This window comes from Plecotus auritus (assembly GCF_963455305.1).
Source record: "Plecotus auritus genome assembly, chromosome: 5".
In the NCBI taxonomy this organism is placed as follows: Eukaryota; Metazoa; Chordata; class Mammalia; order Chiroptera; family Vespertilionidae; genus Plecotus; species Plecotus auritus.
This window is the reverse complement of record NC_137776.1, coordinates 80,646,933-80,698,205: the sequence shown is the minus strand read 5'-3', so window position 1 is coordinate 80,698,205 and position 51,273 is coordinate 80,646,933. Positions and strand designations below refer to the sequence as shown.

Here is a 51,273-nt window from a genome sequence, read left to right as displayed (position 1 = left end):
TCAATAAAAATATATTTTAAAAATAATAAGACTCATAGTTACAAGTAGATGGAAACAATCTATATATATAAAAGCCTAAGCAACTGAATAACCGAACGACTCGTTGACCAGTCGCTATGATGTGCACTGACCACCAGGGGGCAGATGCTCAATGCAGGAGCTGGCCCCTGGTGGTCAGTGTGCTCCCACAGCAGGAACACTGCTCAGCTGACCAATGGGAGCCAGATGCAGGGCTCACGGCTGGTGAGCGCTGCTGTGGCACAAGCCTCTCCTGATCGGGACTGGGCACGAGCCCGTGGCAGGCGCAGCAGGGCTACGATCAGGAGCAGCAGGCGGCATTGGACTGCTGGTTTCGGCCCAATCCCTGGAGGACACGCCAAGGGACCCCATTAGTGCACGACCAACCCGTGGCTGGCCAACCTCCACAGCCAACCTCCCATGGCCAAGCCAATCTCCTGCAGTCCCTCTCCCCCCGCCCCCACCCCCCGGCCAACCTCCCACAGTCCCTCCCTCTGGCCAGCAGGCCCCAATCGCCAGCCGGCTGAGGGACCCCACCTGTGCATGAATTTGTGCACCGGGCCTCTAGTAAGAGTATAAATAAATTCAAGACAAATGCAAAACAAGTTATTTTATTTTGATGAAAAACTGCAATAGTTAGCAATTGAAAGTTATTTCCCCAATAAAATACTACATACCATAAAAGTAATGGACCATTTTCCTACAAATGAAAGCAAAGGTCTTAGTTACCGAAACCACACATTATTGGGTTCCAACTTCACTTAGATAAGAAGTACACTAAACAAATGCTAAAGCCCACGTTGGCACGGAAGTGTATGACAGGAATGCGACACACAGGATCTTCAACTTGGTTCGTTACTCAGCAATGAATCTTCCCGAAGCATTGCTCCCAGAAACATTCTCTCCCTAGCAGAGCTCCATTCAGACCCCAGGCTCCAGGCCAGGAAGTAGAGGGCCGCAGTTTCTTTGGTTAGTTGCTTTCAATATCTCAATCTTCAAGCAAGTAATTAGGGTTCACTACTAAGTAGGGATCCTCTTCATAGCTCTCACTCCCTTCCGTGGAACCTTTCAATCCAGCTTGGGTGAGCTCAATGAGAACATGATCCTGTGAAGCACAAACATTCCGTCCTCAGGTCTCCACAGTATTATAGACATGCCAGATACACAGCACCTGACCCTTCTCCTGAGTATTTGCTACTAGCATTTTCTTTCATTTCCCCTCCAGACACTCTTAGAAAAAGGACCATACTTTAAAATCTTTATTAAGGATCTGCTAAACCTGTCCCCATTAGGATATAGACCTTTTCACACCCTAAACCTTCTTTGAAAAATTAAGAAATATGAACCTAGTTGATGTGGCTCGGGTGGTTGAGCGTCATACCAAGAGGTGGCCGGTTCGACCTCCAATCAGGGCACATGCCCAGTTTTGGGCTCAATCCCAATAGGGGGTTGTGCAGGAGGCAGCCAATTGATGTATCTCTGTCTCTGTCTCTCCCCTCCCCTCCCTCTGTCCCTTCTCTCAAAAACCAGTAAAAATGTATTTTTTTTTTAAAAAAAATTAAGGAATATGTAAGTAAGCTCAACCGTCATTGTGATTTTAATAAGGTTTCCTGTCATACTACATCAAGTACTTGTAAATATAACTTCAAAAGGCAAGATGTATGAATTTTAAGATTTGCAATTGTGTAAAATACTGATTTGTTTATCACTCTGATAAAAGTATTTAGTTTCACTTAATATTTTGATAATTTTAATTACTGATCATTGAATTCTTTCTTTACTACCCATGCATAAATCAGAGGTAGAATCTGAAGATAAATTTCACTCTGATCTATGAGCTAATAAAAAAAAAAAAGAACATGCCATGTGGCTTAAAAATATTGATGACAGATTTCAAGCCTATGATGTACCTATACATCAACCTAAAATATCCACAAATGAGAAGGACTCCTAGCCAAGCCTGTATGGAGGAACTCAGGGAATAGTGATTTGATCCTAAGAAGGTGGCAAAGTCCCACAGAATGAGCACTAATACCATTAAGAGGGACTGGACACTTTCAAGCACTCTATGTATTAACGCACCCTTAGAGGAAGAACACTTGATCAGCACCGTACAAGTTCTCTAGTCTTTGCAGTGAATTAGCTCAGGCAGTGAGTCAAATTAATCAGTGTCGGTCAGCTAATTTTGCAATGTGTCCCAATGTGGATTTCCGCATGGATCATTTTATCTTACACTGATCCCAGGGGGCTCTAGGGAGGGAAGGGCTGGCCTGGTGCAAAAACACTGCCCACTATTTGAAAGACATTTCTGAGCATGCACTACCCCGGTTATAGAGTGATTATTAGCTTTATTTTCATATATATTATTTATTAAGTTGTGATATGAATAGCTGTTCTCATCATCCCCCCAACCCCTGAAATTATACACTCATTTGCATCTGCTCTCACAGGTAAACAGCTTTTCAGATAAGACAACCCTCAGACGTGATACCTACAATATTTATACAGTGAGCACTGAAGTGAAATGCAGGACAAATGAATCTCTGCTAATTGAACAGAAAATTTCAATTATTCAGGAAATATTTGAACCCTCTATGCACCAGGCAACACTGTAGAACCTGAGGATACTGTGGTTAACAAGACAAAGTCCCTGCCCTCATGGTGCCTGCCTTCTAACGAGAGAGACAAACGAAACACATAAGGAATATACTACCAGGCAATAAGCACTATGAAGAACCACAAAGCAGGGCAAGGGGGTGACAGCAAGGAAGCTATTTCAACAGGCTGGGCAATAAAAGCCTCTTTCAGGATGGAGGAGGGGATCTGGGCGAGTGCAAAGGGCGAGTGCAAAGGCCTTCATGTTTGGTGTGTCAAAGGAACCGTGACAAGGCCAGTGTCACTGAGTAGATTGGGAAGAGAAAGGGGGCAATAAAATGAAGTGAACAAGACACACAGACGCTTGTCTGTGTAGGTTTCTGCAGGCCATGGTATTGGCAACTGGATTTTATTCTAAATGGAAGGGAAGAACTGGAAGGGAGGGCACTAAAATAATTTGACTTGTTAAAAGATGCCTAGCTACTGGGCAGAAAGCCAATACAAAGGGGGACAGACATAAGGTGGTGAGAAAAGAACAGAAAATACACATACTGAAGGCAAGGCTCAGAGAATTAATTTGCTGCTAAAAGTTTTGAGGGAAAAGTGGAATCAAGAATGATTCTAAGGTGTCTGGCCTAAACTAACCAAGTAAATGGGATCAATTAGGGGGAGGGGTACTGTTTTGAACACATTAGGTGGGAGATGCCTATTATTTTGCAAATAGACAGCTGGCACATACATCTGGAGTATAGAGGAAAGGTGAGAGCTGGAAATTTATATCTGGGAATCATCGACAGCTGAGTTTAAATTCACAGAACTAAATGAGATCACTTAGGTAGCGAATGTAAATAGAAAAGAGGTCTGAGGAATGAGCACAGTACTCCATTTAAAAAGTGACAAAGAAAAAGATTCAGAAAAAGAGACTAAAGAGAAATAACCAGTGAGACAGAAGACCCAGGAGAATATGGTGACTCAGAAGCCAAGGGAACAAGTATTTCCAGGAGGAAAGACAACTGTGACAAATGCTGCTTCCAAGTTGAATACTGAGAAGGGTCAATTAATTTGAGGAGAGAATGTATATAATGGTCCTTTAACAGAGTGGGAAAGTGAACTGACTAGGGAAAAGTAACAGCACGGGCAGGGCTACTGTAAAGTCTATAAGATACAGAATTGTCCACTGGAGACTTGTGGTCATGCATTTAAATAAAAATGGGCACATGGCTGCATGCTTTTCTCTAGATATTTTTAAATGCCTAGATATGGGTATAAAGGAAGAATTAGATTTAACCAAGACCGGGGTCTGGCCAAACAAGTAATACAGAGAACGAAGTTGAAGGTAAAAGAAAAGAGTGATTATTAGAATGTAAACTGGATAATGAAGGTAAAATATAAAAATTAGGTAATAGTGGTTGATGCTTGAAAGTTTGTAGTAATGAGAGAAAACAAAGGTTAAAAACACTCAAATAAGACCCTAAATCCACCTTCCCAGATTCGACTTACATTCTGTTTTTAGAGAGTAAATAAGTCAATCAAATGCTGTTAATTCTGTTACAATTCATAATTCTGACCAGATCCAATGATTCAAAATAAATGAACTAACAAACCTACACAAGAGGCATGAGCTCCCTCCCTCATTAAAACCCAAGCAAGCAAAGTTCTGTACGTACATAGTGGGTGAGTCGATAAATTACTTTCTCTATGATCCTCTTTTTATTTATAAGTTCCTCTTCAGAATCTATTTCTGATTCAATTTCCTTCAAGTACCAGTTAACAAGCTCACTCCTCTTTAATGCAGACTCATCCTCTTCTGCAACAAAAAATACATTTAAAAAGGATTATCTTTCTAGCAAATTGTACAGTTAATCCTGGGGGTTTGTACACACAAGATTGCAATGTTCCAGCATAAGCCTGAAATAACCTGTCATATTACTTGTATGCTTGACTTTATCCTGAAGAGAAAAATCAAATTAAATAGAGATAAGAAACAAGTCTTAAAGCTACTAATATTTCAGAGTATAAGGTGTTTCCTTCACCTTTTTATGCTTCATCATCTAAGAGAATGTCTGCCAACCGCAACTGAAGGCATAAATTAGGAATGAAACAACAGCAAGCAAAAATTTTTAAAAATATATATTTTATTGATTTTTTACAGAGAGGAAGGGAGAGGGATAGAGAGTTAGAAACATCGATGAGAGAGAAACATCGATCAGCTGCCTCCTGCACACCTCCTACTGGGGATGTGACTGCCACCAAGGTATATGCCCTTGACTGGAATCGAACCTGGGACCTTTCAGTCCGCAGGTCGACGCTCTATCCACTGAGCCAAACCAGCCAGGGCAGCAAGCAAAACTTCTTAAATATAACTTTTCTTCTTTGGAAAAAGAAAGACTGGAATTGAGGTCAACTGAGAAGCAAAAACCATGGGAATTGCCCAGCCGTTGTGGCTCAGTGGTTGAGCGTCAACCCATGAACCAGGAGGTCACAGGTTTGAATCTTGATCAGGGCACATGCCCAGGTTGCAGACTCGATCTCCAGTAGCGGGTGTGCAGGAGGCAGCCGACTGATGATTTTCTCTCATCACTGATGTTTCTCTCTCTCTCTCTCTCTCTCTCTCTCTCTCTCTCTCTCTCTCCTTCTCTCTGAAATCAATATTCAAAAAAAACACACACACACAAAACCACAGGAATTTACTCAAAATAAAAAATTAACAATTTATTCCAGCAAGGTCTATTCATACTGACTGAACTGTGTGGTTCTAAAGAGTCCAAAGCAGAACTCTAAATTCACAAGAAAAGTTGGAACCTGCATAATATTATAACACAGAAATAAAATACAACCTAGCCCTAACCAGGTTGTCTCAGTGGATAGAGCGTCGGCCTGTGGAGTGAAGGGTCCCAGGTTCGATTCCAGTCAAGGATATGTACTTGGTTGCGGGCACATCCCCAGTAGGGGGTGTGCAGGAGGCAGCTGATCGATGTTTCAAACTCTCTATCCCTCTCCCTTCCTCTCTGTAAGAAATCAGTAAAATATAAAAAAAAAAATATATTACATATAGTATATATAACCTAAAAAAAGTCTACTTAGTCTTGATTCTATCAATTGCTAATAAAATGCAAAATAAAAATTGGAAAATTCTAGCTTTACTGACAACTGCCTTTGTAAAGTTTATTATGGCTGTACAATAAGTACTCGCTTAACACCGTCAATAGGTTCTGCAATTTTAATTAAAACAGCATCTAATTGGCCAGGTGAACAGTGACTTTTTTTCTTTTTTTTAAGAAAGGAAGACCTAGTAGAATTTATCTATGGAATGCAGACTATCTGGGTGCTAATCATATCTTTGCCCCATCAATGGTCTGCCGTGTTTAAAACTTGTTGTGCAAGAGAGAACTAGAATAATAAAGTATAATGTGAACACAAGAACATGTAAGCTCCCAAATCTTTTTAAATTCTTTTTAAATGAAAAGGGAGCACCTGTCTGTCCTAGTGGCTTCTTTACTATCTTCTCTCCTCCCGCCCATTGGCCAGTTATCAGGGAAAAGAGAGCAGAGGTTACAGGGCTCACACCTTTAGTAAGCCAAGGCAGTCTCTGGTCTTCCTTTACTCCATCTCAGATAGGATACTGTGATGACAGCATCTGTCCAAAAGCCGGAATATTGGAACTTTTACATAAGAAATGTCTAATGGTCAATCACCAAATTAAAGTTTTAGGCTTCACTCCTTGATTTCATTATTTTTCCTTCTACCTTGTGAGAAAGCAGTTACGGGTAAGAAATGTACTACTGTCCAGATATCACACTTTATCTATGGAGAAATGAGTTCATTCCTAGTCTGGAAGTATTTGTGCTGATACAGTCTTTTGAGTTCAATTACTTGCCTATGAAATATAAATAACCTAGGAGAGTGGTCGGCAAACTGCAGCTCATGAGCCGCAGTTTGCCGCTCTGTTGACTGATGAGTTTGCCTACCACTGACTTAGGAGTTCATACATTTAAAATAAAGCTATAGTAAGGAATAGTGATTTTGCATCTGTAAAAACATTATAAAGGACTTCTTTATGTATTATAGAATCCCAAATTCTGCTTCAAAACTATTAAAATTGGCAATTTAATAAGAATAAACCATAAATCTTGTCTGACAATGAACTTGTAGGGAAAAGTACAGGCTGACACCCTGCCAAGGTAAGCATGTCTAACTATTTATCATCTCTCCTGACAAAACACAATCTTTAGCAATCAGAAGTGGTTTATGTGCACACAGCTTATGTAAATGACTGAGCCTGGGTGCCTCACCTTCTTCCATCTTTCTGAGGTGAAGCACAATAAGGTTAGAGATTCGGCAGTATTCGGAGAAGCCCAGCCTTAAGGAGGCTCTCGGAACAGAATCGCGGTCTGTGTCGTCACTGTGGCCGTTGATTCCATTCACAGGAGGAGGGCTGTCAGCGTGACCTAAGGGAAACATCAACCACCTGAGTGTTCCTTCTGTTCCTCCAAAACTCCCGCATCAAATGCTTATACATATACTAATATTGTAATACTAATTCCAAAACAAACATAAAGGTGTATTTGGTATTTAGTAATTTTACAAATAAAAATTAAAAGCAGCCCTAGCCAGTTTGGCTCAGTGGATAGAGCTTCAGCATGCGGACTAAAGGGTCTCAGGTTCCATTCCGGTTAAGGGCACGTACCTCAGTTGCAGGCTCCTTCCCTGGCCTGGGTCGGGGTGCATGTGGGAGGTAACCAATCGATGTCTCTCTCTCACTTCGATGTTTCTCTCTCTCTCTCTCTCTCTCTCTCTCTCTCTCTCTCTCTCTCTCTCTCTCTCTCTCTCCCTCCCTCCTTTCCACTCTCTCTAAAAATCAATAGAAAAATATCCTCGGGTGAGGATTAACAAACAAAAAAAGAGGCAAATTTGTAAGTGCTATTAGTAAAGACAACTAAGTTAGAAGAAACGGGAAGGATGAGATATATAAAGATCTCATGATCTAATCCTAGCTGGTTTGGCTCAGGGGACAGAGTGTCAGCCTGCAGACTGAAGGGTCCTGGGTTTGATTCTGGTCAAGGGCACATGCCCAGGTTGCGGGCTCAATCCCCAGTAAGGGGTGTGCAGGCGGCAGCGGATCAATGATTCTCTCTCATCATTGATGTTTTTCTCTCTCTCTCTCTCTCTTCCTCCCCCTCTACCTTCCTCTCTGAAATAAATTTAAAAAAAGATTTCATGATCTAAAATGCATCTATATTATATGCAAATTTTTATTTTATTATTTTATGTAAAACTTTAAATTCTGATAATTTTCCGTTTTAATGTATTTGAGAAAATGTTTTTAATTCAAAAGCAAAATAACAATACAAATAAGGCTGGGGAATTAAGTCCACTATCACCATTTTGGTGTATTTTGTCTTGTAAGAATACATTTTTATTTTAATTACTTAAATTAAATTTTAACTTATAAACAGTTAATTACAATTCAATATCCACTTTTCCCTTTTGCCACAGAGACTTCAAAACCATCAACAAGTACACTTTCACCATGGCATCTCAGAGGGCATTCTGGACTCTAATTCCAGAACAGATTTATAAACAAGCGTCTCACCATTGATGCCATCTGGGCTCTCATCGACTTCCATTTGGACTTCTTCATCTTGATCTAGATTGACATCAGGTGTTTCTACACGGATGATGGATTTGTTCAGTAACCTGAAAGCTTCCTTCACATGCTTAGGTTGGACCTAAACCAATCAAGATGAGGTATATCAGTAAGTCAGTCTTCTTGGTTTAGCAAACAGATTTTCTCCAGACAAAATCACAGCGGTATTTTGGTTTACTCACTCTCTCCCTCCCTCTCACAGACATAAAATATGGCATAGTACCATAAAATCACCAACATGGCTAAAAAGACCAACAATATTGAGTGTTGGAAAAAAATGTAGAACAACTTTCATTCGTCGCTGATGGAAATATAAATTGATAAAAGCACTGTGGAAAACCATTTTTGGCAATCTTAACTAAACTGAACACACATACAACCTAAGACCTAACAATTCCACTCCTAAATATATATATACCCAACAGAAATGTATACAAATATACATCATATGATCAAAAGATATGTACATCCCATAAGAACCCAAATTGGAAACTAAGTGTTCATTAACAGAATTGGTGAGTCACTGTGATATATTCATTGATAGATCATATAGCAATGAAAATGGAACTACCTATGTATGTGGTCAAATAATCTTTGACAAAGGTGTCAAGACCACCCATTAGGGAAAGGATAGACTCTTCAACAAATGGTGCTGAGAAAACTGGGTATCATATACAGAAGAATAAAACTCAAAATAATAAATTAACTCAAAATAAATTAAAGATCTAAAACTATAAAAAACAATCTATAAGAAAACGGAGGAAAAGCTTTATGACATTGGATTTAGTAATGGTTTCTGGGATATGACATCAAAAGCACAGGCAACAGCCTGGCCGATGGGGCTCAGTGGTTGAGTGTCGACCTATGAACCAGGAGGTCAGTTCAATTCCCGATCAGGACATATGCCTAGGTTGTGGGATCGACCCCCAGTATAGGCATGCAGGAGGCAGCCGATCAATGATTCTCTCTCATCATTGATGTTTCTATCTCCCCCTCCCTTCCTCTGTGAAATCAATAAAAATAAAAATAAAGCACAGGCAACAAAAAATAAAGTTGACAAATGAGACTACATCCAATTCAAAAACTTCTGAGTTGAGGAAATAATAGAATAAAAAAGGCAACCTACAGAAAGGGAGAAAATATTTGCAAATGATATAAACGATGGGGGTTAATATCTAAACATAAAGTATACCCATGCCCATTGTACCATTATTCAAAATAGCCAAGAGGTGTGGAAGCAACCCAAATATCCACTGATAGATGGATTTAAAAAATGTGGTAAATACATACAATGGAATATTACACAGAAGAAAATCCTGTCCATGCTATAACATTGATGAACCTTGAGGACATTATGCTAAGTGAAATTAGGTTACATAGGCATGCTCACTGAAAGTTAAATGAGTTGTACACTTACAATTTTTGCACTTTTCTATACGTATGTTCTGCTTCAATAAAAAAAGCTTATTTAAAAGAAAAATGACATGTCCATGTTTTTGTTTTTTTTGGGGGGGTGGTTGCTTCAAGTACTTTTTAAATAACCTACAGTCTCTCTAAATCTCCCTCCCTAACCAGCTGAGCCCCATAACAAGATAAACCCAGCAGAGCAATTTTTTAAAAAGACAAAAAACTATTAACAAAGACACTAAGTCATTTAAGAACAGTCAATATCAAGACATATCCTAATAAACTTACTGGCCTAGAAAAATAAAAAAAATACTTTGGAAAAAGAGAAAGATCAAGTTATTTATGGGAGCAAAATTAATCAAGGGCTGGCCTCAGATTTCCCCACAGCAACAGTTAATGTCAGGATATAGTAGAAAAATTCACACAAAAAGAAAACATGAGCCAAAGGTTGTATATCAAGCCAGGCTATTATTCAGATAAAGGCTACAAATAACATAACACTAAGAGAATATCATTCTCATTAATGTGGGTTTTTTTCCATTGAACTCTTCATAGCTAGATTTCAATCAGCCAAGAAATGGATTAGAAATAATGGATTAGAAACAAAATAATCTCCACTGAGCCTTGCATATATTTAGCTACAAAACTAATATTAAAATAAATGTGGGAATTAAGAGTGACAGAACACAATGTAAATGATATGCATCTAAAGATAGAGAAATGACATATAGAAACGGGAAGGGAACAGAAGAGAACAGGGAGACCTGAGAGATAAATGTGCTGATTGCCTCTCATCTGTACCAGTCAAAATATGATAAATCAAGTGATAGATACGCATATCTGACTGCACAAAGGTAAACGTTAAGACGCTATTTTCTAAAATTAGATGGTTGAGAGGTAGGGGAGTAGGAAATATGAAACATCCTGGTTTTATCACTGTTCATAGTAGGGAACCAATAGATAACCAAGGGCATAATATAAAGCTATAATAATAAAAGTTACCACTAAAATAAAATACAAACTTTCTGGATATCAGAACTGCATATATAAGCAGTTTCTTGAATGAATAGCATTAACAGTAACTCACTCTATAAGTATTACATAATCGATAACATGATTATCTCATTACTATTTAACTACACTCAATAAATGCTCGACATCAACATTCTTCAAGGGAGAAATCCCAAGGTCACATATCTTATGAGCACTCAACAGTTATATAATGCTAGTATGTCCCAAACCAAAGATAAAAAATTGCTTATAAGCCAACAAATCAATTTCTCTTTCCATCCATTATGTTAAAGTGACTTTGATACCTCATCACAGCAGTGCATCCGAGCCATTGCTTCCGAGAGACGGATCATGCTCTCAAGCTGCCGCACTGTAATCCTCCAGGACGACTTGCTTACTCCAGAACCATCCCTCTGGCGGAGACGTTTATACTGTTCCACAATGAAGTCCTCCGACTCTCTGGAAATCTGTTTCAGAACATCACTTACGTCAGAGCATTTCTACTTGATGAGAGCTGTGTTAAACAGAGGTTTAAGAGCCTTCCAGGTGGAGACATTAGGGGAACTGAAAAAGTCAAAACTTTGAAGCCAATGACAAGGAATTAACACTGAAATGCCTTTCAACAGAAACTAAGAATGCATGTGGATTCCATGTACTATTTTAATAAATAGGAAGGCAGCAGGATTAGTATTTAAGGAAAATGACAATTTCTAAAAGACTAGTGTCCCGGTGTACGGATTCACGCACATTGAAAGGAAATTAATTAGAAGAAATACTTTAATATTGCTACTTGCATCTTGCTAATGAAAAAAAAATAGAATTCTAATGAGTATCCTATCTACCTACTCCAGGACTTCTGTGAGGATCAAATGAGATGAGGCACGAGAAAACGCTTCACAAACATTTGGTTAAACTGTAAAATGTTTGCACCTGGCTATAAAGCAAGTCAGGTTACTGGGCTGAAGAAACTCCAAGGATGCTAATCGCTAGGGAGAGGCAGCTGGATGTTGCTATGTGACGTCATTACCCAGCATCCACAGCCACCATTTCCAGGCTGGGCTGGGCTGTGAGCTACACTTTGTGCCATGGCGGGGGGGGGGGGGGGGGTGGGGAGGAGGGGGGGGTTCGCGGTGTGGTGGCAGGGCCTGTGTCCCACTTGGGGGAAGCCAAGTGTTGGTTTGTTGGCGCCAGGTCCGTGGTGCCATTTATTTTTAAATGGCCAGTGTGCATCATGGCATATCCTGCACTGAGTGTCTGCTTCCTGGTGCTCAGCGCACATGATAGCCACTGTTTGGATGGACACACACTTAGCCTTTTATATATATAGAAGATATGTAACAAGCTGAAGCAATGGGATAGGATGTAATCTTTTCACCCAAGATGCCAGAGCCCATTAAACAAATTAATGCTCAGGCTATTCTTGAGATTCAATTAATTTATGTTGTCTTAAGAACAATGGACAATACACATATGTATTATACACTAACCTTATTACTTTTCAAATAATAACAAAGAACCCTTAGTTTTTTTTTAAAGAGGATCAATCAAAAAAATAAATTAAAAAATAAATAAGTAAGTAAGAGGATCATTCTTAATATATCTTATTGATTTCAAAGAGGAAGGAAGAGGGAGAGAGAGAGATAGAAACATCAATGATGAGAGTGAATCATTGATCAGCTGCCACCTGCATGGCCCTTACTGGGGATCGAGCACACAACCCGGGCATGTGCCCTTGGCCGGAATCAAACCCAGGAGCCTTCAATCCGGCGCTCAATCCACTGAGCCAAACCAGCTAGAGCAAACCCTCAGTTTTTCAGAGCAAGGAACACAGCATGTTAACAAAGAAAGCATGCCAAGGTCACAGAGAGGCCAGTACGAAGTCCTGGAGAACAAATGCCTCTTCACACATAACCCTTAGTTTTAAAAGACTCACTAGACTTCTTTTGGGACAGTGAGAGTCAATCCCAATATTATAAACTAGAGGCCTGGTGCACAAAATTCGTGCACAGGTAGGGTCCTTAGGCCTGGCCGGCAATCAGGGCTGATTGTGGGGAGACTGGCAGGACAATCGGGGGGGCCCCCGCTGGCACCCGCCGCCTCCCTCTGTGGAGTGACTGGCAGGACAATCAGGGGCCCCCTGCTGTCACCCCCTTGGCTGCCCTGGGGCCTGTGGGCCGGGGGCAGCTCCTGCATTGAGCGTCTGCCCCCTGGAGGTCAGTGCGTATCACAGCGACCGGTTGTTCCACCGGCCGTTTGGTTTATCTGCATATTAGGCTTTTTTAAATATAGGATAACTAAGTGAAAGTGATAAAGAATTAAAATCTCAGAATAACTTCCAACCCTGGCCAGATGGCTCAGTTGGTTGGAGTGTCATCCTGTTAACCAAAAGGTTGCTGGTTCAATTCCCGCAACCTTTAGGGCACATTAAAAAAAAAAAGAATAACTTCCAAAAGTCAAGCCAGACAATAATGTGTAAAAACCTAGAATCAACCAGAATTTTTTTCTTTCCATATTCTATTTTACAAAATTGCCAAGTGGAGGTTTATTCATTTATTATTATTATTTTTAAAATTGATTTTCAGAGAGAAGAAGGGAGAAGGAAAGAGAGATAGAAACATCAATAAGCAAGAATCATTAATTGTCTGCCTCCTGTATGCCCCCTACCAGGGATTGAGCTCAAAACCTGGGCATGTGCCCAGACCAGGAATTAAACTGTGACCTCCTGGTTCAACCACTGAGCCACTCCAGCCGGGCTACTAAATGGAGGCTTATTTTAAAAAAAATGTCTAAGTAACTATCCTGGATCCAGTGCAGATTCAACCTAATGAACTACATCAACTACTATAAAATAACAATCATGTTCATTCACAATTATCCAGAGGAATCCAAGTTTTTCCTCAGAGAAAGATATGAGAGCACTAAAGATACTAAACACATACACAGTTTTATGATTCTTAGGAATGGTTAAAATAAAAGAATGTCTGCCGCAGCCAGGTGGCTCAGTTGGGAGTATTGTCCTATGCACCAATAAGGTTGCAGGTTCAATTCCCAGTCAGGGCACATGCCCAGGTTGAGGGCTTAATCCCCAGTAGAGGGTGTGTAGGAGGCAGCCAATCAATGATTCTCGCTCATCATTGAAGTTTCTCTCTCTCTCTTGTTCTCCCTTCCTCTCTGAAATCAATAAAAATATATTAAAAAACAAAACAAAACTCTTCACCCACAAAACCTTGTTATTAGCACCTAACAAGGAAAATAAATGGAATTATTCAGATATTTTTTAAATGCCCCTTTCTCAACTCTCTGAAGAAACAAACTGTTCTAAACAAACAAAACCCCCAAAATAAACAAACAAAAAACCCAAATAAGTACAGGTTCAGATTTCTCCATGTAACCCTTTTGTCTAAATGCCATTTAAAATATACCCATGATGCTCTATTCTAGTATAAAAAATGCAGGTTACCTTTGGTTTAAACTGCCTTGCAAAGAGAAGATACCTCCTGATATCATCAAGGGAATAAACACGATCAATCGAATCTTCAATCCTTGAATGCAAGTCTACTATACGCCTTGCAATAGCATAATCTGTAACCTAATTCAAAACAAAAAAAAAATCACTCTGATCAGTCACATCAATATCCACTCCAGACTATCCTAGGCATTAAGAAATTATTCATAGCAAAATAAGCCCTAATATGCCACTGAAAGATATATTCATAGGTACAACGTTTCTGAGGAAAGTTTAGTACCAGTTTCATTTAAAACCAAATTAAAATGTTTACCTTTGCCCCACTCCAAGAATATTCCTGAAGGAATTAACTAACTTAAATAACAATAGCAGATTTCTAGGGCCCTTAGTATATGCCAGCCACTATTGCCTAATTGTGTATAGAAGCATTAACTCATACAACCTTCACCAAAACCTTATTACATAGGTAGTTATTACCCCTATTTTATAGATGAGCAAATTGAGGCTCAGAGAGGTTAAATCACTAGTCCAATATCACAGCAAGAAATGGAGCCAAGATTCGAACAGTCCAGCTTCAGAGTCCATGGTCTTGGCCACTACATTATATTACTATTTGTAAATATATAAAGGTAATCAACACAGAATTAATATTGAGAAAAAAAATCATACAAAAAATAAGCAATTTACTCTTAAATGATACAGAAAAACCATGTAGATGTAACGAGAACAAATGATACAGCAAATAGGGCAACATGTTAATACGTGAAGAGAATAAAAGGTATATGGGTACCATGTGCACAATTATATTTCTTGCAACATTTCTATACGTCTGAAATTATTTCTAACAGTTAAAAAACTAATTTAATGGATCATGTACCAATAGAAATATATGAAATCAGATAACTCCCAACTATGGGTAGGTGGGTTAAATATTTATATGGATTTGTGAAGGGATAAAAACAAACCAAAACATAAAAAACTAATGGAAGCCGAAACCGGTTTGGCTCAGTGGATAGAGCGTCGGCCTGCGGACTCAAGGGTCCCGGGTTCGATTCCGGTCAAGGGCATGTACCTTGGTTGCGGGCACATCCCCAGTGGGAGGTGTGCAGGAGGCAGCTGATCGATGTTTCTCTCTCATCGATGTTTCTGGCTCTCTATCCCTCTCCCTTCCTCTCTGTGAAATATCAATAAAATATTAAAAAAAAAAAAAAAAACTAATGGAAGGCAGCTTTTATTTAGATTATATTTAAAGTTTTGCTGTAAGCAAGAGTATGCATTGTGCCTAATGCAATACAGGACCCCCATGCTCAGTAATTAACAGTACAACCTATAATAACAGTACAGCCTATAATATTAGCTTCTACAGAATGTCACTTTGTAGTCCTATGCCCATCTGAGCTGTGCAGTTTTGTTAAATATTTAAGACTAAGTATAAATAACTAATAGCTAACATGTCCGAATCCAACTACATCCACCACTTTACACTCAATCTTCAAATTATTCTATAATTAAGGCGAAAAAGTGATACACACTCAACTTTATGAGAAAATATAGGAAGACTAATGACTCCTGATTTGGAGGAGAAAAAAAGAAGAAATTCCTTTGGTATTTCAATTTTTTCATGCTTACTAAAAAGACCCCCAACAAAACAAAAAAATTCTTATAAAAATCTTAAAGAGAATGATTGAGAATTAATTATAATGTCTCCTTTTTTCTTGTTAAATTTATTGGGGTGACATTGGTCAACATGAACATACAGGTTTCAAGTGTGGGTTTCTATGTTACAAGATCTGCATATTGTACCGTGTCCTTTTTCCTTTGAAAATAAAAAAAAAAAACAGTAGCAAAAACAAAAAACATTATATTCCTCAACACAAGTAAGTGGAACCAGCAATTCAAGTGACTTTATTTTGAAATGCTTAATACACCTTTGCTCAATTGGAGAAAACAAAAGATCAGTGCAAACACATGTTCAGGAGTATATATTCAAACCTGACTCACTCAGTTATTCATATTGGAAATAACAAAAGAAGCTAAGAGTGATAGATAATGTTGGTTACCTCATTACATTCATCCACAAGTATAAAGAAGAGATCAAATCGGGACATGATGGGAGCTGACAAATTTATATTCTGTTTCAACGACTTTGATCTGTCATAGTGTCCACCGATTGGGTTTGCTGCTGCCAAAATGGATGTTCTGGCATTCAGAGTAGCCTGCCCACAAAAGAAAGAATTATGATAGGTTTAAAAAGACATCTGGAACAGCCAATAAATATATGACAAAATGCTTGATCTCTTTCATAATTAAATGCTAACCAAAATACTAAGATATCATTTTTCACCTACTGGATCATTAAAAGTAAAATCTAATAACACACAGCGCACGGGTACTTCCATATGATGATGGCAAAATGCTGTGCATACCCATTAAGCCTGAGATTTCTTGTTAGAAATTTATCTTGCAGTTAAGTACAGGAAGATGTGTGTTCAAGGATATCTACAATATTGTTTTTAATCAAAAGGCTAGAAAGAACCCAAATATCACTCTGTAGGTGTCTAATTGGGGTACATACAACTGAAAACCATGCAGTAATAAAAAAAACCCAAAGTGGATGTAATATGTGCTAATATAGAAAGATAGCCAAAATAAAATTATGACGTTAAATGAGTAAGGAACAAAACTGTATGTATTATGCTTGTTTCTATATAAAATATTCCTAAAAGGTGCATAAACTCAGCAGGTATTTCTGAATATTTATTAATGCTGGGACTTGCAGGGGAAGATTTCTCTTCCTTATATTTTAGAGTACTGCTTAAATTTTCCTCACTACTTCACTGTATTACTTTATTTAAAAAATTCGATTCTCTCGAATGTTAGTCACAATATTGCACAGTCTTATATCACTAATGATGGAGGTAGGTTCTGAGAAATGAGTTGTTAGGCAATTCTATGATTGTTCAAAGATCATAGAGTGCACTTACACAAACCTAGATGGTATAAAACAACATGAGATTCAATCAAGCATGAGAAGATGATGCAATCAAGAGATGTAAACACAAGATGTATGAGGCTGTTGCCTGAGTAGTATGGCTTACCGTTTTATAGCTAACTTTTTTTTATAAGTAGAAAGAGAATACTCTAAAACGATAATACCCAGTATTATGTACTGTACATAATTGTATGTGCTCTACTTTATACAACTGGCAGCACAGTAGGTCTGTTTGCACCAGCATCACCACAAACATGTGAGTAATGTGATGTGCTAAGATATTAATACGACTAAGACGTCACTAGGTGACAGGAATTTTTCAGCTCCATTATAATCTCATGGGACCACCATCACATATGTGGTCCATCCTTGACCAAAACGTTATGTGGAACATGACTGTACCTATTATTTTCATTTAAATATATTATTTTTGTTATAATTGAAAACCTGCTTTATCAAAAAATATAGAAGCTTTGTGAAAATTTTGAGCTGTGAAATGCTAAAATTTTCACCAATACCCTCTACTTTCTGTAATAGCGTCACATTTTCACAGTACCTATAATTTGGATTAAAAATCCTCAGGGCTGTGTTTTCCATTTCAACAAATAACATTTTATGTTGAAATAATGCATTTTATCCAGGTGAATGTCTCTAGAGCTACATCAATCTACAAGACATGATGCAGTGAAACAGAAGTGGACACATGTACCTTCACGCCTGCTTTAGTGATGGAGATAGTCTGCTGTTCCATAGCCTCGTGAATAGCAACTTGATCTCGCACTTCCATCTTATCAAATTCATCAATACAACATACACCCTGTAACCAAACAAATCTAGCATAAGGAACTGCCTTTTAGGTGCCAAATGGCAAGTAAACTCAAAGTTTGCAGCTATACTGTAAGATAGGTAAACAAGCAATCCTAATTCCCTCTACTAGAGTATAGTAGATCCCAGAGCTAGAAGGAACCATGTGCTTTTGACTTGTTTTAGATTAAAACTAAAAACTTACATTTATTGCACTTTTACTCAACATAAAAGCCTTGCCCGGCTGGTTTGGCTCAGTGGATAGTGTCAGCCTGTAGACTGAAGAGTCATAGGTTCGATTCCGGTCAATGGCACATGCCTGACCTCCTAGAGGGTGTGCAGGAGGTAGCCGATCAATGATTCTCTCTCATCATTTATGTTTCTCTCTCTCCCCTTCTCCCTTCCTCTGTGAAATCAGTACAGATATATATAAAAAAAAACCAACCTGTGTAAATCTCAGGGTCAAAATATTTTGGGTCACTTCAACATTGATTTTTGGGTGGAGAAGTGAAGAATGAAATTGAAACATAATGTTTATAAGTATACTAGTGGGCCAGTGCATGGATGTGTGCACATGGAAAGGAAATTAATTAGAAGGTGGCTGGCAAGATGGGACTGGGAGAGACGAGCTGGACACGCACACCCTGGAGCCAGCCTCCCACGGTCCCTCCCTGGCCGGCAGCGCTGCAGCTTGAAGAGTGCCTCCGGCAGGTGGGACCCCTTGGCCTGACCTGCGGGGATCAGGCCAAAACCGGCTCTCTGACATCCCCTGAGGGGTCCTGGAGTGCAAGAGGGCACTCTGCAAAGTTGCTGTCACTCAGCAGCTCCTGTGTTGAGCATCTGCCCCCGGTGGTGAATGCACATCATACCTACTGGTTGGTTGGATGGTCGCTTAGCATTTTATATATATATACTAGAGGCCCGGCGCATGAAATTCATGCAAGGGCAGGGTCCCTAGGCCTGGCCTGCAATCAGGGCCATCTTCCCCTGCCTGCAGCCAGCCCTGCCCCTGCTGCCACCCATCCCTAGTTCCCCGTTCACCATTGGTTGATCAGTGCCTGACGGCCAGGGGAAGGGACCAAGAGGTCAGCTGTTCCCGCCTGCTCACCAGCCCCGTCCCTGCCGTGGGTGGCCATCAGGCAATTAGAATCTGCTGGCCAGGGAAAGGGACCAAGAGGTGGTCAGTGTGCCTCATAGTGACTGGTCCAGTGGTCATTCTGGTAGTTCTGCCGTTAGGGCCAATTTGCATATTACCCTTTTATTATATAGGATAGAGGCCTGGTGCACAGGTGGGAGCCGGCTGGCCTGCCCTGAAGGGGGCCCCAGATCAGGGTTGGGGGGGGGGGTCCCTGCTGGGGAGCGTGGCCCACCTGGGCTTGGGGCCGCTGGTGGTTTGCAGGCCAGCCACACCCCTGGCTTTATCAGGAAGGACATCCAGAATGATGTCCAGAAGATGTCCGATCTATCTAGTCTAATTAGCATATTACCCTTTTATTAATATAGATATAGCTACAACTTACATGCCTTTACAGATCTAATTAATGTCAAATACAGATTATTTACTAAAAATGCCCTTTTTAAAGAACATCTTTTATCTTTTTATTATTATTTTTTAAAGGACATCTTTTTAATAGAAACTTATAGGACTTTACTGACATGGTAGGGAATATTCCAAGAGTATAAAATGTTCTTACATTATCAGCCAGCATCAAAGCTCCAGCTTCAATGACAAATTCATGAGATTCTTCATCTCTCACAACAGCTGCTGTTAAGCCAGCAGCACTGGATGCTTTGCCACTGGTGTAGACAGCTCTGGGGGTGAACTCCTCCACATGCCTATTCAAGGTTATCATATTTATTAATATGTGACTACAAAACATTCTGTGCAGGAATATCACCTAACAGCATTTGTCAATTAAGAATTTAAATTTACTTTTAAAAAACTGAGAAAGGCATTAATCATAAGCAATCCAGAGATACCTATAATAGACTGAATAGGAAACCACAGAATGAACATAAAACCTTTCTCCTTTGGCCTTTTAGATAGATTTAAATCCATTCCTGTGAAATGTAAGATGAAGTTCATACATGTCTAAAACATCAACTTTAAAAGTCTTTAATAATAAAAGTTTAGCAATAATGATCTATTAGAAGGCCTTGCACTTAAAAAATAAAATAAAACTAGCTGTGAGATTTATTGTAAAAAGGCAAGGTTGGTTTAACAGCTAAAAATTAATAATATGCCACATTAATAAAAACCATCTCAATAGTTTCAGAAAAAAACGTGACAAAATCCAACACCCTTCATGATAAAAACTCAACAAATGAGGAATAGAAGAGACTTTCCTTCAACCTGATATAGCATCTATAAAAACCCACAGCTAACATCATTCTTGAAGGTTAAAGGCTGAATGCTTTCCCCCTAAGATTAGGAAAATGAGACACAGATGTCAACTCTACCACTTCTATTCAACACTAGTGACCCGGTGCACGAAATTCGTGCACATTAAAAGGAAATTAATTAGAGGAAACAATTTAATATTGCTATTTGCCCTTTCTCTATAATAGAAGTGTCAGAGATGAAAGAAAATTAGTAAAATGTATATGAAAACCTTCCTCCTATCAGAGTCTGGGGTGCACCACGGGACCCAGAGTCAAGTCCCCGCCCACCTACATGTGCCTCAAAAATCGCATGAGACCCAGACCCAGCTGGCCCCCGCCCCCATTGGGCTAGATCCAGACTTGGCCAGTCCCACCCTTGTCAAGCCCCGCTGGGCAGGGGACATAGCCTCAGGTACCCTGGCCCGGTGCCAGGACGTGGCCTGAGGTCTCCCAGCCCAGACTGGGGTGGGGGGGGGGGTGCCTTGAGGTCCCCCATCAAGCCCCGCCAGGTGGGGGACATGGCCTGAGATCCCCTGTCAAGCCCCGCTGGGTGAGGGGCATGGCCTGAGGTCCCCTGTCAAGCCCTGCCAGGCAGGGGGGCACAGCCTCAGGTCCCCCATCAAGCCCCACTGGGCGGGGGGCGTGGCCTGAGGTCCCCCATCAAGCCCTGCCAGACGGAGGGTGCGGTCTGAGGTTCCCCAGCCTGGTGCTGAGGTAGGGGGCATGGCCTGAGTTCCCCCAATCCAGCACTGGGGGTGCACCTTGAGGTCCTCTGTCAAACCTTGCTGGGTGGGGAGCACGGCCTGAGTTCCCCTGTCAAGCCCCACTGGGCAGGGGGTGTGGTCTGAGATCCCCCGGCCTGGTGCCGGGGTGGGGGGTGTGGCCTGAAGTCCCCTGTCAAGCCCCACTTGGTGGGGGGCATGGCTTGAGGTCCCCCAGCCTGGCATTGGGGCTGGGGGAGCAGCCTGAGGACCCCTAGCCCAGCACCAGGACAAGAAGTGCACCTTGAGGTCCCCCGTCATGCCCCACCAGGCGGGGGGCATGGCCTCAGGTCCCCTGGCCTCGTGCCAGGGTGGGGAGTGTGGCCTGAGGTCCCCCAGCCTGATGCCAGGGCGAGGGCTGCAGTCTGAGGTCCCCTGTCAAGTCCTACGGGGGAGGGCATAGCCTCAGGTTCCTGCTGATTGCCTGTTAAGGCTCCTTATGGGAACTTGGCTTCAGCTGTGTGTGCAGCCATCTTTGTGATGGAGTGATGGTCAATTAGCATATTCCCTCTTTATTAGATAGGATTATACTCAAAGGTGTAGCAGGTGCAATTAGGCAAGGAAAAGCAAAAGGCAGCCAGTTTGAAAGAACTATCACTATTTGCAGATAACATGATCTGATAGACAGAAAATCCTATGGAATCTACAAAAATGTTACAACTAATAAGAGTTCTTATAAGGTTGTGAGACAAAAGATCAATTTCATTCATATACACGTGCAATGAACAACCCCAAAATGAAAAGAAAACAATAGCATCAAAAAGATTAAAATACTTAGGAATAGGTTTAACAAAAGAAGTGCAAGCTTATACCTTGGAAACTATAAAACATTGTTCAAAGAAATTAAAGGCCTAAATAAATAAGAAGATGTCCCATGTTTATGGATCAGAAGACTTAATATTGTTAAAAAGCCAATATACACCCTGGCAGGGTAGCTCAGTTGGCTGAAGCGTCCTGATACAACAAGGATGCAGGTTTGATTCCTGGTCAGAGCACATACAAGAAATAACCAATGAATGCATAAATAAGTGGAACAACAAATCTCTCTCTCTCTCTCTTTTTTTATTCATTGAAAATGTTTATTAAGGTGTTACTGTTTTATCTAGTTGGTTCAATATTTGTATAATTTAAAACTCTGAGTTGCCCCTGAATAATCCAGATGTCCACAATGTTGACATAAACTACTATACTTCCTGATACTTAACATATTCAGATTTCTCTAACTTCCATTTATCAGCTAAGTAAAACATTAACCTTTCAAAGTTACACTTTTAAGGAGTTCACAAATTCCTATTTCTCCAACTTTAAAAAATTGTTTAAACCTCTTAAAAGAGGAAGCTGAAACTCCCAAATCAAAAGCCTTAATCTGCCGCTCACAATGTACCCATATTATCAAATAATCACAATGTACACTTTAAATATCTTACAATTTTTGTCAGTTATGCCTCACAAAGCTGAAAAAATTAAAATCAGCTATAGAAAAAGCCTTAGTCTGAACCAACACTGGGAAACAGAGCAATGGAAGTGAGTATTTTATTCATCACTCTGGGCAAAAGTACAGAATATATTTATTATTTTATTTTCCCATAAAGAAAATGTACTTTGTATTTAGAGAAATAAAAAATCAGTTGTCGGAATTTGTTTTTGGAGCATGATTAGTAAGTCCCTTATCAATGGTTGGTTCCTGATACCAGGGACCATTGTCTCTCATACGTATTAATCTTCATACTTCCAGCTCCTTTAGCTATAATTCAGCGTTTTCAGCTTCAATGTGAAGGATAGCTATTGTTCATTCATAATTCTTTTCAGGACTATCACAGAAAGTTCGGGCAATCCATTATGATATAGGATGCTTGTAATATTCCCAGTGTTCTGGGATATAGCCTTCTGGAATTTCTGCTAATTCAGTTTCACCAACGAATACATTCACCAGAGTTATGCCAATTACTACTGGAATCCCAGTCAACATAATGCAGAATTTCAGTAAATCCAAAGAACGCCTATCATAGAATCCAGAAGGTTTGATAAATCTTTTCTCATGGTCTCCAGTGTGTCTTACAGGAGCAATAGCCTTTGGAAAGCCACAAGTGAGAAAGGCCCTGGATCCAAGCCATGTGCCCAGGCGGTGGCCAGAGAGCATGGTCAGCGGTGACCGAAGTCCGCTGCAGCAAGCTCAAGGCCACCATGGCTACTCCTTCTCTCCCTTTAAAAAAAAAATGCCAATACATCTCAAATTGATCTACAGATTCAACACAACCCCAATTAATACCACAACTGGCTTCTTTGTAGAAACTGATAAGATGATCCTAAAATTCATGAAGAAACTCAAAGGACCCAGAATAGCTAAAACAATCTGGAAAAAGAGTTGGACAACTCACATTTTCTGATTTTATAACTTAGTACAAAGCTTTAGTGTTCAAGATAGTGTTGGTCTGGTCTAAGAATAGACATAATATGAGGGTTTTGTTTGCCTCCTTGAAAAAAGAGACAATACATGTCGGTCTGGGTGCTGTTGGATAAGACATAATATACACATATATACAGCACCAAGAACACAGAAAGTGCTCAAAACGGGTTGCTATTATTTTGACCTCTAAGTTTCTTAAAAAATTAAAAGTAAGCAAGTTCTTGCAATACACATGCTGATAAGGGTGGCAAAAAATGTCTCATGCTTATAGCACTGCTTTGGCAAAGTGTGTCCTGTTTAAGAACCTTAAAGATATTCGTATTTTTTTTTTTTTTGCCCTGACCAGTTTGGCTCAGTGGATAGAGCGTCGGCTTGTGGACTGAAAGGTTGCGGGCACATCCCCAGTAGGGGGTGTGCAGGAGGCAGCTGATCGATGTTCCTCATCGATGTTTCTAACTCTCTATCCCTCTCCCTTCCTCTCTGTAAAAAATAAATAAAATATATATTTTTTTTAAAAAGATATTTATATTTTTAATCTCATCAATTCTATAGTTGGAATTTACTCATAGGAAACAAAAAAAAATTTAAATAAAAAGCCGAAACCGGTTTGGCTCAGTGGATAGAGCGTCGGCCTGAGGACTGAAGGGTCCCGGGTTGGATTCCGGTCAAGGGCATGTACCTTGGTTGCGGGCACATCCCCAGTGGGGGGTGTGCAGGAGGCAACTGATCGATGTTTCTCTCTCATCGATGTTTCTAACTCTCTATCCCTCTCTCTTCCTCTCTGTAAAATATCAATAAAATATATTTAAAAAAATAAAATAAAATAACACATGTTTAAAAAAAAAAAAAAAAAGTTCTACACATCATGGTATTCACTGTATCAATATCTATATAATCATTAAAATAAACGACAGGCTAGGGAAATGATTTTGTAAGTTACAGCACAACAACAAAAAAAAATTGTGAAAGTAAAGAAGATGGAAAAATATTTAGGGTATATTAAAATGAAAATACATATTTATGTATTCAAAGATTATACAAAGACATTATACAAAGATTAAAAGAGTTCTACGTGGGAATGGGATTGCAGGCAATTTTTTCCCTATTCCAAAATTATAAAATATTGTTACATTCTATTAAAAAAATTAAGGTGTTTTGAATCCAAGTGAGTTACATATTCAACACAGTCCTAATTTATACTCCTGCTCTAGTACAGGCACACTGACTGCACTGTTGGTAGCACAGAGCCTGAACTATGCACAGTTTTTCCTGCTGCACTACTATGGGCAAACACTTACTTGAGAAACTGGCTCTTAGCTGTACTTGGGTCACCAACAATGCAAACATTTATGTCCCCCCGAAGAGAGGTTCCTTCCCCTGTTGTCTTTGGAACACCACCAAAGAGCATCAGCAGGACACCCCGTTTTACTTCATCATTGCCTGAAACAAAAACCCAAGGTATTTTTCAACATGAGGCTAATCACAGGAAATTCCAAAAGCATGTTTATCAACCAAAAGAGCAGATAAAATGAAGCAAAGCACAAGACCGAAGTAAAAATACCTGGCTCCTAATCTTGGTAAGAACTTGAATTCCCTTAACCAATGTCTTCACCTATACTGCAGGTGTCACAGGTGCCAGCCAATGTTCACCCTTCTAAGAGGCTTTCCTTGATCACAAGTCCCGCTACCTTATACAAAGCTTTTCTCTATGTGGTAGTCCTCAAATATCTCTCCCCATAAATAAACTATGTCCCCCTCAGCTTATCTATCATATTTGCTAGTTCTTTCTAATGGCATGCAAATCAACAGTTTGAGAAATGGTCCATGACTTACTTCTTTTGTGTTACCAACAGTGACCAGTGCTGAATATAAATTCATGCTAACTGAACTCAGAGGGATTAGATAAAATGCTTCAAAGAACTATATAAATCCAATATAAGAAGGAAATAACACAATTAGAAAACAATGGATCTTTAGAAATATTTTTCTGTACTAATTATTATGACTTTCTGTGAATTCCATCAACGAAGTGCTAGGCAGATTTACAAAAACCACTTCTTAAAAATAGAAAATTAAAAAACCCATTCCACAACCAACACTACTCTGACCTATAAGCCACCTAAGTGAGCCCCCTCATAAGTGGATCCTCTGGCCCCAGAAAAGCCTTCAGATCACTGCAGCCCCAGCTGATGTCTTGGCTGCAACCTCCTGAAAGACTGAGCAGAACCACCCAGCTAAGCCTCTGTCAATTCCTGACCCACAGACTGTAGGAGATAATGTTTGCTGTTTTAAGCCACTAAATTTTGGGGTAATTTGTTATGAAGCAATAATTTACGGGAAAAGTGAAGCAGCATAAAATTTTTTACCCTATTCATTATTAAAGGAAGACACTCTAAAATCCATAAACAATTATTAACATAAAGGATTTCAGTTCAAGTTCATTTATCAAATATTTAGGTAGAAAAACAGGTTAATTGTAATGATTAAAAAATATATACCTAAGAAAAAACCCACTATATTATAAAAATTTAGTTATACTCTTCAACACACAAGAAGATTTTAATAACAGCGAGCAGCTGGCAACCAAGAGTCAAAAAAACATGAAAGAAGAAACGACCAAATGTATAGACATGTACATGTAACCAAGAAACATCTAGAAAGCTCCAGCTCTAAAAATTAAAAAAGCCCCACAGATATTAAACTAGCATATTGGAGCATACTGAAGTCCAGTTCTGTCCTAAAGTCAGAAAAACAAGACTACATGATCCCTTTTTCTTTTTAAAAAAGTTGTGGTAAAGTATACACAACACAAAATTTACCATTTCAACCATTTCCCCCCATTTCAACCATTTTTAAGTGTACATTTCAGTGGAATTAAGTACATTCACTATGTTTTATAACTATCATTCCTATCAATTTCTAGAGCTATTCATCATACCAAACAGGAACTCTATCCATTAAACAGTAACTCCCCATTCCTCTCCCCCAGGTAACCTCTTTCTGTCTCTATGAATTTGCCTATTCTAGGTACCTCGTTTTAAGTGGAGTCATATATTTTCCTTTCATAAAAGACTTAAAAAGACCCCATCTAAACCTACAAAAAAACTTTCATGATTTGATTTGTATGCTTTAAGAAATCATATGTTGCTGTTTTATCTTGAATCATTATCTTGAATTTCAAGTTTATGGCACAAATGGATAGAACTCTTACCATGTATAGTAGGGAATAGGCTGGTACAAAGATTGTGGTACAGATTTTTATCTTGACTCATTTCAAACACTTTTTCCCATTCCTTCACAGTCATTTGGTTCTTAATGCTCTCAGCTGTTTGTTCCTCATCTCGGAGCTCTTTCCCTCCAAACTGAGGGATAGAGGAGAAAGGAAAAATATTAGTACAGAAACAGTCAAAATAATATGAAAGAGAAGACACTTCACTACAAACAATTTTAGTCTGGGAGGTCAACTTCAGAATCTGTTGACTATAAAGGTTTTTAAAAAATCCTCAACTAGTAAGTTCTAAGTTAATTAAGAGAGTATGTCATTTGTCCTGTGAATTAAAAAAACAAAAAGCCACCACCACTGTTTTATATTGCTATCTAAATTTATGTGAATGGTCAAGAGATGAGCCATACTAAAATGCTAGTCCAATGATGCAAAGATCAAAAAGTGAGAGCCCTAGATGGTTTTGCTCAGTGGATAGAGCGTCAGCCTGTGGACCACAGGGTCCTGGGTTCGATTCCGGTCAAGGGCATGTACCTTGGTTGCAGGCTCCTACCTGGCCTGGGCTCTGGTTGGGGGCATGCAGGAGGCAACCAATTGATGTGTTTCTCTCACATCGATGTTTCTCTCTGTCTTTCCCTCTCTCTTCCACTCTCCCTAAAAATCAATGGAAAAATATCCCCGGGTGAGGATTAACAACAACAACAAAAAGAAGTGACAGAATAGTTATTATGTTCATTTCTTTTTCCAAAACTGGATGATTTTCCAAACTCTTTCTACCTGCTTTTCCATTCAGGACACAGGATTAAGTTCTGAACAACTATAACACACAGAGCCCATCACTCTCAGAAAGCAATTTACTTTACTTTCCAGATTACTATATCTTTCTATTTGCACTTTCTCCAAAAGCATGAGAAAGGAACCGTGATAATTGAAAAACATAAACCCCCACCATGGATTACTTGTACCAATGCTATTAAAGCAATGAGCTCTTACATGAAAACAAGATTTTTCCTTGTCAGAGAGACATGAAAAGATTTGATTTTAACATTTACAAAAATCAAATTTCAACAACCCATATCTCTAACATTGACTAGATAACTGAGAGGTTTCAGAAACCTGTAACTTTGTCGCAGCCTTGGGGGACATCTTTCTCAAGCTTTGCTATTCTACTAAGACTCACCCTTGGGTTGGTTGGTGCAACACAACAGGCAAGAAAGACCAGCCTGTATGAAAGGTCCCTAACACCAAGGGCCCGGAGTCCTCGAATGCCTTCTGTCTCATACCCATCAACACCACTGACACGAGAGTTAGTTTCTGCACGTGCTCCTGAAAGATTGAATGATAAGTAGTTTCACAGCTCAAATATTGAAGGTGCTAAGTAAAAATTGCTCAAATACACAAAACCTATAAATCCAAAGATTTCATTTAGGCTGATTTTTTTTCAGATCAGTACCTTTTGTAACAAAATCCATCAGTCTTTAATCTCATCATACTTTCCTGTTTACTCTTTGATTGGTAGCCCAAAATAAGATAAGGAAGATACAAGAAGCTAGATACTCTGCAGTTCAGGTAACAGAATTAGTTAGATTTGAGCCCAGGATTACCAACCTGGTGTGCTAAGCTTAGAGACATCAGGCACAACAATCAGCGTCCCTGTAAAGTCACACTTGTCACCAGCTTGAGCTGACTCCACAGCTTCAGCCCTCAAGATCACTTCTAAACTGCGTGGGATACTTCCTCGAGGAAGCTCAGCTTGAGTCTCTTGAATACGAACCTATAACAAAGACAAATGGCCAAGAATAAGAGATCTTGTTCAAATATCAAACAATCTAAATTAAATGCCACAAATATTGACATATTTTAAACTATCTTACCATTTGCTCTTTTGACATGTGCCATCATTTAGCATAAAAATTATCTACCCTAAAACTCCTTTCAATTTGGTAAAAGATTATATCTATTTATTTATTTTAATATATTTTTATTGATTTTAGAGAGGAAGGGAGAATGAGAGAGAGATAGAGACATCAATGATGAGTGAGAATCATTGATCAGCTGCCTCCTGCACTCCACCCAGCGGGGATTGAGCCTGCAACCCAGGCATGTGTCCCTGACCAGAATCGAACCTGGGACCCTTCAGTCCGCAGTCCGAAGCTCCATGCAATGAGCCAACCCGGCTAGGCTAGGGCAAGATTATATCTATCTAAAATCTTCATTTTTCTCTCATTAAAAAGCATTGTTTCTCATTTCCTCTTTGTTCAAATTGACTATGTAGTTATATATCTGTTCTGTTTTTCATAATTTATACTCTCCATCTCAATGCAACTGTTAACATTACTTAGACACTCATACTTTTACTATATTATTATTATTCTAGAGGCCCAGTGCATGAAATTTGTGCATGGGGGGTGTATCCCTCAGCCTGGACTGCACCATCTCCAATCCAGGACCCCTTGGGGGATGTCCAACTGCTGGTTTAGGCCCAATCCCGTAGATAGCCAGACATCCCTCTCGCAATCCGAAACTGCTGGCTCCTAACTGCTCGCCTGACTGCCTGATCGCCCCTAACCACCTCTGCCTGCTGGCCTGATGCCCCTACCTGCTCCCCTGCTGGCCTGATCACCCCCTAACTGCCCCTCTGCCGACCTGATTACCCCCGAACTGCCCCCCCCCCCGCCAGCCTGATTGGCCCCTAATTGCTGCCCCCCTGCCAGCCTGATCGCCCCTAACTGCTCTCCCCTGCTGGCCTGATCACCCCTAACTGCCTCTGCCTCGGCCCCTGCCACCGTGGCTTTGTCCAGAACGTCTTCTTAGCATATTACCCCTTTATTAGTATAGATTTTAAATATAAGTATCAAGATACTTCACCCCTAAATATTTAAGCACTCAGCTCCTAAACATAAAGACAATCTCCTATGTAACTACAATATCATTCATTATCACACCAAGAGGATTAAATATTTAATTCCATGTCTATTATTCAGTCCAACTTTAAATTTCCCCAATTGTCAAAAATATCCTTTATTACAGGTGTTTTGTTTTCTTTTCAAACCAAGATCAAATGGGGTTGTTATCACGTTCTTTTTTAAATATAAAGTATCTCCTATCAAAAGTTGTTGATAAAGTATGTACTTCTTAAAAACCAAGTATAAGAATATTAGAAATCTAAGTAAGAATTGAAAACTGAATTAAATATTATTTTAGACTGGTACTCATTCCTCCATGCTCTAATGCTTGAATTGCTACAACGTCTTTTCCCCTTTGCATGTCCCAGAGTTACTAAGTCCTACAGAGATAAGAGCCCCTACACCTCCTGCTACCATCCAACTATTGCCCAAATCACTACAACTGCCTAATTACTAGTCTCTTGTTAAATATTACAAACCAGTGCCCCATTAATCTTCTTTAAAAAAAAAAAAAAATCATATTCCCTGAAATATATTTCCCTTATTTATCAAGATAGGTCCAAATCTGAGAGTTAAGGCTCCAGGCACCTCTATGCCTCATACCAAATCATCTCTCAGATAATCTCCAATTTGGCTCCTCTACTTCAATCATGGTAATCCTCACTGCTATTGACAAACATGTCCATTTGCACTTATCCTATTATTCATGCTGTCTCTCTCCTAACCACCTACTCAAAGTCTTACACCAACAAGTCTGTACTTCTCCAAAGTTCTCTTAACTCTAGTTAATATTGGTAATAATTACTTTTTATTCTTTAACAAATACATTTTGTCACAGCCTGAAGAGGCTTCCAATCCATGTTATTAAAGGTTAAAACATTATAAACTGATAACCAAAATTTGCATTAAGAGTTTTTGGCTTAAATCTGTGGTCACATTTGATGATCCTTGACTTAAAATAAAAACCGAGTTTAACACTGTCTAAATAAGCTTTGAAATAATAATTACAGGTGCCTAGAAGGGAATTATTAGCATAGGCTAAATCTGAATTTAACAAAAATTTAATAATTACCTTTTGAAAATCAACAAATCTTGATTTATTTGTATCTAGCAGGAATCTCTTTCTGTTGGCACAAACTGGATTTCGGCAGATGTTTGGCTGTGTGTATTTGAACTGCTGTTCTACATCCTTGATTACTGTCTGACAGTCCAAGCACAGGAAAGTTCCACTCACAAGCTCTGGGTGAACTGGGTGTGTCCGTACCACCTGCCCACTGATTCGAGTGAGCAAACCAATTCTGGATGAGGTGAGTTCTCGAATTCTGTTTAAGGATGTCCCATTGGTGAACAAAGCACACCAAAGAAATAAGTAATTATAAAACAGGATAATCACATTTTTGTTTATATGCAAATATTTTTTGCTTATTTACAATTTCTAAATCAATATGTATTAAAGTATTTTCAAAATAAAGTTATCATGGGGAAAAATTTAGGCTCAGAAGTTCAGAAACATTTTACTGCACAAACCCATTTTATATTAAATAACTTGGTAACTTTGTAAGTAATTTCAGTAGTTGTTTTCAAAATATCACTTCGATTTCTTAAACAATTATTTAAGTTCTTTAAACGGTATGCCATTTAAGCTCTAACAAAATTTTCCACAGATTCATGAATTTCTGTGACTGTTTCAGTTTTAAAATTTTCTCACTTGACTAATTTCCCCCCAAATATCCCTCAAAGGTATCCTAAAATAAGACAATACTCAGAAATTGCTTCACTTAACTTACTTCTCATCCTATCTCCCTAGAAAAATACATTTCTCCAAAACTAAATTTTTTGGATAACTGGGCAAAACTTTACAAATCTAAGACTACAACCTCCTGAGTTTTCTGACAATTAATGATGCCTATACTATTTGGTAAATTTCTTTTCTTCCAAAGAAGGGTTTCTTACTTGTGTCTGGTAGGTAGGTCTTGGAATGCAACATAAAAATCCTTGGCAAGAGGAATCTCTTTACGGTCTTTGACGAAAGTTTTTAAGGCCCGACATAGGTAGGGATAAACTCTAAAAAAGCAAACAAAAAAAAAAGATCAGCTGACATCTTCAAGAGGCTTATTATTACCAAGCCTCCTTCCCCCTTCATGCTTGCCAACAGCTGAGACTACGTCATTTCATCTGGTTACACCCAAGCCTTAGAATTTAACTACACAGGTTACTTATATTATCTAGTCCAGGTTTGAGAGCCTATTTCAATCCTCTCTTATCCCTCCACAAATAGATCATAGACAGTAGAAACACCAAAGATAAAATGCTGTGCCCGAATACTAATTATCTTTAAATAATTATTTAGAACCACACTGTAGGCCACTTCTCTGTCCAAGAAGACTCTGAGAAATCTGGGAGAAGGGAATTACAATCTACCACGGCAGCTTTTCATTTGGTGTCAAGGCCACAATTTTATTTTTCTAGGTTTAATTCTTGATTGATAAAAAATGGATGAGCTCTAACTCAGTGGTCGGCAAACTCATTAGTCAACAGAGCGGCAAACCGCAGCTCGCGAGCCGCAATTTGCCGACCACTGCCCTAACTGGTTTGGCTCAGTAAATAGAGCATCGGCCTGCAGACTGAAGGGTCCCAGGTTCGATTCCAGTCAAGGGCATGTACCTTGGTTGCGGGCACATCCCAGGTAGGGGGTGTACAAGAGGCAGCTGATTGATGTTTCTCTCTCATCAATATTTCTAACTCTCTATCCCTCTCCCTTCCTCTTTGTAAAAAAATCAATAAAATGTATTTTTAAAAAATGGATGCGGTCAGGGGAGGAATGTGTGTACATCAAATATCGGCAGAAATGGTCCATTTGACTGGTTGGACTGAAGTGGCCCATGTCCTCTTGATAGAAGTCCTGTTTGAAGGAGTGGGAACTGGAGTCCTTTGAAAAATTAGCTGCTTTCATGAGACAGAATTACAGCATGACCTGTGCATGAAGTATGGGCGTGGGTATTTCTACCACCAGCCCTGATTTTCTACCTCCCTCTTACTTGTCAGTACAACTTTACTGCTGCATACCTTCACAATAAACTGCTGCTTATCTCTCCAACCATTCCTGATGGTCAGATATGACTAAAAACATGAAGACAAGTCCTCCACCTCATAGTTCACTAGGTAAAGGAACAGGGCTGTGTCTCCTTACTCCTGGACCTCCATTTCTTTCACAATGGTCCATAATGTTTAATTTAACCCAATTTTATTTATACAGGCTGTCACATTTATTAATCCAAATAAAAAGATATGTGTTAGAAAGTGCTTCTCGTTTTATGTAGCAATCAAAAACAAAATTAAAGCCTACATTATTAAATATAACTAATTTCTACCAAAAAAATACCAATCTGCTCTTAAAATATTTTCAAAGGATTTTATATGACATGGAAAAATGTTATACTGTTAAGTGAAAAGGATAGGATGCTCTATTTATAGTATGATCCAAATAATTATAGACATGCACAAATACATAAAAATGTGTCAAGGGATCCGTAGGAAGCTCTGTACTTGAAGACCTAGAAGGCTCTTGGAACTTTGTTGGCACAGACCTGTTAATGATAGTTAACTATGGGTGGCAGATTACAAATGTACAGATGATTTTACTCTCCCTACTTTTCTTTTATTTCCTAAATTTTCTACAATATATATTACTTTAATAATTAGAAAAAACTTAAATAATAAAAGAACAACGTTACTGCTGTAAAGACATCTCTGATCAAGAACAAGATCCAGAGGATGAGAAACCAAGATGGTGCGGCATAGGTAAACACCTGAACTGCTGCCTCGCACAACAACTTCAAAACTACAACTAAAAGACAAAGCGGACATCATCCAGAACCACAGGAGGGCTGGCTGAGTGGAAATTCTACAGCTAGAAGGAAAGAGAAAAGCACACTGAGACTCAGAGGAGCTGCGGAAGTAAAGTGCAGAGGTATGGAGGCGTGTGCACGGAGAGGGCTGGCAGTTGAGTACATGGCTATCTTTTGCAACCCGCAGGGAGACACAAGCTCCCGAGTGCTCTGAACTCCAGTTCCGGGTGAGACTCTGGGGACCCAGATTCATATGGGGAGAAACTGGACTGTCTGGCAGTGGGCAGAAATTGAAGGCGGCTTTCTCTCAGAGGTGCTTGCAGCGTTTACACTGAGACCCAGGGGCCTCTTAGGGCAGGGCTGACTGGAAGCCATTGCTGTTTGCTCCGCCCTGAGACTCCGCCCCATCCAAGCTGTGTGCAGAAGCTTTTGCATATGAATGATCCAGTCCTTTGAAATCTAAACCTACCTAACACACTGCAACTGAGTCAGAGAGACACAGAACATCCAAAAGAAGGCCCAAGGCCCCTCCAAAACCCAAACAAAGAAGAGGAATCTGCAGATCTCTCCATAGCTCCTGCTGGGTGGCCTCAAGCAGAGGCTAAATTAGCACCTCCTTAGAGATCCAAGAGCCAGTGTACCCAGGGGTCAGAGTAGGACCATCCAGATTACAACTCCTCAGATCCATAAGGGACACACTCAAGGGGCAGATGCCGGAAACTGATCATTGTCTTGCTAATTAGAAAGATGTGGACAGGAAACCCAGAAGGCTGGTCAACAACCTTAATTGCTCTGAAAGGTCAGAGCTAATCGCTCACTGTTTAGTTGAAACATTGTTAGCTGAAGCAGCCTCCACCTGACTGTCTTATGTAAATTAGTTATTGGAATTTCCTGCCTAAAGGTTATGGGCGTATCCCATAGTCTTAATAAAAGGGATAGCAAGGCCAAAGCGGGGTGTAGTCCTCCCACTAGAGGTGGGTTCCCGCCTGGCCCACAATATTCCCAAATTAATACTTTTCTAGTCTCTTTCATTTATGTGCGGCCTTCTCCAGAACCCGAACCCTGAACCACACGGGACGTGAAAGGGGTTCCCACATCTGGCGCCCGAACAGGGACGTCTGGAGGAGATGATATTTTTGGCCTAGAGCGAAGGAGGAAAAATACACCGAGAAAAGGTGTGGAAAAAATTCACCGAGAAAAAGGTGAGGGAAGTTCACCACACACAAAGCCCACGATCAAGCTGCAGAGTCGCAATCTGTAAGTAGGGTGGGAACGTCTTTTTCAGCCAGGCTAATGGGGAAGAATTAGATTATAAAATAATGTGGTTTCTTCTATTTTAATTCTTTCAAATTAAAATCTTAATTGGTATTTGGAATTTAAAATCTGTAATAAGGAATGAAATTCCACTGCTGAAACTGCCTCTGGTGCAGAGAAATTCAAAGGTGGCAGGAGAGGGCAGGGCTATCTGCTCTCCCGCAATGAGTTTACTTAAGATTTCATTTTAAAATTATAAAAGAACTCGGAGGGAAATGCAAATCTTGGCCAAATTGAGTGTTAGTTATTACTTCGAAAAGCAAAAAAAAAAAAAAAAAAAAAAATTTAAGATCTATCTTTTAAGCATGAAAAGAAATTCGGCCAGATCTGTTGCTGAAACTTCCCCCGAAGTAAGCAGGATGTGGGGGAAGGGAGACATGTGGCGATCCAATATGGAAGCCCACTCCCCAGTATGCTAATTTAAAGTTTCCTTTCTCGCCATGAAAAAGTCTTAAAAATTTAGAAATGTGTCTGGAATTTCTGTTCTCCTGGGGAGAGAACCTAGCTCTAAGACAGAATGCGCGATTTCGGACATTTAGATCGTTTTCAGCTGGAATCTCTCTGCAAAAGCTATCCTCGAAAGAAATTCAAGCTAATTCCAGCAACAGGATTCGCATGTCCATAATAAAGAGTAGTTTTTAAAATGCTAATGAACCTCGGTCAAAGTTAACTTTTAAGGCCTTCAAGAAAATAAGTAAATTTGTCTCTGTTATAGAATTTATCCAAAGTAAATGCTTTAAAATAATTATAATTGACTCTAGAATCTCAAAAAAATTGTTGAAATATAGATAAATGTATTAATTATAAAAAATCTAAATAGCTCAAGTGAGGGCTGGCTACGCCCTTTGTTAATGGAGGAAGGGGTAGATGCCCTTCCCCCAGCAGATAGGTAATTTAGTTTCCTGGCAAGAACCATCTTTGAAAAATGTGGTAATTTACATTCGAATAAACCAAACCTGGTTTTCCAGAGCTACTGGCAAATAAAAAGTTTAAATTTGCCTCATGCCCTAACCGGTTTGGCTCAGTGGATAGAGCGTCGGCCTGTGGACTCAAGGGTCCCGGGTTCGATTCCGGTCAAGGGCATGTACCTGGGTTGCGGGCACATCCCCAGTAGGGGGCGTGCAGGAGGCAGCTGATCGATGTCTCTCTCTCATCGATGTTTCTAACTCTCTATCCCTCTCTCTTCCGCTCTGTGAAAAATCAATAAAATATATTAAAAAAAATAAATAAATAAATAAATTTGCCTCATAAAAAACCTAGAGGACAGAATTGAAGCTATTAATTGATTAAGAATATAAAAGTGTTATTAATCTAGGAAATGCTAAATATATTTGACTTGCCAGCTTTAAAAGTTCAAAGTACAAATTAAATTAGGAGAAATTATATACTTGTGGTAATTAAATGCCTAAAGTATAAGAACTTATTTTTGAAAAATAAAATGTGTTTTCTCTAATAATTAGGAATTCAAAATAAGTTGCTTATTATTGGTCTAATTAAAAAAGAGGATTAAATTCTGTGATCCCAACCAAAATTTTTCTATGCAAAAACTAGTTTAAAATCTAATTGATATCTTAAAATAATTATAAAAAGTATTATAATATTTAAACCATATGTAGATATTTTTTTGATGTTCTTTTTCCATGTTAAAATTTCAAGGCTTTAACGGAGATGATTCTTGGAAAGCTCCAAGGGTCTGGAGTAATACAAGAAATTTATACTCTCTCCTTAAAGGAAATCTTTTTAAATTTAACAGATCTAATATACTTGAAATTGCAAGGAAAGCCTTATCAAATAAAAATTAATAAATATATTTTAAATGTTATGAAGGATTTGGCCTCTGAGAAGGGCAAAATGAAGTAACTAAATATTTCTTATAATCCAACAGCAGAATTTAAAATGACAAAAGACACGTAGCCGCCTGCATTCTTAATTAAGCTAGACGCGGGGCAACATTTGCAGCTTGTGAATCAGAGGTAAATATTTACTAAATTTGCTTTGCTTTTTAAATGAAGATACCAACGTTAATTACTTAAATAAATTAGCTTTTTAAATTATAATCAAGGTTTTCAGCTAAATGAAAAGCAAAAATACATCTTCTATCACTACTTGCTCCTGGGAGAGGTGCAAAAAATGTAACCAAGACCTTGTTTATACAAAAAGAAATTGACAGCCAGTTTGAAATTGAATTGCCATGGCCTAGAGCAAAGAATATCCTTACATGATATTATTCTACAATGTCATTATAATTTTAGATATTTTACAACAGCATATTGTACAATTACCCCAAACAAACTTACAAACTAATTCTTTGCATGTTTGGCAGCATTTTAAAAAAGGACATGAAAGGATTTAATCCCTTCCAGAAGGAATTAAGGCACTGGGAAGGCACTTGAGCATTCTATATTGGCCCCTCTTGCCCTTTTTGCCAAGAGGGACCCTCTTCTCACAATCCAATTGCCCACAGCTGTTGCCTGAGCTTTCTGTTCATGCTGAGCTTGAAGCCTCGTGGTGACTGGTACCATGGACCTGCCTCTCGCCCAAAGGTGTGAGCTGGGCCCTCCCTGGAGAAGAAACCTGGGTTCCCCAAGATATGTGATCAGTGCTGAGGCCCCGCCAGCAGGCCAGGGGAACCCAAGGCAGGTGCTGGGCGTGGAGGCCACGGGGGCATAGGCTACCAAGGAGACAGAACTGAACCTCACATCACCCTGCTTGGCCCCGGAGGATGGCTGGTTAGCCAGAGACGGGTAAGATTCCTCAAGGAAGGAACAACCTAAGACAGGCACAGTCGCAGAGGGGCCATCAGGAGAGAACTTGGGGGTCAACAGAGATGGGGCACAGACCCTCACCCCCCCAACCTTGCAGGGGCCTGAACCCTCACCCCATCTGAGGGAGGTCTCTTGCCCCCATGGCTGCTTTGCTTCCCACGCCCAGCTCAGATTGGGACCCAGGCAACAGACAGAGACTTGGCCAACAGCACCTGCCCTATATCTAAATCCAGCCTAGCACCAGGAATGCTCACAGCCTATTCAAGAATGCAAATAATCCTTTCCAATAATATTTACAGGATAAACTAAGATTGTTGTTAGAGTATTAAATTTGACAGTAAAATAGTAGTCAAGTTTTCAGATTAATTTAAATAGGCTAATTGAAATAAGTGAATATTCAAGAAAATTTAATTGTACTGGACAAAAAGCTGTTCCTAAAGTATTAACTAAAATTTCTATTGGTAGTTCATCTCATGGTAAAATTGCTTAACATACAATGAACCTAAAGCAGTCATTTTTATGCAAAAAATTAAAATTCAAAGTTATCAATTTGCATTATAAAATTTCCAAAAGCCTCCTAATAATTAAATCAAAATGGAAGGATAGTGGAAAAATATCATGTAAGGAAAAATATCCTGTAAGTAAATTACATCTAGAAAATTTTTACTTTAGAAAATCAATTTTCATTTGTAATGCTAACAGCAAGACACCCATGAAAAACACGCATGGTGTCAAAATAAGCCAAAGGAAAATTGTTTGGGCAAAAATAAAAAGGATCCCAAGTCAAATTTATAGAAAAGATTCCTTTATTAACTTTTGGTTGAGAATATGTTTTTATATTTTCAGAAAACAACTCCCAGACCATGTGGATTCCTGCAACAGAGAGGAATTGACAGGAATGCTCCAGCCATGAAGACAAGAGAAGAAACAGTCCAGAGATGGAAGACGCTGACGAAGCCTTGCCACACTACCGTGTTTCCCCGAAAATAAAACATCCTCCGAAAATAAAACCTACTTACAGGTTTCCTTCTGAGTGAAATATAAGGCATCCCCCAAAAATAAGGCCCCCAGGCTCTGTCTCAGAATGAAAATTAATTTACCGTAAACTGGTCGCTAGGGCTGTCCCAACTGGTGTCTAGCAACCAGTGACGTTACGCGGAGTCCTGATGTCACTGCTGTGAGCGGTGAGCGCGGGGCGGGAGAGAGGAGGAGACTTTCGCAGATGCGTGTAGAACAGGATTAGAGCGGACGGGACGCGGTGAAGGTGATGAGTGCTGGTCTGTCTCTGGTGACACTACCTGATGCTCGCGGCCTCCTTCATGATGACTGAAGGTTCTCAGTCAGTGGCAGACCCTGCTCCAGCCCAGAACCAGGCCCCAGCAAGCTCAGTGACAGTCCCCAAGCAGGCCCCAGGGGGTAAATGTCTGATAAAGGGGTAGGGGGGATGTCTGGTGAAGGTGTTCAGTGGCACAGGGGTGGGGGGAGGGGGATCACTTAAAATGACACAGGAGGAAGAGGGGGCAATGAAAATGACACAGGAGGATCAGAGGGGGCAATCAAAATGACACAGGAGGGTCAGAGGGGACAATCAAAATGACACAGGAGGGTCAGAGGGGACAATCAAAATGACACAGGAGGATCAAAAGGGGTTACTAAAATGGTAATCCCCCCTCTGATTCTCCTGTGCCATTTTGATTCTCCCCTCTGATCCCCCCTGTGTCATTTTGAGTGATCCCCCTCCCCCCACCTTGATACCCCAATTCCTTTTATTTTACCCCTAGAAATGAGCGCAAAAAGAAAAAGCTACTCCGTGGAGTACAAGAAAGGAATCGTGGAAGACTCTTGGGGCCAAAATCTTACTGCTTTCTGCAAAGAGAAGATGTTGAGTATCCGATTGGTCCGAAAATGGCGAGCAGAGTATGGTAACCTCATTGAACAAGTGGACAAGGGAAATGCTAAAAAGCGCATGTGTGGATCAGGTCGGTAACCATTATTTTCTGAGCTGGAAGACCTGATCTGTGAATGGGTTGTTGACAGGAGAGCAAAGGCTTTGGTTGTGAATAGGGCTCAGATTCAAGAATTTGCCCTTGCCATGGCACCACAGTTTGACATAGCCCCCAAAGACTTCAAAGCATCACGACACTGGCTGGATAATTTCCTTCAGCGAAGTGAACTGTCTTTAAGAAGATCTACAACATTGTTTAGGTTGGAAGATACTCAAGTTATTAAGCGAGCACTTGCATTCAAGTCCTTTATTGATGATGCTGACTTCTCTAAATACAATCTTTCCAACATGATTGCTATGGATGAAACTGCAGTGTTTATGGGCCAATCATCTCAAACAACAATTGAACAGCGGGGTGCCTCCTTAGCGTACATTCCCTCCACTGCTTACGAAAGTGCACGTGTTTCCTGTATTTTGGCAATTCGTCTGGATGGCACTAAAATCCCACCTTTAATCATTTCTAAGGGCAAGAAGGAAAAGATTGAATGTGTTTTGGGCGTTTTTATTCTTGAAACTGAAAAAGCCTGGGCCACACAAGCAGTTATAAGGAAGTGGGTCGATTTAAGGCTGCTGCTTGTTATGCGAGGGAGCCAAAGAGGTCTGCTAGTCTGGGATGCTGCCAGCACTCACCGCGCTAAAGACATGAAGACATTACTTCACGAAAGAAAAATAGATCAGATAATGATTCCCGCAGGAATGACGGCCTATCTCCAGACTCTTGATATTGCAATAAACAAGCCATTCAAAGACAATTTGCGCATGGAAATTAATGACTACATTGAAAATAGAATGGAGAGAAATCAGCGTGGAAACTTTGTGAAACCTAAACTGCAAGAAGTTGTGACTTGGGTGAAGAATTCATGGGAGAAAATCACTGACAGTTGCATTGCAAATGCACTGCGAGCAGGCTACCTTGACAAGAAGTACTCATTTAAAGACAGTGCTATTGCTAAACATGAGAGATTTGGTCCACTGATTCTGAAAAAAATGGAGTCACAAGAAATTCACCAGGAAATTCAGGAATTGTATTGTTATGATGATGTTCCAGAAGATGATGACATGAAAGTCATTGAATAAATGAGTAAATTCTTGATACTGTAGGATTCACAGTTTGTCTGGTTTGTGTTGACAACTACCGTACTACCGTACTGTATACAGGTAATAAATTTCCTTTATTTTCATTTAACAATAAATGTGTACCGTATTCTTCTTCATGGAAAAATAAGACATCCCCTGAAAATAAGACCTAGCGTGTCTTTGGGGGCAAAAATTAATATAAGACACTGTCTTATTTTCAGGGAAACACGGGTAGCAGTCAGCAGCTGTGCGTCACTGCAGGTTGCCCAGGACCAAACCAGAGAGGGTCGGACCTCCATTGCCACCATCCAGATATCATTGCTGACATGTACACATAAGGAACTGTTTGACATTGAAACTGGCACTGAAAAAACTGTTGGACATTGAAATTGGGACTCAAAAACTGATGGCCCAGAAAGAAACTTACTAGACAGATTCATTTGCCTCTCAGCATAACCATTATTGCTTTTCTCATTTTTTGTTCTTATATGCTAATTTCTAGTCTGCAGATGCAAGATTTTTTAAAGAAAAGAAATGGGGGAGAAGCCAGAAACCGATCATTGTCTCACTAATTAGAAAGATGTGGACGGGGAACCCGGAAGGCTGGTCAACAACCTTAATTGCTCTGAATCCCTCACTGTTTAGTTGAAACACTGTTAGCTGAAGCAGCCTCCACCTCTGTCTCATGTAAATTTCTGTTATTGGAATTTCCTGCCTAAAGGCTATGGGTGTATCCCATAGTCTTAATAAAAGGGATAGCAAGGCCAGAGTGGAGTGTAGTCCTCCCACTAGAGGTGGGCTCCCGCCTGGCCCCCAATATTCCCAAATTAATACTTTTCTAGTCTCTTTCATTTGTGTGCAGCCTATTCCAGAACCCGAACCCTGAACCTGAACCCTGAACCATGCGGGACGTGAAAGGGGTTCTCACAGGCAGACTCAGTGAGCACCAAAGCCCCACTGAAGCAAGTCTTGCCTCATAAGGGTGTCTCCAGCACAGAAGTTCTCCCAGTGTAGACACAGCTGATCCTCACAACCAATTGGCCTGGAGGTCAATTCCTACCAGTGATACCAACTACAACCAAGGCTTAACTACAACAAGACTGTGCACACAGCCCACAAAGGGGTGCACCAAGAGTGTCCACCTAGGGTAACTGGGGAGGCTGAGCCACTGGGCCCTATAGGACGCCTAGCACACAAAGCCACTCTATCAACACAGGGAAGCAGCCACAATGCAGAGATAAAGAAACAGGTCACAAATGAAAGAAATGGAGGAAAGCAAACTACAGGATATAGAGTTCAAAACCATGGTTATAAGGTTTTTCAAGAATCTTCTAGAATCTTCTAGATAAATTTAGTGAGACCCTCGAGGATATGAAAAAGGACCAACCAACTAGAAATTAAGCATATACTGACTGAAATAAAAAATAATATACAGAGATCCAACAGTAGACTAGAGGACCGCAAGAATTAAGTCAAAGATTTGAAATACAAAGAAGCAAAAAACACCCAATCGGAAAAGCCAAAAAAAGAATCCAAAAATATGAAGATAGTGTAAGAAGCCTCTGGGACAACGTCAAGCGTACCAACATCCGATTTATGGGGGTGCCAGAGGAAGAGAGAGAGCAAGATACTGAAAACCTAGTTGAAGAAATAATGACCGAAAACTTCCCCTACCTGGTGAAAGAAATAGACTTACAAGTCCAGGAAGCACACAGAACCCCAAACAAAAGGAATCCAAAGAGGACCACACCAAGACACATCATAATTAAAATGCCAAGAGCAAAAGACAGAGAGAGAATATTAAAAGCAGCAAGAGGAAAACAGTTAATTACCTACAAGGGAGCACCCATATGACTGTCAGCGGATTTCTCAACAGAAACTATGCAGGCCAGACAGGAGTGGCAAGAAATATTCAAAGTGATGAATAGCAAGAACCTACAACCAAGATTACTCTACCCAGCGAAGCTATCATTCAGAATGGAAGGTCAGATAAAGAGCTTCACAGATAAGAAAAAGCTAAAGGAGTTCATCACCACCAAAGCAGTATTATATGAAATGCTGAAAGGTATTCTTTAAGAGGAAGAAGAAAGAGTTAAAGATAAAAATTATGAACAACAAATACATATCTATCAACAAGTGAATCTAAAAATCAAGTGAATAAAAAAATCTGATGAACAGAATAAACTGGTGAATATAACAGAATCAGGGGCATAGAAAGGGAGTTGACTGACAATTCTCGGGGCCGGGGAAGGGGTGTGGGGGGTGCGGGAAGAGTCTGGATAAAAATCGTACACCTATGGATAAGGACAGTGTGGTGGGGGTAAGGGCCGAGGGTGGGGTGGGAACCAGGTGGAGGGGAGCTATGGCAGTGGGGCGGGGGGGAAAGAGGAACAATTGTAATAATCTGAACAATAAAGATTTATAAAGAAAAATAAAATAAAATAACAGGATCCACACACTTTCTCAAAACTCCTATGGGGTGGGTGGGGGTGGGGAATCGAATGACAGCAATAGCATGGAATATCTGACACAAAGAAAACGGTCCTCTTAAAACTTAGGAAAACTATATAGAAAGCAAAGGTTTTCAACATTTGCATGTGGAAATTATTCAGCTTCGGGCCTAAGTTAGTTCAGCGCAATACTAACATGACCACTGGCTGTATAAAAGGGCCTTTATCACAGCTGCCCTTTTGCCTCACAAATGAACACTTCCAGTCCAAACAGAACTGGCCTCCCAGAAAGAAGATTAACATACCATACCTATAGAACTCCTCTTGAATGGTGGTGGAAAGTTGCTGGTTAAATTGCTCCAGGTCCACAAAACTCACAACCAATGTGTTTCTCTCAGGACGAATTAGCTCTTCTGCTAACTGCAAGTACTTAGTTTCTCCATCACTGTTCTGGAACCTGAAGATACATGCAAATCAGATTAAATTGAAGAACTAGGCAGTAAAAAGAAGAATGCAAATGCTTGGTAATTCAGTGTATTAAAGATCATCAGCTTTAGGGTCAGACAGGCCCATTTTCTCAGTTGTGTAATTTGGGGCAAATTACTTATCCTCCTAAACCTGCCCCTCTCCTATTTGAAAAATATTAAAACAAAATGAAATAAAGCAAATAATGACATCACTTTATCTCGTAAGATTACTGTGAAGATTAAATGAGAGAATGCCTGCAAAATGTTTTATGCAGAGCCCAGAACATAGAAAAACTGGGTCTACAGATTTTAACATGAATTTCTTGATTTAATATTTTCTAATCTACAAATCCTAACTATTCTTTTATTATTGTTATGTATAACTAAAATGAGGAAATGTTCAACCAAGAAATTCAGGTCAAAATCTAAAAACTCAATTTCTATAGGGAAAACTGATAAGGTTTGTTTTTGGTTTATGAACCAGAATAAAAATAAATATATACACACAAAATAAATCTGGTGTGTGTTTTTTTTTTTTCCTAAAAGGAGTATCATACAAACATATTTACTTTTTTTGTTTGTTTGTTTTTTTAAAATATGTTTTTATCACCTGGCTGGCATGGCTCAGTGGTTGAGTTTTGACCTATGAACCAGGAGGTCACAGTTCGATTCCTGGTTGCGGGCTCGATCCTCAGTGTGGATCCCCAGTGTGGAGCGTGCAGGAGGCAGCCAATCAATGATTCTCTCTCATCATTGATATTTCTGTCTCTCCCTCTTCCTTCCTCTCTGAAATCAAAAATATATTTTTTTAAGTATTAAGGGATAGAGATAGAAACATCAATGAGAGAGAAGTATCATCAATCAGCTGCCTCCTGCACACCCCATACTGTGGTGAGTAAGCCTGAAACCCAGGCATGTGCCCTGACTGGGATTCCAACTGGTGATCACTTGATTTCTGGGTCGATGCTCAACCACTGAACCACACCAGCTGGGCCTGCTTTTTGTTCTTTTAACATGACATGATTAGTTGTGTTTTTTAAGCATCACCCGAGGATATTTTTCCATTGATTTTTAGAGAGAATGGGAAAGAGGGAGAAAGACAGAGAGAAATATCAATGTGAAAGAAACACATCAAATGGTTGCCTCCTGCATGCACCCCAACCAGGGTCCGGGCCCAGGAGGAGCCTGCAACTGAGGTACATGCCTTTGAAGGGAATCAAACTGGGACCCTTCAGTCCACAGACCAACACTCCATTCACTGAGCCAAACTGGCTAGGGTGAAGATTAGTTTTTGAAGCAAAAATCAATTCCTTCTTCAAATACAGCATGTTCTGTTAAATATTTACTGAACATCATCTATCTGCAAAGCTTTATACCAGAAGTAACTACAGATGAAAATGACAATGTTCCTATCCTAGGGTTGACAGTTTCATAAGAGATATTCCTACTAAAAACAGGTACTAGACAACCTAAATATCCATCACAAATAATCTTTAAAAATGTGGTATACACATACACTGGAATACTACTCAGCCTTAAAAAAGGAAATTCTGCGATGTGTCAATATGCACGAAGCTTGAAGACATTATGCTAAGTGAAATAAGGCAATCACCAAAAAGACAAATACTGCATGATTCTACTTACGAGATATCTAAAATAGTCAAATTTATAATAAAAAACTGGAATGGTGGTCGCCACGGGATGAAGGAAGAGGAAAATGCTAATCAACAGGTATAAAGTTTCAGTCAAGAAAGATGAATATGATCTAACATTGTACCTATATTCAACAATAAGATTTTGTATAGTTAAAAATTTGTTAAGAGCCCTAACCGGTTTGGCTCAGTGGATAAAGCGTCGGCCTGCGGACTGAAGAGTCCCGGGTTCGATTCCAGTCAAGGGCATGTACCCTAGTTGTGGGCACATCCCCAGTAGGGGGTGTGCAGGAGGCAGCTGGTTGATGTTTCTCTCTCATCGATGTTTCTGGTTCTCTATCCCTCTCCCTTCCTCTCTGTAAAAAATCAATAAAATATATTTTAAAAAAGGGGGAAAAAAGAAAAATTTGTTAAGGTAAATCTCGTGTGTTCTTTCCATAATAAAAGAGGGAAAAAGAAAAAAAAAGTGCAAGAAATGTGATAGGGAATTATTAATTAATCCTACCTAACATCTAGAAAGGCCTCAGGCATATAAAATGTGGCACTGGAAATTTAGCCTTGATAGACTTAAAATCTGAATGATAAAGACGTGGTAGATAGACTAGCTACAGATGTCTGCAAGTACATGGTGGTCAGAAAAGGTATGGAGCGTGGACAGCAGTCTAGATGGGGAAGATGAAACGGAAAAAGAGCTGTGAAGAATTTGAGCTTTTTCCATAAGCAATGGCAAACCAAAGTTGGTATTTTGAAAGGAAGTAACATTTTATTCTCCAACAAAGTACAAGGACTGTCTTGTTCATCATTATCCCCAGCATCTAGGTGTATGTTAACTGCAAGGTTGTCAAGGCAATTATATTATTTGTTAAAACAAAACCCTCATCTTCATAATATGGTGTGGTGGCTAGGTGGGGTTAAGGATGGGATTTACAATGAAGATAAAGTGGCTGACAGGTAAAGATATATATAAGAAGTTTTATTAGCAGATATAATGGAAAACGGTAGATTGGGAACATAAAGGAAGCAAGGACTGGTGCTGCCTGAAAGGTTTGTACAGTTTCACAGGACATGTGAGTCTAGCTGGGCTTTGAAAGATGAATACCTGCCAGGCAGAAAATAACACTGCCACAGGTAGGGAAATATAAATACAATTATGGTTTTAAGTATATCAGAATTTCATAGGACAGGAGAAACCAAGATGGCGGCATAGGTAAACACCTGAACTGCTGCCTTGCACAACAATTTCAAAACTACAACTAAAAGACAAAACGGACATCATCCAGAACCACAGGAAGGCTGGCTGAGTGAAAATTCTACAACTAGAAGGAAAGAGAAAAGCACACTGAGACTCAGAGGAGCTGCAGAAGGCAGAGGTACTGAGGTGAGCACGCGGAGAGGACTGGCAACTGAGTGCGCGGCTGGCTTTCTCAAGCGGGAGGGAGACAAAAGCTCCCGACTGCGCTGAACTCCAGTTCCAGGAGAGACTCTGGGGACCCAGACTCATTCGGGGTGAAACTGGATTGTCAGGAAAGAGAAAAGCACACTGAGACTCAGAGGAGCTGTAGAAGTAAAGTGCAGAGGTACCAAGGCGCGCACAGAGAAGGCGGGCAACTGAGTATGCGGCTGGCTTTCTCAAGTGGGAGGGAGACAAAAGCTCCCAACTGAGCTGAACTCCAGTTCTGGGCAAGACTCTGGGGACCCAGACTCAATCGGGAAGAAACTGGAGTATCTAGCAGCAGGCGGAACGCAAGGGCGGCTTTCTCTCAGAAGTGCTTGCAGCGATTACCACGGGACACTGAAACACAGGGGTCTTATTAGGGCAGGGCTGATGGGAAACCAATGCTGTCTGCTCCGCCCTGAGACTCCGCCCCATCCAAGCTGAGCACAGAGGCTTTTGCAAGTCTTATCTCATAAGGGTGTCTCCAGCACAGAAGTTCTCCCAGCATAGACACAGCTGATCCTCACAGCCAATTGGTCTGGAGGTCAATTCCTCCCAGTGATACCAACAACAACCAAGGCTTAAGTACAACAAGACTGTGCACACAGCCCACAAAGGGGTGCACCACGAGTGTCCACCTAGGGTAACTGGGGAGGCTGAGCCACTGGGCCCTATAGGACACCTAGCACACAAAGCCACTCTATCAACTCAGGGAAGCAGCCAAAATGCGGAGACAAAGAAACAGATCACAAATGACAGAAATGGAGGAAAGCAAACGACTGAATATAGAGTTCAAAACCACGGTTATAAGGTTTTTGAAGAATTTTCTAGAAATGGCCAATAAATCTAGCGAGACCCTCAAGGATATGAAAAAGGACCAATTAGAAATTAAGCATACACTGACTGAAATAAAAAATAATATGCAGAGATCTAACAGCAGACTACAGGATTGCAAGAATCAAGTCAAAGATGTGAAATACAAAAAGCAAAAAACACTCAACCGGAAAAGCAAAAAGAACAAAGAATCCAAAAATATGAAGATGGTGTAAGGAGCCTCTGGGACAACTTCAAGCGTACCAACATCGAGTTATGGGGGTGCCAGAAGAAGAGAGAGAGCAAGATGCTGAAAACCTAGTTGAAGAAATAATGACAGAAAACTTCCCCTACCTGGTGAAAGAAATAGACTTACAAGTCCAGGAAGCGCACAGAACCCCAAACAAAAGGAATCCAAAGAGGACCACACCAAGACACATCATAATTAAAATGCCAAGAGCAAAAGACAAAGAGAGAATCTTAAAAGCAGCAAGAGAAAAACAGTTACCTACAAGGGAGCACCCATATGACTGTCAGCGGATTTCTCAACAGAAACTATGCAGGCCAGCCCTAACTGGTTTGGCTCAGTGGATAGAGCGTCAGCTTGCGGACTGAAAGGTCCCAGGTTCGATCCCGGTCAAAGGCATGTACTTTGGTTGCGGGCACATCCCCAGTAGGAGGTGTGCAGGAGGCAGCTGATCGATGTTTCTAATGCTCTATCCTTCTCTCTTCCTCTCTGTAAAAAAGAAATAAAATACATTAAAAAAAATTAAAAAAACCTCTGATGTAGGTATTACAAATCTTAAAAAAAACAAAAACAAAAAACAAACAATGCAGGCCAGACAGGAGTGGCAAGAAATATTCAAAGTGATGAATAGCAAGAACCTACAACCAAGATTACTCTACCCAGCAACGCTATCATTCAGAATGGAAGGTCAGATAAAGAGCTTCACAGATAAGAAAAAGCTAAAGGAGTTTATCACCACCAAACCAGTATTATATGAAATGCTGAAAGGTATTCTTTAAGAAGAGGAAGAAGCCCTAACCCAGCCGTGGGCAAACTACGGCCCACGGGCCGGATCCGGCCATTCGGCTGTCCTATCCGGCCCGCGGAGCCGAAAGAGCGGAGGGTTCTCTTGCTCTCCCCTCCGCTCCTTTACTTTGAATTTATATTAGTTCACACAAACACTCCATCCATGCTTTTGTTCCGGCCCTCCGGTCCAGTTTAAGAACCCATTGTGGCCCTCAAGTCAAAAAGTTTGCCCACCCCTGCCCTAACCAGTTTGGCTCAGTGGATAGAGCATTGGCCTATGGACTGAAAAGTCCAAGTTCAATTCCGGTCAAGGTCATGGACCTTGGTTACGGGCACATCCCCAGTAGGTGTGCAGGATGCAGCTGGTCGATGTTTCTCTCTCATAGATGTTTCTAACTCTCTATGCCTCTCCCTTCCTCTCTGTAAAAAATCAATAAAATGTATTTTTTTAAAAAAAGGAAGAGGAAGAAGAAAAGGTAAAGATAAAAATTACATACAACAAATACATATCTATCAACAAGTGAATCTAAAAATCAAGTGAATAAAAAATCTGATGAACAGAATAAACTGGTGAATATAATAGCATCAGGGGCATAGAAAGGGAGTTGACTGACAATTCTCGGGGTGGAGGAAGGGGTGTGGGGGGTGCAGGAAGAGACTGGACAAAAATCGTACACCTATGGATGAGGACAGTGTGGTGGGGGTAAGGGCCGAGGGTGGGGTGGGAACCGGGTGGAGGGGAGCTATGGGGGAAAAAGGAGGAACAACTGTAATAATCTGAACAATAAAGATTTAAATTAAAAAAAAAAAGAAAAAAAAAGATTTTCATAGGGCAGTAGACTTACGAATGTCAAAGTGTGAAACCCAAGTGTCCATGGACAGATGAACAGACACACAAAATGTGTATATACATGCTATATACATGTAATGGAATACTATTCAGTTTTAAAAAGGAAATTCTGGCCCGGCCGGCGGGGTTCAGCCGTTGAGCATCGACCTATGAACCAAGAAGTTAGGGTGTGGTATCCAGTCAGGGCACATGCCCAGGTTGCAGGCTCAATCCCCAATGGGGAGCATGCAGGAGTAGCCAATCAGCGATTCTCTCTCATCGTTGATGTTTTGATCTCTCTCCCTCTACCTTCCTCTATGAAATCAATAAAAATATATTTTAAAAATAAGTAAATAAAAAAAATAATAATAAAAAGGAAATTCTGGCACATGCTACAACATGAATACACCTTGAAGACATCACGCTAAGTGAAATAAGCTGGTCACAAAAGGACAAATACTGTGTGACTGCAAGCATATGAGGCACTGTCAAATTCACAGGCAGAAAGTAGAAAGGAGGTTGCCAAGTACTGGGGGTGGGGGGGAAAGGGGAGTTGTTGTTTAATGGGTGCAGAGTTTGTGGGAAGAGGAAGAGTTCTGGAGAAGAATGGCGATGATGGCTGCAGGAATAAGGTGAAAGCCACCGAACTCTGCTCTTACAAAAGGTTAAAGTGGTAAACTTTATGGTATGTATATTTTACATAATAATATCAGTAATAAAAAGAATTTCATAGGACATTCCAAAGTGTTTACACGTCATCCCGGAGGCAGCCGAGGCCATGCTCTAAAAGGGAGTATCTGCACTATCTGTAAAGCAGTAACTGGTGGCGGTGGTGGAAAGCCCAGGAGGGGGTTATGAGAGGCCAGGAGCCCAGAAGGGGAAAAGAAAAGGTGGGGATAGAGGCTGGAAAGAAGGAGGGATGGAGGGAGCCGAGAGCATGTTCAGCTACTTTTACAGCAGAACAGGGCTCATCCGATTATCTGTCAAACCAAAGGGTCCACTCTAGTACTTTCATCTCCAGGCGCCACGGGCTGCCAAGGTCCTCGGTGCCCCTAACACCGGGGTCCTGGCTGTCTGGTCCCAGGAGGCCTCTGCCAGGCTTCCAATGCCAGCTCGGCCTCCCGCTCGAACCTGCCAACGTGTGGCCTAGCTGGACAGTTACTTGTCCCCGCCGCGCCTCAGTTTCTGCACAGGCAACCTGGGGCTGCACGACCGCCAAGGTGGGAATGAATGACGGGAGTAAAGCGCTCAGCACGGGCAATGGGCACAGTAAGAGTTGGAGGAAGGGCTCGCCGTGGTTTCACCCCAGGAAACCAGCCCGGCCTGCCCCAGGCACCTCGCAGAGGACCGGTTAAGCACCATGTGGGCGGTGGTCCGCTCTCCGAGGCGCGCGACCCCTCGGTTCCGAACTCGCGCGGGCCCCACGCGCCAGGCATTGGGCTCCCCGGGCTCCGGAAGTGGAGAAGGACGGCTCGGGAAGTTCCGCCAAGAAGGGCAGCCCGCGACTTACTCCTCTAGGAAGTCCAGGAAGAGCTTCTGGCACTTCTCGGCCACCTCGTCGCGCACTACTACGTGCTGGCTGCCGGCGCCCGGCTCCGCGGCCGCCGCGAGGTCCATCGCTGCTTAGCGCTGAGGGGCCACCGCAGTCACACTCGGCCGCCTCTAGTCGCGTCTTCCGCGCCGCCACCTCTTTGCGCGCGCCGCCGTCGCCGTCTCAGCCCCGCCTCCTCGTCGGCCGGAGCCAATCGTGGCGCAGGAACTCGGCGATTTCGCGCCAAGCCTGCCCAATGAGCACGGCTTCTCCCCCAGCCCCGCCCACGTCGCGGGGATTTCGCGCCAAATGCAAAGACCCGGAGGAAGCCGGAGTTCAGCTTTTGCGCCTGCGCAGTGTGGTCGGGTCCCTGGGGAATTTGGTTTCTAGAGCAAGGCCGGATCTTTGTTTGGTTTGTTTGTTTGTTTGTTTGTT

General features: G+C 40.6%; 1 protein-coding gene and 1 pseudogene across 2 annotated transcripts; both read right to left on the bottom strand.

Moving 5' to 3' along the window:
* Window positions 1-609: 609 nt before the first annotated feature.
* Window positions 610-51,015, bottom strand: MCM6 (minichromosome maintenance complex component 6). Its single transcript, XM_080669457.1, has 17 exons — window positions 50,818-51,015; window positions 43,389-43,535; window positions 31,573-31,683; window positions 30,692-30,941; window positions 28,322-28,487; window positions 27,894-28,039; window positions 26,702-26,852; window positions 24,789-24,930; window positions 19,635-19,776; window positions 17,846-17,953; window positions 16,205-16,360; window positions 14,139-14,267; window positions 10,984-11,145; window positions 8,207-8,342; window positions 6,906-7,061; window positions 4,281-4,420; window positions 610-1,123 (listed from the first exon to the last, which is right to left on the bottom strand). The coding sequence occupies exons 1-17, from the start codon at window positions 50,922-50,924 to the stop codon at window positions 1,007-1,009; spliced, it is 2,466 nt and encodes an 821-aa protein (XP_080525583.1). The 5' UTR covers window positions 50,925-51,015; the 3' UTR covers window positions 610-1,006.
* Window positions 22,807-23,269, bottom strand: LOC308248015 (NADH dehydrogenase [ubiquinone] 1 beta subcomplex subunit 5, mitochondrial-like; annotated as a pseudogene). Its single transcript has one exon. The product of its transcript is annotated as an NADH dehydrogenase [ubiquinone] 1 beta subcomplex subunit 5, mitochondrial-like (transcript).
* Window positions 51,016-51,273: the final 258 nt, after the last annotated feature.

Excerpts from the sequence above, each read along its gene's own strand:
- MCM6 (XM_080669457.1), bottom strand. The coding sequence starts at position 50,924 with ATGGACCTCGCGGCGGCCGCGGAGCCGGGCGCCGGCAGCCAGCACGTA. Across the intron at positions 31,684-43,388 it reads ATTCAAGAGGAGTTCTATAG|AGTTTATCCCTACCTATGTC; the intron begins GTATGGTATGTT and ends TTGCTTTTTTAG. Across the intron at positions 30,942-31,572 it reads GACCTACCTACCAGACACAA|AATTCGAGAACTCACCTCAT; the intron begins GTAAGAAACCCT and ends ATCCTTAAACAG.